At 38.4% G+C, this 64,450-nt stretch overlaps 1 protein-coding gene, 1 long non-coding RNA gene and 1 pseudogene across 3 annotated transcripts; 1 reads left to right on the forward strand and 2 right to left on the reverse strand.

Annotated features, from left to right (window-relative positions):
- Positions 1–11,093: 11,093 nt before the first annotated feature.
- Positions 11,094–11,982, reverse strand: LOC148881078 (uncharacterized). The gene is made up of 2 exons (XR_016106799.1): positions 11,544–11,982; positions 11,094–11,416 (listed from the first exon to the last, which is right to left on the reverse strand). It is a non-coding gene; the product is annotated as an uncharacterized LOC148881078 (long non-coding RNA).
- Positions 11,983–29,047: 17,065 nt separating this feature from the next.
- Positions 29,048–29,913, forward strand: LOC148881079 (F-box/kelch-repeat protein At1g80440 pseudogene; annotated as a pseudogene).
- Positions 29,914–40,737: 10,824 nt separating this feature from the next.
- LOC148881080 (rab GTPase-activating protein 22-like) lies at positions 40,738–45,680 on the reverse strand. Of its 2 annotated transcripts, XR_016104738.1 has the most exons (6): positions 44,815–45,674; positions 43,965–44,100; positions 43,788–43,837; positions 42,808–42,861; positions 41,256–42,659; positions 40,738–41,171 (listed from the first exon to the last, which is right to left on the reverse strand). XR_016104738.1 is itself a non-coding variant. In XM_088963341.1 (5 exons), exons 1-5 carry the CDS (start codon positions 44,961–44,963, stop codon positions 41,387–41,389), a joined length of 1,662 nt encoding a protein of 553 aa, XP_088819467.1. In that variant the 5' UTR covers positions 44,964–45,680; the 3' UTR covers positions 40,738–41,386. The 2 variants fall into 2 exon arrangements, 1 of the variants encoding a protein (XP_088819467.1); XM_088963341.1 differs by having other exon boundaries at positions 40,738–42,659; positions 44,815–45,680.
- Between the last annotated feature and the right edge of the window lie 18,770 nt (positions 45,681–64,450).

Raw genomic sequence — 64,450 nt, forward strand, 5'->3', positions numbered from 1 at the left:
AATTAGATACTCTCAGAAATATTCTTCATTAGTTCTAGAATTCTTTAGGACAATTAATTAATTTAGATAAATCAAGAATTTATTTTAGCAAGAATATTCACCCTAAGCACTAAAGAATGATATGAAGGCAACTTTAGATTAAGCATTTCTAGCTTTCTTTTATTTTGTATAATCTCAAAGCTAAACTTAATTAATGGAAAGCTTATGCTCTAAGTCAAGTTGGGAAAATAATTCTTATTCAACCTGTACTCCAAGCTATTCCGACTCATGCAATGTCTGTAACACAACTACCCCAAAAAACTATTACTGCCATTGAACAAATCATCAAAGATTTTTTATGGGTTTGATCAGAAACAAACTCCCACCCTTATCGTTAGTGTTCTTGGAATTTTCTTTATCTTCCTAAATCATCAAAGGGCTTAGGATTTTGAAATATTAAATTGATGAATCTAGTCTTGCTTAAAAAACTCGCCTGGAGATATCTTAATGAACAACATAAGTCATGGGCCCAAATTTGGAAATTCAAATATCTTCTAATTCATTCATTCTTTCCTTATTTCATCCCTTCCAATAGTTCTTTTTTCTAGAAATCTATTGCCCCAAAACCTCAAAGTCTATTTCAGGAAGTAGGTTATTTAGTCCTAGAATCTTCTTCAGAGAAAATTGATCAACTCCCATGGATCCAACATAATGAGAATTTTCAAATGGTACCTCGCCCTATTCCTCTTACTACTAATCTTACTTTTCATGATCTCATCATTAATGGTAATCGGAATACCTCTAGTCTTTGTATTCATTTTGATAATGATCAAATTGGACATATTTTACGAACACCTATTTTTCCAGCTAATACATATGTTTCCTGGATCTGGACCAAACATTCAACAGGTAAATTTTTGACTTCAGCTGCTTATATTGATCTACTTCATACTTCTCTCCCAATACTTCCCGACCAATTAAAATCTTGTCTTAAGTGGATTTGGAAACTTCCATGTCCCCCTCGTTATTAATTATTCATTTGGAGGCTTATTTAAGGTTTTATCCCTATCAAAGCAAAAATTCTTACTACCAATCAAGATCAAAACTATGTCTTTTGTCATAATCAACTAGAAACATTGCAACATCTTTTTCTAGAATGCTCTTTCACCCAGTCCATTTTATTTGTTTCACCCTGGAATATTAATTTAAATACCATTTCTCAATCTAGCTGGATGGACTGTATTCTTAAACTTGATACTCTTTTTCCTGAGAAATCTATTTTTCTAAAAGTTCTAAGTTGATATGCTATTTCTCTACAATATATCTGGTTTGAACGCAATGAAAAATCTTTTAAAGATATTACTATTTCAAATCTCTAGATTCTTTGCAAGACTAATACTATTTTTAATGGTATTCGAATATGAAGCACTCCATGGGAGTTAACTTCAGAACTACCTTTACATTTAAACATTTCTTTGTAGTTAGACAATGATTGTATTATATTTATAGATGTAGGGAAGATAACCTCTACTTTGTTTTGTTATGGTACTAACCTCTTAAACACTCAACTATAATGTATACAAATCTCAGGAGGATGGAAGTACTTAAAATCAATTGAGGCAGCAGAGCTTTTTGGTATATATCAAGGAATCCAGCAAGCTCTTCAACTAGGAAAAAGGAATATCTTGGTCTGCTTGGATTCTCAGCTAGCTATTTTCCCTTCATTGGTCATTTTTGGATCTGCTTCAACGAACAAAATACTTATTTCAATCTTTTCAGACTGTTATTTGTTTATTTATTAGTAGAAAATTTCAACACCCCTGCTCATCAGATAGCACGCAGGAGTAAACATACTTGACCACAAGCTGATGTTGTAAATATTTTATATAGCTATATATTATTATTTATTAGCTTTAGATTTATCAACGGTTCGACCACAGGCTAAATTTTTGAAACCTTTGTTAGCACCGTGATTATCACTTCAGGCATTAATTCATGAAAATTGTTTGCTCTTGCCATGTTTAAAACAAACTAGAATTTTCATCTCAGCACATCATATTGTACTGATGTCAATGGAATAATATATTTATCAACTCTAATTAGAATTAGACAAAGAGACTTGGTGTCTTCTTCGCATCACATCTTACTTCGATTGTTTTCTACCGAAAAAACAAATCTTACTTCGATTGTAGAGGTTTCATTTTATAATTGAAGACAGTGAATCGAATACCCTAAATCTTATGTCATTTTTATTTATATAGAACCATGATTTCTTTTCCAAATAATTACACTAACAAAATATAATAACCTATTTAAATTAGTTTAGTGGATAAATTATTTAAATTAATTAAGTATGAAATACATTATTGTTGATTTACATTAATTTATAATTCCTTCTATCATTTTTCAGGGCAAATAATGAAAAATGTTCATTTCCTTTTATTCCCTTCAGTTATTATTTAATAGTAAACTTTCATAAATTGTTGAAAATTACCATAACTCATTAGTAAATTAACCTCTTTTCTACATTGATTAACAAAAAGTAATTTACTATCCACAAATTGAATATTGGGTATTCCCGTGTAGCTTAACACAAAGTTCAGTACCCTCAATGAAAGTATATATGTTTCGACATCTTTTGGGCAATGTATCCTCAAGTTAAGGGCCTGTTTGGCATGTCTTTCTGAGCGGCCTTTCTGTTTATAAATCGGGAAGACTGATTTTTGGTCTATTCATATTTTGTTCGTGGAAGGTCTAGTTGCCAAAAGACGAAGTGCCGAAAAGACGCGAAAAGCCCATTTTGGGCTGATTTCAGGAAGCTTCAAATGAAGCTTTCCATGTCTTTCACGTTTTATTCTCACACGGAAAGACACGAAAAGATGCACAGAAAGACGTGCATCTACCAAACGTGCTTCAGGCTGCTCATATCTTTATGCAAAAGCTCAATGCATCTTTTGCATGTCAGAGCTACCAGAAGATCTTCCCAAAAAATTGCATCAAACAGGCCCTAAATTAAGCTCCTTGGTTTTGAAGAAGAAAAAACAGCTCCTTAATAATCCGATCGGGACTAGAGGTGCAAATAGTTTGGATCATGATCTGATTTGGTAGAAGTCTGATCCTATTTTGTCGGAGTCAGATATCCCCATTTCAGATTTTTGGATCAGATCACATCAGATAATAGGATCCAATTAAAAGGTGGATCGAATTTGGATCATCCCCTATCTGATCTGAAAGGATCCAATCCGATATGTATTCTTTAATTATTTATAAATATATTATTTATATTATATTTTTATAAATATAAAGGATCCAATCGAATATAAATAAATATTTATGAAGGATTAACAATAGTCGAATCCAAGTTACATAAACGAGATAGATACAATAGAATATCATAAGGCAAAACCTGGGATCTAGTCCACAACCCATGGAAAGGGCATTGGCTACTTGCTAAAAAATGAACTGCTTGATTTCGACTTCTAGGAATTAGGAGTGGCAACTTTCCCCATCCTCGACTTATATCTGGGCTCCCCAACCCGACGGGATCGGGTATGGGAGGTACTTTGGCAGGGTTGGGGTTGGGGATGGGGCTATACCTGAATCCCCAATTGGGTTTGAGGATGGGGATGGGAATGCAATCCCCACCCTGACTCGTCCCTGATTAATAAACATATAATATAATATAGTATATTATTTATATAATATTTATATTATAATATTATTATATTATTATTCATTTATTTAATTATTTTAAAGATTAAAACTTAAAAAACAAAAACACTTGACACTTAGAGGTTAGAGTCTTCAATAGACACAGACAAAAAACTCTGAATTGTGAACCCTAGTCAGTCTTCTTTTTCCTTAGTCTTCGTTGCCGATTTGCCTACCACCGTCGCTATCTCCACTCGCCCGTCAGACATCAGATGTCGTCGGACGTCTATCATCGCCGACTACCGGTCTACCACTCGAGTCTTGACAAAGGATAGAGATACTCAGAAGAAAGAACTGAAACTCAGTCTCAATCTCTCAAACTACCAGTCTATTGTTGTCGACCTCCGCCGCCGTCACCCATCAGACTCTCTCTCTCTTGTCGCCGGCTTCAACTCGCAACGGTCCTCTCTCTCTCTCTCTCTATCAGTCTTAGTCTCAGCCTCTCTTTCTCTTTCTCTTTCTCTCAACTTTCTCTCAGTCTCTCTTATTGGGGATTCGGGTCTCTAATGGGGAATTCATCCCCGTCAGAGTCGGGGATGGAGGGAGATTTCTTTCCCCGACGGGGATTGGAGACAGGAATGGGGGGTGATTTGGGGGTCAGGGTCGGGGATGGGGAATGTAATCCCCGCCCCGAACCCGCCCCGTTTCTATTCGAATACGAGTCCATTGGATCTGTAAATCAGTTCCAATCTCAAAACGGATCGACGTCACGAACCATAGTTCTGATTTCCATAGCCATCCTTGGACTGCGCTCAGAGAGAACATTGATGACACCACTGTTATCTAACAAAAGATCTGAAGATCTCAAGTTCATATTCCTTGCCATTCTCACCGCTAGTAGAACTGAAAAAAAAAAAGAAAAAAATCAGAGAAGACAGTAGATCTTGGAATGTCCTGAACCGACAAAGCTGCAGACATAGACCTATTCTGTTCAACAAAAACTGCTCCATATCCAGACCTTTCAACGCCATCAGAACCTTTGCTTCCTTCCTCTCCTGGCATAATCTGTAGGTATTCCAAATTATATGAGCAGCATAATTTTTGTTTGCACCATGGACCGCATGGTTACGATTTAACCATATAAGCCAAACAAGAGTAAGAAAGAGATTCACAATGTCTTTGTGGCTGTGAGAGTCCAAGTTATGAGATAGCACCAAACACGAGAGCCAATCCCATAAATATTTACCCGGGGTTTGCCCAGTTCTAATACCCAAACTCGATCCAAACCAAACCAATTTAGCAAAATCACAATCAAACAGAATATGGGTGATTGTTTCAGTTTCAGATTTGCACACAGGGCACCATGACTCCACGCTAATTTTCCTCTTAAATAAGTTATGGTTGACACTGAGTTCATTATGGATAGCCCCTCCACTTGACGGCCTTGATTTTAGAAGCTACTTCTGCTGGCCACAAGACTTTCCAGACTACTGAGTTTCTGCTAGAGCCAGAACTTGACCAGTTCATCCTCCTGATAAGAGAAGAGAATGCAGATCTGTCTAATTTGAGAGATCACTAAACTAGGGAACCACTGAGACATTAGTTGAACATTCCAGGTTCTACTTTGAGCATCTATTAACTCAGTCACCATACCCAAGTTATAGTTTGAGGGTTTAGGAATCAGAATTTTAAAGCTAGGAGTCGAGGGAATCCATCTGTCTTCCCAGATTCTGATGTTTGAACCTGTACCATCACTCCAAAGACTCCTTGAGAATAACTTCCCTTCCCTTGATCAAACTGCACCAGCCCCAAGAGGACCCATTTTTACACTTTGCTTCCCATAGAGCAGATCTAGGAAAGTATCAAGCTTTCAGAATCTTTGCCCATAAGGCATCTGGGTTTTTGACTAACCTCCAGACTTGTTTAGCTAACTGAGCCTGATTGAAACACCTAGTATCTTTGAAGCCCATTACTCCTTCCTTTTACTTCTACAGACTTCTTGCCACTTGATACAATGGATCTTTTTTCCATTGGAATCGCTTCCCCACCAAAAAATTCGCTGGGCTCTCGCTATATTCTTGCAAAGGGAAGTGGGCAGCTGAAAACACGACATAGTGCAGGTGGGTAGAGCACTTGCCACTTATTTCAACAGGATTTCCTTCCCAGTTAAGTTGAGGAACTTTTCTTTCCAGCCCTATACTCTTTGGCCCCGTTCGCTTTTCGGTAAGTTAATTACCCTGGTAAATGCAATTATCTGGTTAAGTTTTTCATGAGAAATACTTATCCAGACAAGTACATTTACCCTTTTTTTTTTATTTCTCAGGTAAATAAGGTAATGACCATTTTAATCATAAAAATACATTATTAAATGGGGCATTTTTGTCTCATCCAAGTGTTAGCAAATTTCTTCGAGGCATTTTTGTTTCCCACTTTCTTGATTAGCTCCTCACTATTAGCAACCCCTTTGGAAGAGAACAATTTGTCAAAGCCACTTAAGAAAAGCCTTTTATAGGTAAAGACAAAGCCTTCATTCTCATTCCCCAAGTAATGTGGGATTAGGAAAAACACTCAATCACCAATTATTTAGTGTTGTTCAAATCCCACATTGCTCAATAATGAAAATGAAGGCTCAAGCCTTCATAGGCTAAGCCAATTCAAGTTTAACAATTAAATGTGTCTCATGCCTTGTTTTTTGTGCCATTGGCCTAAAGCTTAGCCAAGCCCAATTTCAATTTAACTTTGGTTTGTATATTATTTTTTTGTATGTATTACTTTTACATATTACTTAATTTAAAATTTTAAATAAATTAAATTTTATATTTGATTTCATGGGCTTAAAGTCTTTACTCGTTAGGCTCGGGAAGTCTATAAACCCGGCCTGGGCCCTGTAAGGCTGGGCTTGGGCTTGCAATCTAGGCCCAGGCCTAACTTAAAGCCCTTATCCTTGGTGATAAGCCCAGATCAATCCGGCCCATGATCAGCCCTAGTGTTAAATCGACCCCTTTGAACCAGTTAAAAAAAAACCAAAAACAAAAAGTTAAAGGTGTGCTCGGGTACACGCCAATATGTCCCATCCAATGTATTGACCTATATCAATATTTTGAATTGGGATCTTCAACCACACCCATCAACAGATGGATGAACAGTATGGGCACGCGATAAAAAATGATTTCAAAGCCCTAAATCTCCTATAAAAATTGAGGAGCTCCAAACGCTATTGGAGACCTGCATAAACCATCTGATCCCCATCGAGTGAATTCTCGTCATCTGTGATGAGAGTGATTTTACAACTATAAACGGGGCCTAAGGCTTTTACTCTTTAGTACTTGTCCTTTATTAGGTTATGTTTGGTTAAAAGAAAAAAGTAGGAAAATGAAGGGAAAGGTAGGAAAACCTTTACAAACCTTGTATGGGCTTTCTTATTTTTCCTTTCCTTTTCCTACTTTTTCCTTTAAACCAAACACAACATTAAAGCAAAGTTTTTAAAATTGGACCAGGCAGATGGATGGCCCATTCTGACAAAAATAAAATAAAAAAGGCCGAAAACTGTTATTTGGTTCGATGGCTTAACCACCCAGGCCAGTGGTTTCTTGACCAAATCAATGACTTTTCTGGTCCAATTTTGAAAACTATGTTTTAAAGAAATCCTTTTGATCCCAAGGCAAGCAAGTGTGCTACCATCAAAGTTGGGTTTGCAAAAAATTATAAGTATCATGTGATGTCACATGTAAACAAAATGTAACTAATAATTAACAAAAGGGTAATATGTGTCACAAAAGTGGGTGATCATTTTCGGTTTGACCCGGTCTAAAAATTCTGGGCTTGGTCCTAGGTTTTATGAACATAAAGGTAAAGATTTAAGTTAAGAATATATTATTGAATTTATGTTTTATGATGGAACCAAAACCAAGACAAGTATGTATTTTATAATAGAATAGATGTTTTCATTTTATATAATATAATGTATAGAATAAATATTCTACACTTATGACATAATATTTTAATTTTCATAGGCCTAAAACTTGGGCCCGCCCATAAGCTTTGAGGTGTGCAATGAACATTGCTTGAACACTGACAAGAGGTAAAACCAAAATCTATGTATATGTTTGGCATTGATGCTGCATATCAGAAAACAATGCTGCTGATGTGTGGGCTAGAAATCCCATTTCCTGATTCTCAAAAAATGGTGTTTTTTTTTTTGGTTTGGAAACGTTGCTGCCAGGTAGGACATTTCCAGGAGCAACAGCAATGTTTTCTATTTGGTATCAATGCTCCAGGAAATGTTTTCAGCGCTTGTACCTATATATTATCCAGTTCCACATCATGCCCCTATCATTGTCACCTCATGTCCCTATTGGCAACAATGAGTTGCAGCTCTAGGAAACGTCAAATTCGGCATTGCTCCAAACCATGCCTTCTCGATTTTTATAGTGTGGCGTATAACACCATTTTTTATGAAAAAACAGTTCCAAACAAAGAGGCATTTCCTGAAGCACTATTTTTTCCGATGTGATGCTAATGTGTCACCATTTTTTGGAGCAATGGCAATGATGCCAAACAAACGCTATCTTGCTTGATGTAGAACCCTATCCAGGTTAAGCCTGACATGCTTTCAATGGGAAGCCTCCTTGGCCATTGTTTGTGACCTGACATTGACTTGGCTGGTCAGTCTATTTGACCCGTCACCGATAACAAAAGACATGTCTTTTTTATCCCAAACCTATAAACTTACAGAAATCCATTGACATTAGTCAAAACTGGTGAACCTTTCACCGTTTCACAGGTACACTAATCATCCTCTTAAATAAGTTAATTAGAGTAATATTATATAGTATGTGTTTGGATCCATTTTTTCATTCAATTTTTGTAGATTATTTGTTTGTAACACTTGAAAAGGTAATTGATGTTGCGCGATCTCACTACTCCCTGCTGGAGGTGATCTGGCTTCCATGCGGACGACGGACTAAGTTGATCTGCAAGAGGAGGATCAGAGAACTCGGGGTTGTTAGCCCGACGAGGTCACTCCGGTGCTTAAGTCAGTAAACTGGTAGCGAGCTGAAATAGCTTAAGGATGTAGGAGAGCTAGAAAGTAGAGAAATCACGCGTACCTTGAACCTCCGGGGGTGGAGCCTTTATATAGTCGAGTCCTCGCGGGTTTCGTGGATCAGTTTTGGGATCTTCATCACGATAGGACCCGTTTCAGCGTTAGTTGGAAGATAACACTACCAACCGATAAGGTTCATCACTTTCGCTTGAATCGGTCGAGGAGATAATGCTAGCTGTTATGTGGCGTGATTCTGTGAAGCCCGGGATCCGTTGGAGGGGTTTTCGGGATCACCACGTAGTGGCATGTCGGTATCCCCGAACTGATGTCTTTAAGTCCCAAACTGGGTTGAGTGCCGAAGTGCCTTGGCATCGAGGTGTTCTTGTTGCGATCTGGTACCGAGGCGATCTCGTCTCGAGGTGGCCTTGTCCCGAGGTCACTTTAGCCTGGGATGGCTGGGTACCCGAGCTCGATCTGCTGCGGACTGGTCATGATAAATTGAATTGTCATCTCTTGATCAGGTCGTGTCCACGTGTCCCCTCTTTACTAGGTCAGGCCAAATCACCCTTCATCAATAATAATTACAACTATTTATGACAATTAGACGCCACTAGACTCTACATCAACATAACAGTGAAAAAATACTTAATCGTTTGTGGAAGCTAAAAAATAACTTTCCCAAATGGTAAACATACACAAAAACCAAAGTCCACTTTTGCTATTCTCGATGCATACGGAAGAACAAGAGAGGGGAACTGCTGAAGTGGCACCTATGTGGCAGCGTTTATTGAATAAATGCCCACGGAACCAAATACCCCTCATCCTCTCTTACTTGGGGAATGTTTGGAATCGTGGCCATTTTTCTGAAAAACGGTGCCACATTGGATCCGCATAGGTGTTTCAACAAACACCCATATATATGGTTGTTTGGTTCACACATTTTTTTGAAAAATCACTTGAACCATGGGCATGCCTCATAAATTGGGACCCCACCGATGCATGAAATGTCAAATTTGGCCTTTCATGCATCGGTAAACCGTTGCCCCCAATGGTTGACTGATTGACAATTATGTGTATCCTATGTGGTGCTTACCTATCAGCACTTACATGAAAAACGGTGATAAAAATCACCTTACCAAACAACATTGTGTTGCTCACTGCCTACATGGCAGAAACACTCCTAGACAAAATCAAAACGTCTTTTGTGAAAAATGGGTCTTGGAAGCATGGGCGTTTTTTCTTGAAAATCGGTCCCAGAAAAACGCCCACCCTTTCAAACACATCCTGGTTTCTCTTATTTTTCTCAAGCATTAAGCCATTATGCTTCCAACTTAACCTAATATTCCCATCTAAGGGCTGACATAGATGATTGACTTGACCTGATATTCTCATTTGACAGTTACATGCATATCATCAACTTTAATGGTTTGACTCGATGTTTTCAAACTGTCGTTGACCCAAACGATCGAATCATTCAAACCAGAAACCATTCAGGCGACCGGTTCCATTTTACCCCAAACTCGCCATTTGGTAAAAACCTGTTGAATTAGTCAATGAACCGTTGACCTAGAGGTTTGACTGGAAAACCGTTCGACCTAGAGAACGGTTTGCTGCTCAGATCTCAGATCTGAGAAATCTCATATTTGAGACTGAGAAATCTCTGATATGAGACTGAGAAATCTCATATCTGTCTTTCTCGTGCGAGAAGGTGAGAGAGAGAGAGTGAGATCTAAAACTGAGAGCGCCGTTGTTGTTGCCGTTGTAGTTCTCCATCGCCATCGCCGCTGCAAGCCTGCAAGTCCTCCTCATCCTCCTCCTCCTCCTCTTCTTCTTCTTTTTCTTCTAAGCTCTTTCAGTTTAGTCGACAACTTTAAAGTTTCAAGTTTCAACCCTTATTTCCTCTTATATAGTATGCATTAATGCATCTTACCCTGATATTCCAATCTAATGGGTAAGATGCTCAAACAATTCGAACCGTTTAATCTGGATGGTCAAACCGCTGACCCGAAAACCGGTGGGCAGAACGATTCCATTTCCGGATCAGTTTTTAAAACCTTGGTTTGACTTATTCAACAGAATAGGCAAACTGGTGAACCAAACTGGGCCATTAAAATGTTTCCCTTGATTGTTATACCAACTGAAGTGTCCTAAGAAATATCTAGGGATGGCTTGGGCTATGATCATGTTAGGCTGTCATACTCTTCTAGTATGCAACTCAAGTTATGTGCATAGGAAAATGGTTTCGGGGTAATTTGAATTCATGGGGGTGGAGGTGCAAAATACATTTGGAGAACCAATAAGGGCAAACTTTTTAAACTATTCTTATGATTTAGCTAATTGATTAATTCTTTTCTTCTTATTATTTACATATTATCTTAAAGTGACTTCAATATCTCACAGTTGACATCGCCTATAAGAGTTTAGGAAAAAATGAAATATTAAATTTATTGGCCATTATTCTTCAAAATTTCGAAATAAAGTCCAATTGATAAAAAATTTGAAGAACCACCAACCCACTAAAGCGGGATCTGCTCATGGGCGCATCATAGGCACATCTATTGTGAATTTTTTCGAGGCGGTGATTTTTCAACGGATCTCCAATGATAGTGCATCAACTTCCAGCTGCCATGTAGTCGCCTATTAAGCTCTTGCAAAAATTAAAAAAGGGGGATCCGAGACATGGAAGCAAGGTAAAAGCTGGGACTGATTAATCAATCCTCGCTTCGTGTCTGAACCCTGAAGCTAATGCAAATCCATTTCAGTTTTAATTGGTTACCAAAAGATAAGAAGAGAAACCTGAAATAATGAAAGTTATCTAAGAGTGATCTCTATGAGTAATATATAAAAAAAAAAAAAAAGTGAGTAATACCGGTTGGAGATCGTTCTCTTGACTAGCTTGTGGTTTGAACAATTCAGATTCAGAATGATTGCAAAGTCTGATGAGCTGTCAGTCGATAGGAGCTTAACTCGCTTCCCTTGACTGGTTACCCAAAACACCAACAGTAGCAGAAATCTCAATAAAACGGGGAGGAAAGGATGACAAACGGTGGAGGAATGGTCAGCCCGGGATCCAGGCAGATCTTCTTGACGTTCCCTGCTGACAAGTACTCGATTGAGGCCTCCATGATTCGAAGAGAATTCAAGTTCACCATTTTCTCTTCAGAGTATTCGGTTGAGGCCTCCATGATTTGAACAACGGCGAACGGTTGCGATGCTCGTCCAACTAACCAACCAACGGCGATGGAGTCCATTTCCTTGGATGCTTTCTTCATGGCACCTTTTGCCCTTGCAAATCCATCCATTCGAGAAACGAGATGGCCTCTTTGTCCTCACCGGATGGGCCGGTGGTGTTGAAATATCACTTTCTGATAACGATTTTAACGATAACATTCATGGTTAGGTCCCTCAACCACTAGTGAGTGTTTGGGACTGTTTATTTTTTTTTCTACATTTGGATGGTTGATAAAAAGAATTAGATGCATTGGAAGAGTATTTTTGACTTTTTAAATGCCACTTAACAGCTGATTAAGTACTGATTAACGGTAGGTACTGGATTGTCACATTTTGAACTAGGGTGATTCTCTCATTTCATCTTTTATTTTCACGTGCGAGAAAAGGAGGGATTGAGACGCTGCTGTTGTTAGTCGCAGCGGCGGTCATAGAATACAGAGGTGACGGGAACGGGAGGTAGAAGAAAAAAGGGAAAAGAAGATACAGAGAGAGAGATTGAGGGAAAGACAGCAGCGGTCGTAGAAAACAAGGGTGATGGGAGGTAGCAAAGAATTGCTGAAACGCATTCAATTTGCAAAGGTAGGGACATGCATCAAAGAGCTATGTGAGATGTGGGTGAAGAAGCAAATGCGTCTGTCCCTTCAGGGTGGAAATGAACTAGTGGTTGAGAGACCTAACCATGAGAATTAGATGGCATTCTTAGGACATTTTTTACTTTTCAAATGTCACTTAACACTGATTAATGGACTAGTTAACATGAGGTACTGATTGCCACATTTTGAAAGTTCAAGTACTGGATTGCCACATTTTGAATGTTTAGATATTGAATTGTTACAATTTAAAGTTTGAGGGCAAAATTATCACTCAAGCCAAACAACATATAAACAATAAAGATAGAATTAATCAACTAAACTTATAGTTTATAAATTTGCCTTAAAATAAATATCAGGGAGGCTGAACTCTAAAAAGGCCCGTGGTTTTTTGGTATTCACTTTGGTTATCATATTTGGCGGCACCTAGTGGTGCTAAAACACTTTATTTTCCTGATTTTCAGAGCTATAATTCAGTTTCAAACTTAAAACAACATGCTACCGAGCACTATTTTAAAGTTAATTATTTAGGGTCAGCAGCCTAGCTACTATAGGATTACTGCACGGTACTAATGTTATATTAAGGTAGCATTTGATAAATCTGAAAATTCAGATCTGAAAAGTTAGAAACATATTAAAACTTAAGAGTGTCTGAAATCTGAAAAGAGGCATAGATGCTTTTCTACTTTTTAGAGAATCTGAATCCATAAGTTTGTTTGTTTTGGATCAACCCTTTACCATCTGAAATTTACTGATTTTACTATTTTACCCCTAAAACATACTATTTGGAAATGTTGAGTTCAATTTGCATTATCTCATAAAAATAATTTTCAACCTCAAAATAATATTGAAAAATACAAATAATAAATAATAAATTAATAATTACTAATTAATAAATGAAACAATTCAAACTAAAAAAATTATGACAATAAAAATATTAAAATAATTAATAATTTACACAAATAAAAACTAAAATAATTTTTAAAAATTAATGAAATAATTAAAAATTACCAGTTAATAAAAATAATTATTAATTAATAAATAGCACAAATTGATTTAATAAAAAAATAACTAATGTTTAATAAAAAATATTAAAATTATTAATAATTAATAAATAACACAACTAAATTTAATAAAAAATATTAAAATAATTAATATCTAATAAAAATAATTTATCATTAATAATTAATAAAAATATTATTATTATTCAACCATTGTTGCTGCATATTGCAACGGTAGTGGCGAGAAGACAGGGTGGAGATAGGGAGGAGAGAGAGAGAGAAACATAAGATCTGAACCCAAATCGATCGACCTACACCTTTGAAAAGATGGGGACACCTACCATTCTCGATGATCAATTAGAGTAACAGAGATAAGGGGAACAAAATACAGATGAACACTATGAAAGCCCTCTTAGTAGAAGCCATGCGAGCAGATAACCCTGCATTTTGATGCCTTAAGGGCATCAATTCAGGGGTATTTTCGGCCTTAAAAAACTCAAAATGTGTCATTTTCCCAATTAAAATAAATTATGTGACCTCTGAGGGTCTCTATGCAAATTAGGTAGAAAACTATGAAGTTTTCATGGCTAAAATGTAGTTTTTGGGAAGCTAGTTGAAGTCCAGCTGAGAGAGTGGGTAAGGAGCCTTTTTAACCTAATCTTTTCACTCTTAGCAAACCCTAGTCGCCCCTAAGTGTTTAATCTCCACCCTCCACCTCTTTTAATCTCAACCACTCATTTTAGGGCTCTTTTTTATAGCTTTAAAACCCTAGGGCACCACCTAATCTGCTAATCCTCACCATTTAGTTCCCCACCAGTAAATCTCAGCCACTCCCTCAATCTTATATCCTAATTATTCAATCTAGGGCACTACCTATTTTTTCAATCTTAACCCTTCAACCTTAGATATTCTAATCTACACCCTCCATTTCTAAGTGCCCAAATCTCAGCCCTACAGAATATTAGGTGCCCACTCCTTCCATTTTCAGCCAAAGGATCACCCCAAAACCATCTTAGTCACCCATTAGAAACCCTTGGGCATCCCTAACTTTTCTAAATCCCAGTTGTTGTCCCCCATCTTTCCCCCTATTTCCAGTTGTGTCCACCATTCTCTATAAAAATGGTCCTAGGGGCCATGTAGAAGGGGTTTGTCAATTCACCCAAGTAAGAAGCAAGGCTGATCTTGAGAAGTTCAATGGTAGAGGAAGAGAAGGACGCCCACGCAAGAGGAGGGGTTCCTACTTGCAGTTCGCCAACACTACTACTGCCACCTCTAGATTTAAATCCGAACCATTTTTTCTTCAATTTTAGAATTACTTTATGTTCTTTAATTTCCAATTTATTTTTCTTTCATGCAAATTTACTTTTATTAGATTTGATTTGTGTTTATCTTCTCTTCTGCAGATCTGAAATTCGGCCAGGTTAGACGGAAGGCCTAGCTCGAGAAGTTCGAGGGTGGAAGGAGAAATCTGGAAACTTCTACCTCTGACCGGATTCACAGAGATTTTGATTAGTTTCTTTTATTTATTTATTAGTGTATTTATTTATTCTTATGCATTTTTAATTTCTACAATGTTCGAATTCTATATTTTCTAGTTTAATTAATTAATTTTTATATTTTTGCAACTCCCCTTTGTGTTATCTTGTCCGGATCTAAGTACATAATTATTTTTCCCTCGCTTCTATGTGGATACAACCCTATTCTCATCACCCATTTACTACATTTATATTTTTTGAGAAACGGTAAATTTATAAATGTTTAAACTAGTGTTCTAGAGTGTTTGACGACGTGCTTCCGGACACACCAAGTTTTTGGCGCCATTGCCGAGGAAGCACGGAAAAAATTTTAATTTACTTTTTCTGGACCTGTTTCATTATTTTTCCTTTTTCGTTTTATTACTTGATCCATTATCCTAGTTTGATTTCTTGTTTCTCTTTGATTCTACAGGACGAAATAGCAAAAGGTGGGGTACCGGAGCGTTGTAGGACTGCGGGACGCAAGAGAAGAGAAGAGAAATTGGACTGGTTTTAAGTATAGTTGTTCCACTTTATTTTTAATTTTCTTATTTTTATTTTCAAACTCTTTTTTTTAATAGTTGTTTTTGAATTTTTCTAATTATTTTTTTTCTACATCCAATTTTTTTAGTATTATTTTGCTTCCATTTTGTTTCTAGATCTCTTTTTTTTCTTTATTTTAATTTCTTGCTCTATTTTTTTTGTTTTATTAGGTTTGTGTTTTTCTTTTATTTCAGATTAAAAAAAAAACAAAAAAATCGCTTGTTTTATTTTATTTTATTTCTTGCAACATAATTTTCTTTTGTTTATTTTATTTTATTTTTGGTTTAAATTTTATATTCATTTTTTTTCTTTTAGTTCAAATAAAAAGCCCTTAAAAAAAGAAAAAAATAAATCGTTTTTTCATTTTTTGTATTAATTTTTAGATTTGTGTTTTTCTTTTATTAAAAAAAACGAAAAAAATATATAAATAAAAAAATCAGCACTTTTTTGTTTTGTTTATTTTGTTTTCTCTTGCCTTTCATTCCATTATTTAGGGTTTGATATTCTAGAGCATGCACCATATAGGTTTATTTATTTGCTGAAATTATTATTGTTAGTTGTGAATGTGTTAGGTGCTCTTTTTATTATTTTAATTGTTCCTTTTGCTTACTTGTTTGCTTTATGTTTTTTAGGTTTAATTGCTGAATTGCATTTTAGAAATAATTGTTCATTCATTGTAGTTAGTTGCATTTTGTTGTATTTATTTTATCTTTCCCGTAATTCATTTAAGGGCATCCAACCTAAATAAGATAAGGTGGGGATTTCATCACCCTTCCTTGGCCCAAAAATCACCACCATTCACGTGTAGTTCACCATAACCCTAATTTAAAATTTGGATAGAAAGATCCTTTGGGAAGCTTCACATTTGGTTCAAAGGTGCGTTGAATTTTAGGAGAGCTTGAAATTATTTTCCATAACCGGTAGTTGGTGTCTAAGGAAAGAGGTTAAATGGCTAAGCCTAAGCGGGTTTTGTGGTTACTTAATTAGTTCCTTGCGAGAGAAAGGGGAGCCTCCCACATCCCCACCTCTTACTTAGCTAACCAAAGGAAGTGGCGTAATTCCAAGTGAACCTAAAAGGATTCACATTGGTTAAACCACTAGTTTAGAAAACCCTAGGTTAGTCCCTAGGTCATGTGGTTGATTTGTTTGCCTTTAAAAAATGAAAAAAAAGAAAAAAAAGAGAAATTTTAAAAATTTTAAAAAATTAAATTTTAGGAATTTAAATTTCAAAATATGAATTTGAATTTAAATTTTTAATTAAAAAAGTAAAAAAATCAAATTTGAGTTTAAATTTCAAGATCTAAATTTGAAATTAAAATTCAAAATAAAAAAATATATATATATATATTTTTGCAATGGTCAGAGTGTGTGGAATGAAAAACTACTTCCAATCTAAGCCACAAATAGATTGGAATCATGTGTCTCAACAACTGAACAAGATCAAAGGGATTGCCCAAAGACTTGATCAAATCCTTACATATCGTCAACAATTCCCAACCTTGTTGTCATCCTACTCAACATGTTCCATCTATTCAAGCCCTGCCCATCATGTGAGTCAATGCCCTGTGGCGGGCCCATGCCAACCAATAATTCCAGAGCAAGTACATGCAACTAACAATTTTCTCCAATCCAATGTTAACCCATCCTTTAATCCATATAATCCTAGGTGGAAGAATTAACCCAATTTTGCCTATTGGGCCCAAGCCCAAGAAATCACCCTACCAGATTTGCACTCTTAATGGTCTACAACCCAGGCTCACTGAGTATAATGATTACTCTAGGACCCAACCGGTTCAGCCTTATCAAACCGATTCATTTGATGATAGGTTTTGGTAGCTCCAACAGCAATAGTCAATCATAAAATTAGAAAGTCAAGTAATTCAGCTTAGGGAAGATAACCTGCAATGGGAAAATGATTCAATGCCTAGTCAACCAGTTGTAAACCCTAGAGATGTATCCTTAGGTCTTCCCCAATACCAAGATCCTACAACCTTTAATACCCTAGATTTAGAAAATGTTGAAGAAACCTCAGCTTTTCAAAGGGAGGAAAAGTGTGAAGACCTGTATGAGTCTGGAAGTCCTTCTACCTATCCAGAAAAGAATAAGAATTATTGTACAATAGATGTAGAAAGAAACCCCAGAGAAACCAATCTAGTCACAATAGATGACCCGACGGAGGAAGCTAATGCCTTAATGAAGTCTCCTCACCCATTTCAATCTTGGCCTACTGTTGAACCTCTACCAAAACTGAAGGGTGAACCACCTATGCCTTCTTTGAAATCTCCCTCGCAACTGGAACTAAATCCTTTACCGAACTCCCTTAAGTATGTGTTTTTAGGACCTAACCAAACATTTCTGGTGATCATAGCCACAGACTTAACCCCTAGACAAGAAGAGAAGCTGATTGAGGCACTAAAGGAGTATAGGGGTGCTATTGGTTGGTTAGTAGCTGATCTGAAGGGTATTAGTCTGTCCATCTGTATGCACCATATTTACACAGAAGAAGGTGCCAAACCTATTAGGGAGATGCAAAGAAGGTTAAACCCAAATATGAGAGAGGTAGTCAAACAAGAAGTAGTTAAGTGGTTAGATGTAGGTATTATCTACCCGATCTCGGATAGCAGTTAGGTAAGTCCTACGCAAGTGGTGCCTAAGAAAGCTGGACTCATCGTGGTCACTATGATCAAGGTGAAGTAATCCCTACCCAACTTACCACGGGATGGCGAGTGTGCATCGACTTTAGGAAACTAACGCAATCACAAAAAAGGACCACTTCCATTTTCCCTTCATTGACCAAATTCTAGAAAAATTCACTGGGCAAAAATATTTCTACTTCTTAGATGGGTATTCTGGGTACAACCAAGTGGCCATTTACCCCGAAGACCAAGAGAACACAACTTTTACCTACCCTTATGGAACATTTGCCTTCCGACAAATGTCGTTTGGATTATGTAATGCACCAACAACCTTTCAGAGGTGCATGATGGAAAATTTTTTAGAAATTGTGGGTGATTTCTTGGAAATATTTATAGATGATTTCTCGTTCTTTGGGGATTCTTTCGAATCATGTCTCAAACACTTATGAAAAGTTCTTCAATGATGTATCGAGACAAACTTGGTCCTCAGTTGGGAGAAGAGTCATTTCATGGTCAAAGAAGGCATTGTTTTAGGCCACATAGTTTCTAAACGGAGTATCGAAGTGGATAAAGAAAAAATTGACCTAATCTCTAAACTTCCACCTCCCACTTCTGTCAGGCAAATTCGTTCTTTTCTTGGACATGTCGGCATCTAACGACGCTTTATTAAGGACTTCTCCCAAATTTCCAAACCATTGTGTAACCTCCTAGCAAAAGATGTCCCATTCAACTTTGATGATACATGTCTTAAGGCCTCAGAGTACTTGAAAGGAGCACTGACCAAGGCTCCAATTCTGAAACCTGCCGACTAGTCTTTGCCCTTTGAAATCATGTGTGATGCCTCCGACCACGCCATTGGAGCTGTTTTGGGACAAAGGGTGGATAAACATCCTATGGTGATCTATTATGCAAGCCGTACCCTCTCAGAATCCCAATTGAATTATACTACCACAGAGAAAGAATTATTAGTTGTAGTGTTTGCTTTGTAAAAATTTCACCCATACCTATTAGGCACCAAAGTGGTTGTCTATTCTGATCACTCAGCCCTAAGACATTTATTGTTTAAGAAAGAAGCCAAACCTAGGTTCATCAGATGGATCATTCTATTGTAAGAATTTGACCTTGAGATTCGATATAAAAAGGGCTTTGAAAATGTAGTATCTGATCATCTGTCACGAATTCAAATTGAAAAGAGCAAGCCCATCCATGACTATTCCTTCCTAGATGAGCACCTTTTAGTTGTCTCTCATTTTGCTCCCCCATGTTATGCCCATATTGTAAATTACTTAGTAGTAGGTAAAGTTCTTGAGGGGTGGTCTAAGAATGAGAAAGATAGATTCTTTTCCCAACTCAAATACTACTTATGGGAAGATCTCGAGCTATTTCGTATCTGTTCAGATCAAGTGATCCAACGATGTGTCCCCGAGTCTGAACACCCAAGCATTCTTAACTTTTGTCACAATATAGCTTGTGGGGGGCACTTTTCGGGAAAGAAAACAGCGGCCAAAGTTCTGCAGAGTGGGTTTTACTAGCCGAATTTATTTAAGGATGCCCACGTCTTTAGCCAAAATTGTCTGAGATGCCAATCTGTTGGGAATATGTCTCGAAGAGACATGATGCCACTCAATCCTATTTTAGTTGTATAAATTTTTTATGTTTAAGGTATTGATTTCATGGGACCGTTTCCACCATCATCCAGTCAAGAATACATCCTTGTGGTTGTTGATTATGTGTCAAAATGGATTGAAGCGGTAACAACTTGGACCAAAGATCACAAAGTTGAAATGATATTTTTCCAAAAGAACATTTTCTCTAGGTTTGGGTGCCCGCGAGCAATCATCAGTGATGGGGGGTCGCACTTTACTAACACGCAATTCTGTGCTTTCCTCCGCAAGTACGGAATCACCCACAAGATAGCCACCCCCTACCATCCCCAAACAAATTGTCAAGTAGAAGTGTCCAATAGGGAAATTAAAAGTATTATGCAAAAGTCCATTTGGCCCAACCGAAAAGATTGGTTCGACAGACTGGATGGCGCACTTTGGGCTTATTGGACTGCATACAAAACTCTCATTGGAATGTCTCCTTATAAGTTGGTTTTTGGTAAAGCATGTCACCTTCCCATCGAATTAGAACATCGGGCTTATTGGGCCATCAAGAAGTTCAAACTAGACCTAGGCCAAGCTGGATCCCACTGGGCCCTACAATTAAGTGAATTAGAGGAATTGCGTAATGAGGCTTACGAAAGCTCGCGCATTTATACAACCGAAACAAAAGCCTTCCATGATAACTACATTTCAAGAATAAATTTTGAACCAAATCAAAAGGTTTGGCTTTTTAATTCTGGGCTGCGTTTGTTCCCTCGTAAATTAAGGTCTAGGTGGAATGGGCCGTTTATTGTGGAAAAAGTGTTTCCATATGGTACAATTAAAACGTTGATCCAAAGAATGGAAGCACATTCAAAGTCAATGGTCAAAGACTTAAACCATATGTAGAAGGAGTCTTTGAGAGTGGAAAGGTTGAGAAGATAGGTTTAAGTGATCCAAAGAAAGATGAATAGTTGTGCCTGGCTAAAGACGTTAAACTTAGCGCTGGTTGGGAGGCAACCCAACATAACTTTTTTTCAGTTAAATTTAGGATTAGAGTTTTTTATTTTATTTTCTTGATTCAAAACCAGGTGGCATACCTTGAACCCCTCAGGAAAATCCTACTCGTTGTTCCATTTGGCCCAAATCTTCTTTGCATCATTCTAGTCATGTCATTAGGGACAATGGCATTTAAGTTGGGGGGTGAGGAAAGAGAGAGAAAAATTGAAAAAACATTGTTAAGCTAAGCCTTTAAAGATGGAGAATTAAAATTTCACTGAAATTTTTAAAATTTTTCATTAAAAGAGATTCTCAAACAGAAAAAGTTAAGGAAACTGATAAAAGAATATTGAATTCTATAGAAATTGGTAGCAAGTGGTAGGAGTCAAAATGGGTCATATTTGAATATTGTTGAAACCGTTTAGAAATTAAAAAATACTCCCACTTTTGCCCCTATCAAAATAAAAAGAGAAAGATTGAGATATTAGACAAAAAAATTCTTCAAATTGTTAAGAGACAGTGGACTACCCTGAACAGGTCTACAAAAAAATAAATAAAGAAGGAAATAAAACGTCAATGGACACCCTAAACTTAGTAACCGGGTCTCTTCACCTAAGTCAAGTGTTGAGATTCGTGTCAAACTTAAAAGAGAATGCCAAAGACACTTACCTAACACTTAGTAATAGGATGCTTAATTAATTATATTAGGGATGATCTTGAGATGGGAAATATCTATATACTCAGTATAATTTTAAGGCTACATTGTTAAGGGACAAGCAATGGTTAAGTTGGGAGGTGTGATAACCCTGCATTTTGATGCCTTAAGGGCATCAATTCAGGGGTATTTTTGGCCTTAAAAAAAGTCAAAATGTGTCATTTTCCCAATTAAAATCAATTATGTGACCTCTAAGTGTCTCTATGCAAATTAGGTAGAAAATTGGGAAGTTTTCATGGCTAAAATGCAGTTTTTGGGAAGCTAGTGTAAAGTTCAATTGAGAGAGGGGGTGTTTTTGTAAAGAACTAAGAACAGGAGGGCGCCTCATATCTACTAAACCCACTTGGTGCCCATCCTATTGTATTACCATGCTCCCCTCTCCTTAGCAAACCCTACGGAGCCTTTTTAACCTAATATTTTCACTCTTAGCAAACCCTAGCCGCACCTAGGTGTTTAATCTCCACCCTCCACCTCTTTTAACCTCAAACACTCATTTTAAGGCTCTCCTTTATAGCTTTTAAACCCTAGGGCACCACACCTATTCTATTAATCCTCACCATTTAGCTCCCCACCATTAAATCTTAGCCACTCCCTCCATCTTATATCCTAACCATTCAATCTAGGGTACCACCTATTCTTTTAATCTTAATCCTTCAACCTTAGATATTCTAATCTACACCCTCCATTCCTGGGCACCCAAATATCATCCCTACAAAATATTGGGTGCCATCTCCTTCATTTTCGGCCATAGGACACCCCAAAACCATCTTAGTCACCCATTAGAAACCCTTGGGCATCCCTAACTTTTCTAAATCCCAACTGTCGTCCCCCATCTTTCTCCCTATTTCCAATTGTGTCCACCATTCTCTATAAAAAAGATCCCAGGGGCCCTGTAAGAGGGGTTTGTCAATTCACCCAAGTAAAAAGCAAGGTTGATCTTGAGAAGTTCAATGGTAGAGGAAGAGAAGGATGCCCAAGAAAGAGGAGGGGTTCCTACTTGCAGTTCGTCAACACCACTACTGCCACCTCTGGATTTAAATCTCAACCATTTTTTCTTCAATTTTAGAATTACTTTATGTTCTTTAATTTCCAATTTATTTTTCTTTCATCCAAATTTACTTTTATTAGATTTAATTTGTGTTTTTCTTCTCTTCTGCAGATCTGAAATTCGGCCAGGTTAGACGGAAGGCCTAGCTCAAGAAGTCGAGGGTGGAAGGAGAGATCTGGAAACTACTACCTCTGACCGGATTCACAGAGATTTTGATTAGTTTCTTTTATTTATTTATTATTGTATTTATTTATTTTTCTGCACTTTTAATTTCTACAATGTTCGAATTCTATCTTTTTTAGTTTAATTAATTAATTTTTATATTTTTGCAACTCCCCTTTGTGTTATCTTGTTCGCATCTAAGTACATAATTATTTTTTCCCTCGCTACCCTATGGATACGACCCATTCTCATCACCCATTTACTACGTTTATATTTTTTTGAGAAATGGTAAATTTATAAATGTTTAAACTGGTGTTCCGGAGTGTTTAACGACGCGCTTCTGGACACACCACGAGCCCAACAACGAAGCCCTCTTGATCCCACCAACGAAGCCATCTGTGTTCACAGAATATAGATGAACACAAACCGTTTCTGGTGATCTCGCCATAAGGATTGAAAGCCCTCTCGAGGGATTGGTCATCAATAACCTGCCTCCAAGAGCATGATAAAACCCTTAATCCCCCGAGAGCGAGAGAGAGACTGGGAGAGAGAGAGAGAGCCGCCGCTACAAGTTGCAGCTACGGTGGCGGGAAGACAAGGGGAGAGAGAGAGAGCAAGAGAGAAACCAAATGAGTCATGTGCGAGAAGACAGGGGTAGCGCGCATCACTTCAAAAATATTGTAAGGGTATTTTGGACTATGCATCGGCTCTGAAATGCGTCTGAGCGCATTAAGAGCCAGCCCAATCTCTATTATTTTCAGATCTAAAAATAAGATTCAGACCAAGTTTAAGAGGTAAAACCAAACAAGGGGTGAGGTCTTAAAAGAAGAATTTTCAGATTTAGACCTCTAAAAAGTGCAACCAAACGACCCATAAGTATATCTTTGGCATCGATGCCAGATACAAGGTGCTGTTGATATGTGGGTTGGTCTGGCAATGTCTTTTTTTTTTTTTGAAACATGTTGCTATGTAGGGTGTTTTCTAGAACAACAACATATTTTCTGTTTGGTACCAATGCTTAAGGAAACATTTTCATCACTAGTACCTTTTATCTAGTGCTTCTATTATGTATGAGAATGACTTCAATCCATGCAACGTCTATCAAGGCATCATTCGTGCAAAAGGAGGACGCGCCATGCACCCTCAACTTTGTGTAAAATGTTTGAAGCATGCAGGGGAGTTTAACGCCGTTAGCTTGCAAACAAAATCAACTTTTTCGAATCTGATCCTCTCCAGTGTCATAGGTTTTCTTCTCCCTCTCTCCCCATCCACCTGATGGCGACAAACAACCATTACCGACGACAACAGGTTTGGATGTGAAAAACTTCGAAAGCCCAAAAATGATGCTCATTCCATTAATCCTTATGGTATTTATATACATACAGTGGAGGAATTCCTTGCTCCCCAAGACTTTCTAAAACAAAGTTCCTAATCCAAAAAGGAAAGAGACTTTCTATATAGATCAGTACAGGTACAGATTCAGATAAAGATTTTCAAGTCGAAACTCTCGCGAGTCTTTCTTATCTTCGTCCAATACTCCCCCTCAAGGTGGTGCATGAGGATTGCGAATGCCCAACTTGGGAAGGAAGGAATCAAACTGTTGTTGTCCGAGGGCCTTGGTGAAAATGTCAGCAAGTTGTTCACCGGTACAGACATAGGCAGGTGCAGTAGTGCCAAATTGGAACTCATTGCGAATGAAATGACAATCAACTTCAATATGTTTGGTCCGCTCATGGAAAACAGGGTTTGCAACAATATGCAGAGTATCCTGATTGTCACAAAACAGGCGTATAGGTTGAGGATGAGAGATACCCAAAGATGATAGCAGACATTTTAGCCACTTCAACTCACAACTGGTAGTATCCATTGACCGGTATTCAGCCTCGGTAGAGGAATGGGAGACAGTATGTTGTTTCTTGGTTTTCTAGGAGATGGGGGAATGTTCGAACATGATAAAATACCCAATAAGAGAGCGACGAGTGAGAGGGCAACTCGCCCAGTCGGAATCACAGTAGGCATATAGTTGCATATCACTATCAGAGCGCAAAAATATTCCTTGACCAGGACGTCCTTTCAGATAACGAACCACACGTAAGGCCGCATCCTAATGATCAACTCGAGGACTCTGCATAAATTGAGTTAGGACATGGACGCAATAACTGAGCTCCGGCCGTGTAATGGTTAAATAAATCAAATGGCCTACAAGACGTCGATACTGTTCCGGGTCATCCAGGAGCATGCCATCGGCAAGGGCAAGTTTATGATTTTGAGTAATAGGAAAGTGGGCAGGTTTTGACCCTAACAAGCCAGTTTCAGCAATAATGTCAAGGGCATACTTTCTTTGGCAAAGGAATATCCCTGATGATCCACGAGTTACTTCGATGCCCAGAAAGTATTTAAGAGCACCCAAGTCCTTCATGTGAAAGCACCGGTTCATATATTGCTTAAATTTGTGGATGAACGCCGGGTCATTCCCACCAATGATTAAGTCATAAACATAAACCAAGACGTGCAAGACAAGCCCATTCTTGTGATATGTAAACAAGGAATAATCAGACCAAGACTGTTCAAACCCAAAAGTTTTCAAGGCAGCACCTAACTTAGAGAACCAGTTCCGGGGGGCTTGACGCAGACCATACAAAGATTTCTGAAGTTTGCATACCTTTCCAGTCCTAGAGGCCCAAAAACCTGGAAGAGGTTTCATATAAACCTCCTCATGGAGATTACCATGCAGAAAAGCATTATGGACATCCATCTGATGCAATTCCCAATGTTGGGCCACAACAACTGCTAGGAAGGTTTGAACTATGACCATTTTAGCCACAAGGGCAAAGGTCTCGTTGTAATCAAGACCTTCAACTTACACCCGATTGCCTTTTTTCGAGGTGGGAGGTCTTCCAAGGTGCATGTCCCATTGTCTTCTAAAGCCAGTATCTCTTGGCGCATAGCCTCGCGCCACCGTGCATCATTCATTGCTTCAAAGAAACGAGTAGGTTCTCGCCCAGCAATAACAATTGCCAAGAAATATCTATGTTTCACAGAAAAATTATTATACGTCACATAATTAGTTATGGGATAAGGAGTACCTGAGGACTGGGATGATGTGGGATAAACAACGGAGGGGTCTAAATGACGAGCAGAGTGTGTGACAAAGTCCTGTAAATAGCTAGGGGGCGCTTTTCTCGATGTCCGCGACCTAATAACTCCGTGGTGGGCTAAGGAGCAGCTGGAGTTTCATTATCTCTGTAATCTGTATGGCTCCTTGTCTCATCAAGGGGACCTACCTCCTCATCATTACCCGTGTTCGGATGTCCTTCTTCATTGATCGTGTCGCTCCCCTTGACTTCTATATGAGGTGACTCAGATACCATGTCAGGAGGAGTGACCCAAGGCAACCCAATATTTTTTTTGACTACGGGAGGATTGGTTACAGATGGTTGATGTTCTAGAGTAGCAAAGGGAAACTCGGTCTCACTAAACACCACGTCTCGTGAGACGAAGTAATCGCCAGACTCAAGGTCATACAATTTCCACCCCTTTTTCCCAAAAGGGTACCCAACAAACACACATTTCCTACTCCTAGCGGCAAATTTGTCACGGTCCCTAGTATGCGAGAAACATAAGCAACCAAAAACTCTGAGATGTTTGTAAGGACTTTGTCCAAATGGCATCTCTAAGGTGTTTTACCACCAAGAAGGGTCGAAGGTGTTCAGTTAATCAAGTATCCTCCGGTCAAAACACACTCACCCCAGAAATCGATCAGAAGATGTGCTTGAAACCTGAGTGCTCTGGCTACATTCAAAATGTGACGATGCTTTCTCTCCACACGACCATTTTGTTGTGGTGTCCCAACGCAGGAAGTTTGAAATAAAATTCATTGCTTGTCAAAATATGGCTTTAAGATTTAAACTTTGTTCCATTATCACTTCTTACCACCTTAACCTTCTTATTAAATTGTCGTTCAATCATGACACAAAAATTTTTGAGTGTTCTACCAACTTCACTCTTTTTAGCCAACAAATAAATCCAAATCGCTCGAGAATAATCATAAACAATTGTCAAAAAATATACAACACCGCAAGATGAAGGTACTCTATAAGCACCCCATAAGTCACAATGAATCAATGCAAAACTATCGGTTACTTTATTGCCGCTTTGAATAAAAACATCTCTAATTTGCTTCACCTTCAAACAAACATCACAGGTTTTGTTCTTACTATTACTAGTATTAAGAAGCAAACTAACCATTTGATAAGAAAGGTGTCCCAATCTCTGATGACACAAATCACATGATCCAATTCCATTTGTCTTGTAAGCACGAACCGGTGCCACACCCTTGAAGACGTAAACCCCATCAAACTATTCATCTGCACCAATCAGAGTCCTCGAGATGCGGTCATGTATCACACACAACTTATTAGTAAACGTTACAATACAATCTGTTTCACGAAGTAACCAGCCTACTGACAATAAATTACAATTGAGTTTTGGGACATATAATGCGTGCAACAATTTAAAATTATTTCCAAGTTCAACAGTGTCTTCTTTCACGGCCTCGGTGTACGCACCGTTGGGTAAACTAACAGGACAAGGTGCAACATCATAGCTGTCGACGAGCACATTCAAATTCCCTGTCATGTGATGTGACGCCCCAGAGTCAACAATCCATTCCGTGGAGTAATTCTTGCTAGAGAGTTTTTCATTAGTCCTGGTTTTGTAAGCATTAAGCATGCTTACAAGAGTCTGCCATTGCTCGTCATTAAGCCCGTTCATTCCGGCCATGTCTGTCAGACGGTCCAATAGACTTATTCGAGCTCTTACCGTTCCTATCATTGTTGGCAGCCATGGTGACCAATTAGCAAGATTCGTCCGAGCTGATTGAAACACATTGAGTTTGATTCTAAGAGGAAGATGGATGAGGCTCACGAAGAAATCAGAACAAGTGAGCCCACCGATTCCGAGTCAAACCCGAGCTCCTGCCTGGTTTCCTCCAAACCCGCAACGTCGAGCGAGAACAGGTGAAGCGGAAGGACCGAGAAAAGAAGGGTGAAGTCCCTAGAGATCGTCCCTACGGTCACTGCTTGGTCGTTGGGATCGCCAAGTACCCAAAATTTTTCACCACCGGACTGGTGGGGAAAATCAATCACAATTCTGAGCCTGGATTTCTTCCAACGGATTCTGTCTGCAGTGAAGTTGAAGGGCCTTAAGCAGGACATAATCAGCAGGATCTTGATAAACTACTCACATAACTCTCTTCAGGGTGTCATAGTCAAAGACCCTCAATCGATTAAAGGAAGCTCGTTGGATACAGAGTTGCAGAAGAAACAAAGAGTGATTGTAGAAGCAATCGTAAGTTTGCGACCAACTCAGTCAAGAAAGAGTTCAGTACCGATAGCCTTCCTTTCCAGACTGTTGAAAACTGCAATAACGGGGTTGGCTTCTACAGCTTACAGAGCTGATTTAGAGAGGCGGATTGGTCTGCAGCTGGATCAAGCTATCCTTGAAGACGTCCTTATACCTGCAAACTCATCCACTGCATGGAATCAACAGATATCAACAGATCTGTATAACCCATCACTCACGATCCGGGCATGATCTGGGAGTAGCTCTGCTAGAACGATGAACTTCGACGGCATTAAGGATTCTGAACGCTACCGACTGTGTAAAACCATCGATTGTCAAAAGCTATCTCAGGAAGCCTGCAGCCATGCAGCTCAGAATGAAAGACTGCCAGTGCAAATGGCCGTCCAGATGTTGTACTTTCGAGCAGATCAGACTTCGAAATGCAATGAATGGAGGCCACAATCATTTCTTCTTCGGTTCAATCAACGGCCAATTCCCCCAACGCTCGTGGCACCGGCAGCGGGACGATCTCCCCAAGAGATAACTACGCCTTTGTGAGAAGAGAGAACAGGGAGTTGAGGCTCGGAGTAGCTCGAATGAGAATGAGGCTGACCGACCTGGAGAGAGATCATGTCTTCATGAAACAGAACCTTGCTCTGATACCATGAAAATTTTCGGAAGCCCAAAAACGATGTTCGTTCCATTGATCGTTATGGTATTTATATACACATACGGTGGAGGAGTTCCTTCTCCCAAGATTTTCTAAAACAAAGTTCCTACTCTAGAAAGGAAAGAAACTTTCTATACAGATCAGTACAAGACTCCGATAAAGACTTTCAAGCCGGGACCCTCGCGAGTCTTTCTTAGCTATCATCACCGGATATTGGCAACCGGCAACCATTTTACACGTGTCCTCCACTCTCGTCAATTTGTAAACAAGAAATTCTCTCTCTCTCTCAGTTTCCTGATTAAAATTACAAACTGCTTCTATTCTCACTACTTTGTTCTAGTTGTCCGTTCAAATCCTGGTTTTCTTCTATCTTTCTGTTATCTCAAGATGGATCTAATTCCATGTCTTCCCAATGAGATTGCCCGTGAATGCTTAATACGCATTCCTTAAAACCAGTTCTCCATTGTCTCGGCTATCTGCAGAGGTTGGAAAGAAGAGGTGGAGTCGGTGCAGTTTCACCAATAGAGGAAGGTCGGAGGATTGAGCCGAGCCATCGTTGCCCTTACGCAAGCTGAACAGAACCAAGTGTCCCCTGCACTAAAGTACCCTGCGACGCTTGCCTACCGGCTTACGCTTTTGGAGCCTGCCACTGGCTCGTGGAGTAGCCTGCCGCTGGCCCCTAGGTTTCCTTATGGTTTGCCGTTGTTCTGCCGGTGCGCTGGGGTTGGACGGAATCTGGTGGTGATTGGCGGGTGGAACTCGATGACGTGGGAAGCACCTAAAGTGGTGTTCATTTTCGATTTCATGTCCGGTAGATGGCACGGTGGGGCTGACATGCCGGGGGGGATCATGATTGTTCTTCGCCTGCGCGTCAGATTCGGATAGGAAGGTTTTCGTAGCTGGTGGGCATGATGACGGGAACGCAATGAAGTCTGCAATGTCTTATGATTTGGCAAAGGACGAGTGGGCCCGCTTTCCGACATGGAAAGGCCCCACTGCCGGTGATGGTTGTTTATCGTCACTGGGTGGATGGGGGGAGAGAGAGGGAGAGAAGAAGACACTCGAGCTCAGGCGAAAGGAGACGAGAGAATGGGGGGAGAGAAGAAGACACTCGAGCTCAAGCGAAAGGAGACGAGAGAAGAGGAGAGGATCGAAATCGAAATCGAAAAAGTGGATTTTGTTTGCAAGCGAACGGCGTTAAAATCGTTAAACTCCCCTGCATGCTTTAAACATTTTACACAAAGTGGATGATGCGTGGCACGTCCTCCTTTTGCGTGAATGGTGCCCTAACAGAAGCTGCCTAATTGAAGCCAGACTCATTATGTATATATTATCTTACATCCAACGGTGGAAAAAAAAACATCTATTCCATTCTATGGTCCCAATTGTTGAATAGATTATAAAAGAAAAATCAGGAAATAATGAGGAAAATGGCAAAAATCTGAAAATTATATGGAAAAAAATAAAAAAATTCATACATTAATATAGAAAAATTTTAGACAAATAGAAAAATATAGAACAAAGTATGAAAATCAAAAAAAAAATCTAAAAATTACATGGAAAAAAACAGAAAACAACTAAAGAGATAAGATTATGATTTATGCCATGCTAGAGGACAGTGTTTTAGTTGTGTTTGAAAACAAATAAAGAGAGACGATTATGATTTATGCAAGAGTTGGGGGTATGCAGGTTTTGGGGTTGTAATCAGGTTCAATTGAAATCAGGTTTTGCCACATCTGAATCTGAACTATTTATTTTTTAACAACTCCATCGATGTGAGTATCAAGATCAATTGACTTCAAACAATTCCAAACCGAAGTCTCCTCTGTTCAAAACTGATGTCATTTCAAAGATAATATTAATTATTTTACTTATAGTGAAAAAATGAAGAAAAGTAAACTGAAGTCTCCTTTGTTCAAAAATTATGAATTTATATATACAAAATTTAGAAAAAACAATGATGAAAGAGCAAACTGAAGTCTCCTCTATTCAAAAACATGATGATTAGAACGATAGAATGGTGAAGGAAACACGGATCTGTTTTTTCAAGTGATGAAAGAGCAAACATCACACCATTCAATCAAAACAAAAAAAAAAAAAGAAAAAAAAACAGAAAAAAAAAACTCAAAATGCTTGAAGAATACAGAGCTGGTATCTCTAGCGATCGAACACACAGTGATTGAAAAAAAAAAAAAAAAAAAAAGAAAAAAACTTGAAGAACACAAACTTCTGGTGAATGAAAAAAAGTCTGGTGACCAAACAGATGGTAGAACTGATCTCCATCATTCTGTTTGATTCTCCAGTGGCTAGCTACACTCGACCTCCAACGGCTGAAAAAAATGCAAAAGAGGGTTAGGGTTCGTTAAAAACATAGGAGAAACATTTACGATATGGTGCATTGTGATGCACCATATCAATTCAAATAATGACCATGTTGGATGCCACATCACTGCCATCTCATGTCCCTATTGGCAATAACGAGTTGTAGCTCCACGAAACTGCAAATTCGGCGTTGCTCTAAGCCATGCCTTTCCGATTTCCAAGGCATGGCTTGGAGCACTGTTTTTTATGGAAAAAAGGTTCCAAACAAATGCATGTTTCCTATCAATTCAGGTTTTAAAACCTGAATTGATAGGAAACATGCATTTGTTTGGAACCTTTTTTTTCCATAAATTAGGTTCATAACTTTTAATATTCCAATGACAACGATGTCAGCCTTTAAAACTTAAAATTCTTCCAATCTGAAATTAAATTAGGTTCATAACTTTTAAATCCTAATTATAACTTTGAACTTCAACCAAATTGAGCCCAAGTTGCACCTCCGATAAAATCTTAGGACTCGCTTGGTTCACAAAAGTAGGGGTCTAGAATCATAATCAGAATGGACTATTCTAAATCCAATTGTTTGGCTGGGTGGAATTGGAATCCTATTCTCATTCCTGATGGAATGGCATTCTCCCATTTGAGGGGAATATCTATTCCCTTCCCTTCTCTTCCTTTCCCTTCGGAATGAAATCCCATTTCAGTTAATTCCAATTTGCATTCCGATTCCTGACTGAAACAAACAAACAATAAGAATAGAGCATTCCAATCCCAAAGGATTTTGATTATGATTCTAATTCCAACTATAAACCAAGAAGATCCTTAAAAGAATGGAAAGTGATTTATGTCATGTTTGGGAGTGCTTAAAAATAAGTGCTTATTCTAAATAAATGCTTACTATCGAGGGGCCCATGCTATGTAGGGGCAAAACATGATGATAAATTTGAAATAAAAAATTGGAAATGAAGAAATTAATAGAGAAATTGCAAATCTGTAACCGTATTGGATGATTAAGCAAGGATAGAAAAAGTAGTTCAAAGTGTGATACATAAGCCAAAAAGAAAAAAAAATAAAGCAATAGTTCTAAAGTTCATAAAGATGTTGTAACGTGCTTAATAATTGCAGATGCGTTATCATGAAGGTAATAACGCTTCAATGAAAGCTGATTCATTTGTAAGAGTTGAAGCAAAAAGAGAGTTCTTAAAGAATGTTCTTGCCCTATTTATTTGTTGAGCTAGTCTCTCCAATGTACAAGCTCTTGTCAATGCCTAGAAAAGGAAGATTCCGTGTAAATTGTGAGCAGTAGTGTCAAACTGCCAAAAAAAAATAAGCTAGAAAGAAGGCCATCATGTAAGATGGAGCGAATAGATGAAAGGCCGAAGGAAAAAAACACACACATACATAATCGACCAATAGATTAGAGGCCATCAGAACCCATGGCTAGAGACTCTTGACCCAGAGTCTTGGGGACTATCAACAGTTTGCAACCCAATAGGAATAGTAGCAAAATTGGCTTTGCCTTCAAGATTTGCAACATTTTGCCTCAGATGCCTAACTTCGGCAGCGGACATGACCCCCAATGTGCTCACATTTGTATGAGCAATACATATAGTCCAGATAGTTCACATCCTCTATATGTATTGCATAATATTGATTGAGCCTCCTTATAGCATTCTGGCAAGCATATTGATGGGCCTCTGCACTAGTAGGGTTGGGCCCCCGAGTGAAGGTCTATTTCTCATTGTGGACAGTAAGCACAAGGCTGGTGTTATAGCCACATTCATCATTTTCCACCAAGTACACGGGCTAAGGAATCCCAAGGAATCGAAGCAAACATCTCAAGACACTTTTAAAACAAATAGGGAAAACAATATCACCTAGCAGTCCATATCTACAAGAAATGTGTAGTAAGATTACATTATAGAAGGAGGCTTATAGCATTGAAGGCACACATTTATTCTATCAAGCTTCAATGTCTTGATTCTTCCTAGTAAAGTAATTGACATGATTGCCTAATGGAAAAAATAAAATAAACTAAAACAAGGAATAGAGAGTAACCAATAAAAAGAAAAGCTAAACCAATAATATTGAAAAAAAAAAGCACCAGACATATACGGCATGAGTAACGCCAAACAAAATTAGCAAAGTCATTAAAGAAAAAATCAAAAACAAGGAATAGAGTAACCAATAAAAACAAAAGCTGGACCAATAATACACAGAATATCCATAATAAAGACTACATATACAAAAAAGGCACCAAACATATTCGACATGAGTAACGAAATTAGCAAAGTCAAAATAGTCACAAGACCTTGAATGCTTCAAGGTGTGAGATTAGAGACTTTGGGGATGAGAAAAAGACCAAAAAACCTTCAATTAATGCTTAGCCTTTGAATCTTGAAGTTAATGGTTAGAAGCTGAAAACAAGAAAAAAAAAACAGTGAGAAGAAGATAAGGAATCAAGCTAAATAAACAAAGAAGATAAAGAATCAATTATCTGGTGGATGCAATGAATCAAAGTAGCAGGAGGATGCTAGGCAAAAGACACCCAAAGATATATAACATGAGGTGGGGTGGGACCTCTATGTCATGGGTGCAAAATGCAGTCGCTCAAGAAATCTGAAGTTCTGTAACTCTTCTCCAGTCGTGGGTGTCAAATGCTCCACAGATGTGTTACATTGTCCAACTTGAATCTCAACATGCCCCAACTAGATTGGACCTTCCATTTTCCAATCTCAATACGCTCCGACTAGGTCAGATCTCAAGGACCACAAATTTGTTATGAATTCAAAAGGCAATTGGGAGTTGGTGGGTTGGATGAGGAGTTGATGCCTCCACCTCCAGTTACAAATGAAAAGCTTCCTATGCCTCTGCCTTCAGAATCCATTGGAAAGAAGTCCGCGAAGAGAATTTTGATTTGATAAGGTAAAGTAGGACCAGAACAGAATCCCAAGTCTGAGAGATCGATAATGCGCAATATTAGTGCAGAAACAGAATGATGATGGTGCAAAGTAAGTCAGAGTCGCCTTCTTCCCATTTGGAAGATCAGAATCCCGAGTCTGAGAGATCGATGATATTCTTTGTAGAAACAGTCGCCTTCTTTCCATATCGATCGAAAAGAAACATCCTGTCTTAAACCGAGTCTGAGACGATGATGTTAAAAACCGCCATTGAAAAGATGTCAATGGACTGGTGAAACGTCTTTTAAATGTGCTCAGAAGGCACCGCCGTTGAAAACGTCTTTAATACCGCTTTTCTTTAACCGCCATCCTGTCTTCAGCTGAGTCTCAGAAGGCACATTAATACCGCTTTTGCCCCTGCTTAATCATCCAATGCGCTTCTTTAATACCAATGCTTGAGTACACGTTTCACCAATCCATTAAACTCCTTTGCTTGAGTACATTAAACCCATGCACCAATCCATTATGCACAGGATTCGAATCATCAATCGGGTCCGCCACAAGGGGACATTAAATGTGCTTAGAAAGCACATGATTCTTTAATACCAATCCATTAAACTCCGCTGACGTTTCACCAATCCATGAAAGCATAGGATTCGAATCACCAATCCATTAATCACACACGTTACACAGAAAAATTAATACACAGAAACAACACAGAAAACATAATACACGGAAACAATACACCCATACACCTGTGAGTTTCGCACGTGAAGATGCTTCTTACCAGCTCCACAAGCGGCCACATCTCCTCTCCTTATGCCCCCTTGTTACGGTTCAAAGCAGGTTTAGCCTTGCCTACGCTTGGCAGGCTTACGTTAGAGACATGTCCGTCATTTTCGCCTATAAGACTTTTGGGAGAACTAATGTCATCTTCAGGCAGACCATCGAAAGCTTAACGTACTCCTTGAGGAGGGGTGGTCGACCTCCTTGGGTGCCTAACCTTGGCACTCCTAGACCATCATCCCCTTGCGGGGCGGCCCTGGTTAACGGCTAGCATGGCTACCAGGGTTCCTCATGGGCGCACACTAGCTCATGGGGACAGTGTTGGACTGGCACTGCGCTGCCGACACTCAAGGGAGGCTTGGCACGCGGGCCTAGCTCAAGCATGTCCCTACACCTCGCCAGCCCCTTGCCCAAGCTGATTGAACTATCCCGTTGCCCCCAGCGCACGGGTGGGTTCCGTCCCAAGCGGTTGCCTATCATCATGGCACATCGGTGCCAAGTCACCTCATCGGCGCATGGTCGCCTTCCATGATGGTTGTCCCCGTTTAGCACGTAAGCGGCGCCTCCCATGGACCGGTCTGAGCCAGAAGAGTGCCCCGGCCATTGGACTTGAGGTCATGATCCTGTGCTACTGACTTTGGTGGAGCCATCCCATCGGGCAACTCCTAGCCTCTAAGCGCACAAAGGCTTGTCCTGGCCTGCCTTGGCCAGGACGCCGCACGGGTTTCTTCCGCTGTAGAATTACCCCCGTGACAGTTGGTATCAGAGCCAGTTGGCCAGTTGCAGCCGCAGCTGGTTTTCAGCAGATTAGCCCAGAGCCAGTTGAAGCGGTCATTTCGACAAGCAGCATTTTGTGGGGTGCGGTCCCTAGTCACCTCCACCCAGGATCGAGCATAATTCAGATCAGGCCTGGCAAGAGGCCATTTCATAGTTTGTGGCCCCATTCCAATGACACTAAAACAGCTTCCCTTGCGGTTGCAGACGCTTTGGTTGTTGTCCTCATGCGGTGGCAGACGCGTGAGCCTTGATAGGAATGTGGGTACACTGCCCAAGCAGATTGTTAATCAGGCCTATCAAGAGGCCATTCAATGTTCGCGTTCCCATTCCAATGACCCTAAAACAGCTTCCTTTGCGGGGGCAGACGCATTGGTGGTTGTCATCATGCGGGGGCAGACGCGTGGGCCTTGTTAGGAATGTGGTTACGCTAGCCGTTGGAGCATGGCGGCCCTACACCAGCAAAGTATCAGGTGGACATGCTCAGTTTTCAGGTTGAACACTTGCAGCAGCAGAAGCTTATCACAAGGCGAGTGCATGTTCGGCAACTCATGGGTAAAAGTTGCCACACTCACGTTCGAAGCGGTCAAGTCTCCTTGAGGCAGCAGCAGTGGGGCCCCCTCGGAGTGAAGATGTAGCCCGAGTCGGCGAGGCAAAGCGTAGTTTCGAGGGCCTAGGAGAGCATAAGCCATTGCTAGGTTTGAGTAACCCGCACAGGGCGAGGTGAAGTCTGCAGGCCAGCATGGTGAAAGGGTACCCAGGTCATCGCCAACATGAGGAGTAGACCTATCAACGTGTTCGGTAGCATCACTGAAAAGCTACCAAGAAGACGGTTGAGCCTTGAGGTAAGATGATACATGGGGCGGACCTCCGCGAAGCACCACACACATTTCTTCGAGGGCCCTTCTTTCACAAAACAACGGCATAGCCATTGCGCGGTTTGAGTAACCTCGACACTGGGGTGAAGTCCAGGCAGGCCAGCATGGTGAAATGGTTCCGTCCCCATAAATGGACACCAATATAGGCAAGACCCGGGCTAGCCAGACGAGCCCTGGAACTGGCAAGGAAGTGGATGGCGCGGGACACAGATGCCCATTCACGAGGAAGACCCATTGTCGAGGACAACAATGGATTGAGTGGGGGAGCCTGTTACGGTTCAAAGCAGGCTTAGCCTTGCCTACGCTTGGCAGGCTTACGTTAGGGACATGCCCGTCATTTTCGCCTGTAAGACTTTTGGGAGAACTGATGTCATCTTCAGGAAGGCCACCGAAAGCTTAACGTGCTCCTTGAGGAGGGGTGGTCGACCTCCTTGGGTGCCTAACCTTGGCACTCCTAGACCATCATCCCCTTGCGGAGCGGCCCTGGTTAATGGCTAGCATGGCTACCAGGGTTCCTCATGGGCGCACACTAGCTCATGGGGACAGTGTTGGACCGGCACTGCGCTGCCGACACTCAAGGGAGGCTTGGCACGCGGGCCTGGCTCAAGCATGTCCCTACACCTCGCCAGCCCCTTGCCCAAGCTGATTGAGCTATCCCGTTGCCCCCAGCGCACGGGTGGGTTCCGTCCCAAGCGGTTGCCTATCATCATGGCACATCGGTGCCAAGTCACCTCATCGGCGCATGGTCGCCTTCCATGATGGTTGTCCCCCTTTAGCACGTAAGCGGCGCCTCCCATGGACCGGTCTGAGCCAGAAGAGTGCCCCGGCCATTGGACTTGAGGTCATGATCCTGTGCTACTGACTTTGGTGGAGCCATCCCATCGGGCAACTCCTAGCCTCTAAGCGCACAAAGGCTTGTCCTGGCCTGCCTTGGCCAGGACGCCGCACGGGTTTCTTCCGCTGTAGAATTACCCCTGTGACAGTTGGTATCAGAGCCAGTTGGCCAGTTGCAGCCGCAGCTGGTTTTCAGCAGATTAGCCCAGAGCCAGTTGAAGCGGTCATTTCGACAAGCAGCATTTTGTGGGGTGCGGTCCCTAGTCACCTCCACCCAGGATCGAGCATAATTCAGATCAGGCCTGGCAAGAGGCCATTTCATAGTTTGTGGCCCCATTCCAATGACACTAAAACAGCTTCCCTTGCGGTTGCAGACGCTTTGGTTGTTGTCCTCATGCGGTGGCAGACGCGTGAGCCTTGATAGGAATGTGGGTACACTGCCCAAGCAGATTGTTAATCAGGCCTATCAAGAGGCCATTCAATGTTCGCGTTCCCATTCCAATGACCCTAAAACAGCTTCCTTTGCGGGGGCAGACGCATTGGTGGTTGTCCTCATGCGGGGGCAGACGCGTGGGCCTTGTTAGGAATGTGGTTACGCTAGCCGTTGGAGCATGGCGGCCCTACACCAGCAAAGTATCAGGTGGACATGCTCAGTTTTCAGGTTGAACACTTGCAGCAGCAGAAGCTTATCACAAGGCGAGTGCATGTTCGGCAACTCATGGGTAAAAGTTGCCACACTCACGTTCGAAGCGGTCAAGTCTCCTTGAGGCAGCAGCAGTGGGGCCCCCTCGGAGTGAAGATGTAGCCCGAGTCGGCGAGGCGAAGCGTAGTTTCGAGGGCCTAGGAGAGCATAAGCCATTGCTAGGTTTGAGTAACCCGCACAGGGCGAGGTGAAGTCTGCAGGCCAGCATGGTGAAAGGGTACCCAGGTCATCGCCAACATGAGGAGTAGACCTATCAACGTGTTCGGTAGCATCACTGAAAAGCTACCAAGAAGACGGTTGAGCCTTGAGGTAAGATGATACATGGGGCGGACCTCCGCGAAGCACCACACACATTTCTTCGAGGGCCCTTCTTTCACAAAACAACGGCATAGCCATTGCGCAGTTTGAGTAACCTCGACACTGGGGTGAAGTCCAGGCAGGCCAGCATGGTGAAATGGTTCCGTCCCCATAAATGGACACCAATATAGGCAAGACCCGGGCTAGCCAGATGAGCCCTGGAACTGGCAAGGAAGTGGATGGCGCGGGACACAGATGCCCATTCACGAGGAAGACCCATTGTCGAGGACAACAATGGATTGAGTGGGGGAGCCTGTTACGGTTCAAAGCAGGCTTAGCCTTGCCTACGCTTGGCAGGCTTACGTTAGGGACATGCCCGTCATTTTCGCCTGTAAGACTTTTGGGAGAACTGATGTCATCTTCAGGAAGGCCACCGAAAGCTTAACGTGCTCCTTGAGGAGGGGTGGTCGACCTCCTTGGGTGCCTAACCTTGGCACTCCTAGACCATCATCCCCTTGCGGGGCGGCCCTGGTTAATGGCTAGCATGGCTACCAGGGTTCCTCATGGGCGCACACTAGCTCATGGGGACAGTGTTGGACCGGCACTGCGCTGCCGACACTCAAGGGAGGCTTGGCACGCGGGCCTGGCTCAAGCATGTCCCTACACCTCGCCAGCCCCTTGCCCAAGCTGATTGAGCTATCCCGTTGCCCCCAGCGCACGGGTGGGTTCCGCCCCAAGCGGTTGCCTATCATCATGGCACATCGGTGCCAAGTCACCTCATCGGCGCATGGTCGCCTTCCATGATGGTTGTCCCCCTTTAGCACGTAAGCGGCGCCTCCCATGGACCGGTCTGAGCCAGAAGAGTGCCCCGGCCATTGGACTTGAGGTCATGATCCTGTGCTACTGACTTTGGTGGAGCCATCCCATCGGGCAACTCCTAGCCTCTAAGCGCACAAAGGCTTGTCCTGGCCTGCCTTAGCCAGGACGCCGCATGGGTTTCTTCCACTGTAGAATTACCCCCGTGACACCCTTGCGCTTTAAGTTATATATATGATTTGGGTGGGGGACCACACCATTAAGCACTTATAGGTGTTTGGAAAGTAAGCCTGAAATAAGTGCTTATTTTGAAAATAAGGGCTTATTTTTTAAGCCCAAATTTCCAGCTTTTATTAAATGCTCATACAATAAGCATTTCTTCACATTTGTACTCCCAAAATTATCTATGGTAAATTTTTAGAATACCAATTATATCCTTTTACAAATGCAATTTACAAAGGCACTTTTATAAAAGTAACTTTATGAAAACACTTTTATAAAAGTAATTTACAAAAGCATTTTTAAGAAAGTACTTTTACAAAAGCACTTTTATGAAAGTAATTTTATTTATGAAAGCACTTTTATGAAAGTACTTTTACGAAAATACTTTTATAAGAGCACTTTTTTGTTTATAAAAGCACTTTTATGAAAATAATTTTATAAAAATACTTTTACAAAAGCACTTTTATGAAAGCACTTTCACGAAAATATTTTTATGAAAGCACTTTTACGAAAGTACTTTTATAAAAGCACTTCAACAAAAGTATTTTTATAAAAGTGATTTTATGAAAGTACTTTTATCAAAATTCTTTTATAAAAGCACTTCTATCGAAGTACTTTTATTCATTCACTTTGGATTAGATATTTTGAAAATTTGAAAGAAAATGAAGGACAAAAGAGTTACAATTGCTTGTTTAAGTACTTATTGAAGAAAAAGATTACCAAACGCTCAAGATGAAATAAGTTCTTATTTTAAAATAAACACTTAAGAAAACTGAGTGCCAAATATAAATAAGTGATTATTCGAACAAGCACTTGTTTTTAAGCACTCCCAAATATAGCCTCTCATCCCCCGTTCTTTCTATAAATTGGGGAAAAGACAAAAACACCACCATATTTTGACTTCTAGGGTTCAGAGCATATGTCCAGAACTATGACAAAGGAGAAGTGCCTTCAGTCCTTCACCACTAGCCAAAAGCTTAAGGCATCTATTCTATTGTATTGTATCGTTTTAAATCCGTCATATATCTGCTAGTCTAATGGTTCCTTTCATTTTGATATATTTAATTTAAGACGAGCGGTGTATGTGATGCATTTCATGAAAAATAGAACCTGAAAGGCTGGAATATTAATGATTTATGGGTATTTACACTGTATTCACCAGGTGATTGGTTACGTAGCTGCCCACGCACTCCAGTCCGGTGCAAGCAGCAGATCTCGATTCCCTGTAAACTTTTTTTTTGGTTAAAAATTCTCTGCAATTTCTTTACATCAAAGAATGTATTGCTAATCTATTTTAAAAGTCGGTCTCAAATATTTCAACTAAACAATTCTTCTATAGAGGCATCTATTTTGTGATGGCGCGTCTTTCTGTGTCAACGGATAAAATTTTAGGGCAAACCTTTTTCCATGAAATTAAATTGCACATAAATTTATCTAAAATAAAACCAGAGATATCAAAGAAGATAAAATGTAAATATCTAGCTAGCACTTGATGGTAGAAATTGAAATTGAGCCATTCATTTTCATGAGTACAAGTCAAATGTTCAGACTTAATTGCCCAAATTGATTCCCGTTACAAGAAGGTACAGATGTTAAATCATATCGTAGGACTTGGAAATCATCAAGCTAATAGTTATACGGAGAAATAATAAATACAGAAGCAAAACAGAAGTATAAATGTGGATGAAAGACTACCACCACCTTCAAGTTAATATTTCTTTTTTGAGTTTTGGTTTTCCGTGTATATCTGCCAAGATCTGGAATCTGTTGAGATGTGGATCGCACCACCGTATGGAAGATGGAACAATCCAACACAAGCAACATCAGCGGACCTGAACATTCAATATTCCCTCACAAGTCACAACCCAGGGTGTGGACTTCTTTTTCTTCCCTCACGCAGTCCGGCGGAGGAAAGAGAACGTGTTGGCTGGTGTTCAGTGAATGTAGTAATGTTAGATTGAACAATATAGTGTGAAATATGAATCACACATAAATTAATCGTAGAAATTACCTTTTCGAATGCCTTCTTTGTGAAGGGACCTGAATACCACCCCCAAAACTCAAGGGGGAAGTACCCACATTAATTAAATTAAAAAAAGGAAAAACTAGCGAACAAAGGTGCACCATCACCATGCAATGCTTTTATATCTTGTCATGAAGGGTGACCACTAGATCATGGGCATCGTCTAGAAGCTTCCACACGTCCAGCTGACCAGCCATGCTATTGCACTCTCTAATTATCTCATCCATGCTGCTGTACTTCTCTATGATCAACTTCCTCCTTTGCAACACACTGGCTGCGATTGCATATAGCAATAAGTCATCTGTTGGTGGGGCTCGCTGCCTTATCCTACCCCATGCAGATTTGCCTATGCCAGCCCTTATTGCCGCCTGATCTGCCCACATCACCTCCCAAAGGCATACAGTTTGCTCAAAAGTCAGCTCTCTCCTAAAGAGGACCACTACCATCCTGTATACAAAGAAGCAGTCCTCAGCTTGGAGCTTCTCCAGATGCCTGTAGAGATGAGAATCCTTGCATTTGATGATTTTGGACACAATGTTAAGCTGCCTTCTTATCCCCACCTCATCCAGCCTGAAATTGTGTCGAGCTTTCTTCATGAAACCCACAAAGCACCAAAAGGCCATGTAATCTTCTTCTATCACTGCAATTATTGGAGAGAGCAGGTCACTCATTCCTTGGCAATAACCAATCTCACTATCATAGAGTGCATAAGCCTCAAGGATGGCAACCAGTCGAGCTGCATGGAAAATCCTGCAGGGCTCCAAGTGGTCATAATCCTTCAACCCAACAGCCTTGGCCGAATGCACTGCTCTCTCCTCGGAGACTGCAGCTTGGGCTGGGGAGTAGACCATCCATTCTGCATTTGCTCTAACTGCATCAAGGCGTATGATCCTCTGCCATGTAGCAAAATCTTCATCTGTGTGGGCCTTGGACCACCCTTCTGTCTTAGAGGGAGAGGAATCTTCTTTGGATGGCTTGTCAGGATCATTTTCCTCACTCCCTTCCATGATAGAGAAATTTTGAAAGCCTTCAGATTCTTCAAGAGAGGAGTCTGAGTCAGACGATTCCGAATTGCCTGCTGACGCATCTGCTTGTATAACTCCACTGTTATCATCATCTTCTGCGAATGAGTCGGAGGCTCGATGGACTCCATCATTAACAGGTTGATCTGAATCCTCCTCCTCTGGTGAACCTTCCTCAGTTGAAAGGGAATCCCTAGCACTTACCACATCTTCTGAACCAGGAGAATCCAGGCCTTGGACAAAACCCTCGTTTTCCCCATTACCACTCGCCCCATTGCTACTGGTTCCCCCACATTCCCTCAACTTAGAGGTCTCAATTCTACCTTTTAGGATTCGCCGGCACTCTCTCCGGAGGTTCTCATACTGATTTCTGCATTACAAATAAAGAGAAGCCAGAATCAATGGGATTATTTATTAGATAGGTTTGAAGAGAGGAGTTTCTAGGCTTCCTAGATATAGATGAAAGAGAATTGCCAAAAGAGGTGGGGATAAGGTTTAAATGAACTTTGCAACAATACCTCTTCTGACTTCTGATAGTATCTCTTTCTTCTTTGGAACTGCTCAACTCATAGCTGTTGACCAAAAGTTATATGAGACAATCAACTCCAGCCACTAGCAAAGAGCAATAAAGCTTATTTCCAACATGAACTACCCTATTTTTCCCATAAAGAAGGATGATCTGGCTAATCTGAACAACTCAAGCTTAAATTTTGTCCAATTAAAAATGAATGATGAAAAGGCAAATTTGTGGGGCCATTTTAAGCCAAAAATTGCATTGTGACATGGATGATGCCTGGGTTCTCTTATGAATAAATAAGGAGCCTAAACATCTAGGGAATCTCCCATATAGCTATATGGTTGCCTCATGCTTCCCTCTATTGATGGACCATTTTCAGCTTCAAACCCCCTGCCAAATTGCCATAGTCAAAATAAACCCACCTTTGAGAGAATTTTCAAATTGAAATACTTATTATGAAGTCATACTTAGACAGCACTAATGATCCAGGGAGAACTCCAATACTAGATGGGACATAGGGCTGGTAATGGAATGACCAGTGGAGTGAATATGCCTACTCCAGAGAGTCCCTATCCAATGGATGGTTAGCAATAGCCACAAAATTATTTCATGTGGCACTGTGGAAGAAATAGATGGGATAGTCTAATAAACCATCCATCCCATAGGGGACCCTCTTGATTATTACAACATGCCAAATCACCCAGTGCTCTTTAGCCCTATAGTCTATACCCAATCTTGTTTTGACATTTTTCATAAATGATACTTGACATCCAAAGTGTCAATCTTAAAGTTTAAAAATTTTACATAAAATAAGCTCATTCTGGAGATTTGACATAGGTTTAGGGCTTGAGTTTGCTACATGATTAGTGGGTAGCAAGAGGAACTCATTTAGACTGATTAACCAAATGATCTGATAGGATACCCGCTCTCTTTATGTGGTTATGTGTGTATACTGTAACCCAAACACATACGGATGCTTACATTCCAAGGAGAAATGGCCAAACCTCTGCCCTGATGCTCGGATCAACACCCTGCATCAGAAATATGAGGAATGAGAACTACTGGTAGAGTGAAAAATACAGCCAGAAGGTTAAATGGAACACAATATAAGACACTGTGATGCTAAATGTTATTTAGTATAAATGCATATATGCTTACTCCACTGCGAATTTTTTTCAAAAATTTTAGTCCACCACCACGGAGTTTTCCATCTGGTGTATATAATCTCTTCCATTGATGAGGTGAAAGAACACGTTTTCTTCTCCTACGAGACCACGGAGATTTAAGGCTACCCCTGAAAGTGAAGGGACAACATTTTTCAGTTCCATTAAAGCACCTATAATACATGAACAAACAACAAACAGAGGAAGAGAACAATCTACAATCTTGGACAACTACAGCAAATTGTACCATGAGTCAAAACATGCAAAAGGTATTACATAGATTACAAAACCAAAATGCTGATTAGGGGAAAAAGCTCTTATATACAAAGAAAGTGCATAGGCTGATTATCTGACAAAAAAGAACCACACCCAATCAACAAGAACATAAAAAAAAAAAAAAGTCACCAAACACAAAAGGATACGGCAAAGCCCCCTTCTAACACAAGAAGAAACTAAACAAGAGGAAAAAACTACATATATACCCAATTCTTTTTTACCAAGATAAATAAGGTACCAATAAAAACTGCTTAGTATAAATCTCTACTTATCCAGCCCTGTGCTTGATTTCCAAGTTAATAATGTAATGCACGCTCTAAGCCCAATAAAAAACAATAAAACCCATACCAATCAAGTAGTCAACAAGTGGAACCAGAATCTTACGCAATTCCAAAAAGAAAATTTGGGAAAAGAAATTGTAGGGGAAATAAAGAAGTAACAGATTAATGGAGGATGAACATCATAGAATACTTCCAGATCAGATCGAAAGTTAATAAAGGGAAAATGTAATAGAAGTAAATGAAAGTTGAAAAGATGGAAAAGAATGAAGGATCAAGAAGAGAACTTACCGATCAGAGGGAAGTGGTGAGGATGATGCAACGACGAAAAGAACCGATCGCAAATGAATCCACGATGACGACGACGACGACGGTGAGGAAGAGGAGTTGGTGTTGGATGACGACGAAGATGAAGTGTGAGTGCGACGGAGGGCTCTCATTTAGGGTAACTTTTAATTTTCTTTTTTTTCTTCTTCTTCTCCTACCTCTACTGCTACTACTACTTTTCTTTTGAGTTTATAGTTTCTAGGGTTTTTGTTGTGATTTTGGTGGTAGTGGCGGTGATTATAATGAAGACTTTTTACCTACGGGAGTAGATGAGGGTGGCGGCCAAGGCGAGGCCAGCCATGGCCGTCACTGCGATCCGCTATTCCGACATTCGAAGGCGCTTCAACACCTCAAAAGGCTCCGTCACCACTACTGATGATGCCTCCGTTGCTACCACCTCCCACAAGGTCCGATCATTACTACCACCGGAATTCCACCAGCACATCGATAGCTCTACTGCAATTACACTCTTCCCCACGCCCAATCGCAACCGCAATCGCAATTGGTACTCCACCATCACCAACTGAAATCAACTACTTTTACTTTTTCCTTCCCTCTTCCCTCCCTCCCTCCCTTCCCCTTGCCTCCTCCCTTTTCTCTCTCTCTCTCTCTCTCTCTCTCTCTCTCTCAAAGTACTAGTAAACCAAATAGTGGTAGTAGACAAATAGTTGATTATTTAATAATATTTTAATAATAATAATACTCGTCTAATGAAAATTAATCAAATCGTTCTCTCTGTAGTTTTCCTCCAAAAAAAATAAAGAACTAGGAGTACTGAACCCAAAACGGAGACTTGAGAGAAGACTATAGAAGAGAAGGAACTCACACGCATTCCCACAGGGTTTTTTTTTCAGTAATAAATGAAGAAGTTCTTACGTTATTCTATTTCCAGTAAAAAAAAAATGGTAAACTACCCTTTGATTTGGAAATAATTACTAAAGTACCCTTCCTTCTTTTTTTTTTATTCCTTTGTAAATTGTAACAAGAACGAATGAATGATATGAGATGATACATCATACACGATGAACATGATGGATCCTTGGAACCCTAGATCTTCCCGCTTTACCTTTGTAGATATCACTTTATCAGGACAGTGAACAATGATCCCTCATCTGTCAGTCGTCACTCATTGTATTGAACCTTTCTCTTTTTTGTTTTCTAATTTTCTCACAACTCACAAGTAAAGTAATATTAAAGTAATATTAGTGACTTATTTATACACGTGGCAATTTAATTGTTTATAACTTTTGACGAGGAGCAAAATCGGTGGTAGATGTTTTGGGGAGGTGGGAGGGAAACGATCAAACGAATTAACGAAACGAGAAATGAACAAAAGCAAATGGAGTTAAACCGTACAGGTTTTTTCGGCCCCATAGAAATAGAATCTTTCAGTCAGAACCGACCAAGCACACATTACCCCGCCATTAAATTAAAACATTATAAAAACAAAACGGAGGGGAAGCAAGGGATGATGATATTGATTGGAGTAGTACACTTTTACTTGATTAATTTGCACTGATTGGAGTAGTGACTAGTGAGAACAAAACTTTTTTCTCTTGAAATCACATTAATTTGCACTGATTCATCTCTTGGGACATTCTGGTTAATATGAACTTTAGGGGCCGCCCAAATAGCATAATTGCTCAAAGCGTGGTGGTGGTGATCAGTGATCACACAGAAATTTCAACTGACTCGTGCGTCAAAAATTATAATTCTCCTAATGAATACTGTATAGTGAAGTGATGACTATGACTTGACTTTCATCGCATAATTATACTTTTTGCTATACATAAATACGTAATTATATTATAAGTAGGAGGATCTTTTAGTCATTTAAGAAGAAAAAAAAAAAAAAAAAAAAGCCATTTTAATTTCTTGGTTCTTTCCCTCTCCTCCTCTTCCTCTAGTCTCGAATGAATGTGAAACGAAGCGTCTCTCTCTATTTCTCTTTTTCCTATCACCCTTTTGCTTCGGACAATCGGACTTGGGAAGAGTCGTTAGGCAGAGACCAGACCGGAGACGGAGAGCCTCTGCTTTCAAAGGGCTATCAATTACCAATTACAAATACGAGCTTGAACTCCTTAGAATGCGGTCCGGTCAACATGTTTGGTCAAACAAAATCCTCTGACGGAATATGCGATGCGATGAAACCGAGTAGATTTCCCCTGCCCATCCCCAATAGCTTCCAACTCCATAGACGGAAGATACAGATATTAAGATATTAATCCTTTCTGTAAAAATTCAACCCCACAACGACGACGATACCTCTGTTCTCTGATCAAGCTTTGAACTAATCTTCTTTGTTTTAGTGGGGGTGGGATATCTGGGCAGACATCTATTCAGGTCAGTCAATCAAATCAAATCTAACCTAGCAGCCTAGATGATGTTCATCATAAAAAAAAGAAACTTATTTCCATCAGAAAGATCACCTGAGTGAGATATGGCCTATGGGGAATCATAAGTCCAGCTCCAGCCTAAATAAAACTTAAATTTTATTAAATTATTCTGCTGCCCACTGCCCACTGTCCACCGTCCAATCCATTATACTGAATTTCACTGCTTCCCTCGATTCAATTAAAGATCAACGCCCATTCACCAAACACGAAATGACAAACTAGTTCAGAGATGCTCAACCCCATACCCCCAAAAGCCAAAATGAGTGGTTTTTTTAGCTGTAAGACAGTTTTCGCCTCGGAAAGACTGTAAATTCTAACCGGCAAGGATGGGGTCTTCGATTGTTGGTAAAAACTAGAGTTAGAGAGTAGAGAGACTTAAAAAAGGGAGATGTGTCTTATTTATAATGCTGATATTCTTTAACTGAAAAAGACTTGCATGCTCAAGCATTATTGCTTCTTTATCTCTCTGTATACAAGGAAAATTATGCTTTGCTTTTCTTTTTCTTTTTCGGATTTGTATAGATATATGCGCTTTAATCATGATGCTTCCTGTCTTTTTTATTGTAAAGCTTCAGCTCGGGTGTGGATTTGACAAAGAGAAAAAACATATAAATAAGGTGCCGTTTCACATGTCCGTTTTTAAATATATTTAGAGGTGGATTTGAATAGGATGTGAGTTTTTGCATTAATATCGTTTGGTTATAATACATATTTCTGTACATATTTTCGTGTGAAGACACAATAAAAATATCCAAAAGTTTCATTTAAAACTTTTCAAAAATAGCTTAAAACGGTTTTATGTTTTTTCAGGATGATATTTTTTTATGGCTAAATATTTTTCCAATCAAATTAAAAAAAGACTAAAAATATTCTTTTGATGGCCAAATATTTTTGGGAGAATGACCCTTCAACCCAGGGTCAGAATTCATAGGCTCAAATCACAATTGGGATAGGTGCCAACTTAGAATTGATGTCAATTCAGGGGCGGATATAGATGCATAGAGTGTGAATTTTTTACATTTTGAATATTTATAGATTTACAGTGAAATTCAGAAATCTACATTAGACCTATCTGCACTTTTCCCAATATTTTTTAACTGCCGGAAAGACACACCAAATGTGCTAAATACATGGTAGCTTGCAAATCATTTACAATTCACAATCGCCCTTATTTAAACTTGAAAACAAATACAAAATACAAAATACAAGACCAGAGCTGAATTATTATTAGAGTTTAGGCTTCACAAAAATTCATGACTCCATTCTTACAAGATACAAATTTAGGAAACAATTATACGGTAAAACTCTCTGCAAATAAAGCCCATTATCTCATCCTAAATTCCCAATTCCAGATAAAGTGGCTTTAGTCTTTAGCTTCTGGAAGAGGGCAAGTTAGGGTCCACTCGTTAACTCTTAACGCTGAATGTTGCAAAGCATTCATGCGTTTCAGAGGCAATTAGAGCATTCAGTTTCATTTTTTCACTTCAGTTTTAAACATCTCACCATCCTTTATTTTTCAATTAATTAATGCTCAAATCTTAAAAGCAATTATGTAATTAATTAATTAATTATTATATAATTGTTTATTTAAAATATTTATTATTTAATTTAATTAATTAAATTCTTTAAAATTATTTGTTTTTATCATTTTTATTATTTATAAATTATTTTATATTCATTTTATTAATTGTTAATTAGTTTGTTAAATAATTAAACAAATTTTCTCATATCAATTATCATTTTTCAAAATTCATCTTTCAAATTTCAAAACAACATTCTCTATATTAGACTTCAAAGGAAGGATGAAAGTTCTAAAGTGAACAAAAACAGATAGAATGAAAAAAATAATGGTGTTACAGAATAAATGCTTTTTTCCAACAAAATGAGTTCCTTTTGTGGCAAGGATGAGAATAAATTTTGAACCCATTTGTTTATAAATTTCAATTTTATTTTTTTTCATCAACAAAAATAATAATATAAATATACATACAATACCCACTAGTAAAAATACAGTGGAAACATTAAAGACCTCCACCAACATAACACAAATCAATCATGTGGGCCCTACATCAATAATCAAAATATGAAAAAAATAAACAAGAAACTATAAGAGCTTTTGCATTTGGTTGCATAGAGAATATATAAAAAATTAAAGGAAGTAATTAGCACTTAATTAAAACTAATTGCCAAATTGAGTATTCAATTGTGCAAATTTGGTATATTCAATAAAATAAAATAATAACATGAAGAAGTACAAAATGTTTAATGATTTCATCAAATTGGTATATTCAATAAGCATAATGCACTAAGAAAGTCATAAAATCTATACTACTTTAAAAAGTACCAATAGCCTCAAGAATATTTCTAGAATTTTGTGATGACAAAATTTACCCTCTATATTTAAATTTATTGATAAAAAATGAGGGCAAATAGGGTAATTATTTATTGATATTAAATGAATTGAAAATAGTTAATTTTAAGATATTCAATGCATTCAATTATCTCTCATTAAATCCAACATTTAAAGTATTAATTTGTATTCACCTTCATTGAATCATATATTTAAGACTTCTTTGTTTCTTCTCATCATTAAATTCTATAATTAAATACATACATAATAAATTAATAATTTCAATAACATAAAAACTTACACTTTTAAAATCTACCTAGGAAAAAAAGTGTTTTCATCTAGGTGGTGGTAAGAAATTAAACCATTTGGGTCAAAGGGGCCAATCCATGTTGCCACAATTAAATAATAAAACTCAAAAATGTATAAAATGAAAAAAATATAGAAATTACAAAAATGTGAACGTTTTTAACATCATATATTTGACATATTAAACAATAATAAGTATGATAAACAATGTTTTAAAAACTGACCCGGAGGCTGACCTGCATTTGCCTTCGGGTCAAAAGTCACCAGTTCGACTGTCAAGGTCAAATGAGTCAAATCGCTCTGTGTCAACACTATGTGTGTGTGTGTGTAAAATTACATATTTTATCAATAAATAGTATAATTATGTTTTACATTTATCATAGTTATGTTTTACATAAATTACATATAATATATGTATTATGTTACATTTATTTATGTTTTTAATTCTATTATAATTTTTTTTATTTATAAAAAATATTAAAAATTGCAATTTGGGGCCCAAAGGGTTTTTTCGCAAAAAATAGCAAGGCAAGGCGCATAATGCCCTTGGGGCGTATAGATCTTGAAAAGTTACTCAAACTTATAAAAAAAAAAAGATAACCCCAATCGGACATCGGAGTGCAAAGTTATGCCTTCTAAAAGTTTGCACATAATTAAGTGTGCAACCTACGACTTGGTTACTAGGTCGAATGGGTCAATGGTTGAACCACCCAAGTTAGGCGATTTTAACCAAAATGGGAGTTTCAACAGAACCAAAACTAGAATCACAGTCGAGTGATGATTCGAACGATTCAATCGACCAGGTCAACAACAAGTTGAAAACAATGATGATAAATAATAAATGTTTTTATTAATGATGGAAATGAAATGTAAAATTTAAAACTAATTGGAAGTAAAACTATTTTCCTATCATCTCTCATTAATCTCATATCTAAGGTATATTCTCTTATTAAATCCTATATTTAAAATATATTTTTCTCATCATTAAATTGTACTAATTAAATCTAAAACATTAATTTTAATAATATAAAAATAAATATTTTGAAAAATAATTTGAAAATAAAACCATTTTCTTCCCTCTCGGTGGTGGGTAAGCAATTCAACCATTTGGGATCAAATCCATTAATAAATAATTCCACAATTAAATAATAATAAATTAAAATAAATAAAATATAGAATACAAAAAAGAACTAGGCATGCCATTAATATTGCAAATTCATTATATTGAACAAAAATAAATATGAAATGTAAGAGGTAATTTTGTAAATGATGAAAATGGAATGCCAAAATTAAATCAACCTAAAAATGAAATTATGTCATAGTCAAATAATAAAACTTTTAAAAATAGAAAATACAAAGAATCACAAAAATAAATATTATACATAAGATATAATATTATATATTTATAAAAAATAAAATATTGGATACATTTATAATATTATACAATCATTATATTAAACAAAAATAAATATTATACGTACATACGATATAATTTTATCAATAATGGAAACGTAATACAAAATTTAATGTCAACCTAGAAATCAAACTATTTTTCTTTTTGGACCAAGGGTTAGTGTTTTGGATCAAATGGATTAATCGATGATATAATAGTTAAATAATAAAAAAGTACAAGTAATCAAAAGAATATATACAAATATATATTAATTATGTCAAACAAAAATTAAGTGTGATAAGTAAAAATTATGTATATAATGTAGATGAAATATATAATTTAAAATTGATCCGAAAGCACAACTATTTTCTTCATGATGTTATAATTGAATAATAAATATTTAAAAAAAGATAGAACACAAAAGATTAAAAAAAAAAGTATAGAGTTTTGTCACACATTTTGGAATATTTCTAATGTTATATAATCATCATATTAAATAAAAATTATTTCCATTTAAGACATGAATAGAATACAAAATTTAGTAGTGGTAGTAGTAGTAGTAATAATATTAATAATAATTGTTATTGTAATTTAAAATTTCCGTAGGTGCACATTTAGTACAAGTATTTAAGTTTATTTTTAACAATATTGTTACTTTTAATAATTTTTAATTTATATCCTAACTATGATATACCTAAAATTCAAGTAATTAATATGAAAAAAAATCATACGTGCAACACACATGCTTAATTACTAGTATAATAAAACATCATATAAACATGTCCTATTTTGCTTGTTTTCATTCTTGAAAAAAGCACTATGTTGGTAGTTACAAACCACCAACCTAGGTCTCTAAAACCACTAACAGAGATGCTTACTAGTGAATGAACAATGACCAATGTTTGTTGACATATCATAGTAGCCTGTTGGTAAACATCTATACCAATGGTTTTGTAGACCTAGACCAGTGATTATGACCATTAGCACAAAACTTCTTTGAAGAATCAAAATGACCGAACATGGCCTCACTTTACCCCATTTTAGCTCGAACTTTGGATAGTGTTTTGCTTGTTTCAATATATTGTCAGAAATAAAACACAAGAAAATGTATTAGTTAATTAAAATAATTTGTATTGCAATGTGGATATTTGCAATAATGTTGAGTTACTAATTTCATTTAAGCTTCTCTATTGGCATTTAAAGGCATAGTCATGAAGGAACCATTCAACCTAAAAGTTTAAGCTATTAGGTGAGGTCCTTGAATAGGTTTTTATTCTCTACCACACCCCTCACACAAAGACCCATTAAGCTTCAAGCATGGACCAACATAAACCCACCCATACCTGATGCTGGAATTTAATTAAATATAATGGAGGCGACAAGGATCGAACACTTGACCACTTGGTCAAACAAACTTTAATACCATGTCAAGGAATTGTTCAACTTAAAAGCCTAAACTATTAGGTGATAAGTTCTTATTCTTTTTCATTGGTAAATTACAAAGACCCCTTATACTATGGGGTCAGTAAGGATTGGACTGGACCTAGTCCATCCATAATAAATATATATTGGATTTGGTTGAATTAAGCTAATATCCAGTCCATTGATATAAGATAAGAATATAGGCGTTAATGGACCAAATTTGGGTTAAAACCAATCTAAATTAAAATGAATTTAAACAAATTGGATGGTCCGAACATTGAATTGGATCGATCCAAAATGGTCCAAATTATTCATTGGATTGGATAGGACCTGGTCCATTTGTAATGGACTCACATTGGATTGGATCGGATTGGACCAAATCCAATCCAATGGACACCCCTAGGGGTCAGTGACAAATACCTCATGAATTTTCATTTGCAACAAAGACCCCCTGAATTTTCACTTTGCAATAAATACCCCCTCTGTTAGAGTTTCGTTAGTTAACTTTGAAAAAGATTCTCATTCAACTGTTTAATTTTTAAATTCCTAAACTACCCTTTTCTTATTTTATTTGAACGATTTATGGTTCAATTCATTTTCTAATATAACATTGAAGCCCTCTTGGTTGCTCTAATAAATCCTTGTAGATTTCTGGTTGGATTCAATATTTAAATGAAATGGTAAAGGTTACATTATGATATATATATAAATTTATGATTTTGTTTGGTTTTTCTTGATTTATTGAAAAAAGGAGTCAATAATTTTTATATTTTAAAATGAAGAGAGAATTCATGTAAGTGAAATGAATCAAAAATTTAACGTGGGGTTTTTTTGGAGAAAAATGGTGTATTTTTGGTCAATTAGAGTTTAAGAGAAAAGGGTGAGAAAAAGAAAATAAAAAGTTTTAGGTGGACATTTTGGTAATTTAATCCATTTTGTTATTTGACTTAACAGTCATGGGATATTTGTTGCAAAGTGAAAGTTCAAGAAGAGGGTTGTCACAAATGAAAATTTAGGGGGTATTTGTCATTGACCCCATAGAACAAGAGGGTCTTTGTAATTTACCCTTTTTTTAAGCCTTAAAGGTGAAGTTCATTCATAAAGTGCTCATGTTACAACCCATGAAGCACTAGGAGACCAATTAGCAAAAAAAGAAGTGTAGAAAAATACACTACTAACAAAGAAACCAATGTATAATCTATAATATCTATAAAACTGCGAACGAGGGTCTTGGCTTTTGGAATTTTTATTGGACAATTTTAGCCCTATATCTTGAGGTCTTTGGAGGGCATACATGTAACTATAATTTGGTAAAATGTTGCACATTAATTGACACAATTAAAGAATGAACATAGCTGGCTTTCGGTTTTGTCTAAGAAACATCCAACTAATAAATATAATTGGTGTTACTTTCTTCTTTATAATTGATGTGATTAATTGAGGCTGGTCGCTTTAGCATATGAAGCCTAGGAAGAAGCACTTAACTCCCCCTTGCAACACACATGGAATAGTGTATATCCATTTAGGATTTTAAGCTCAAAGGAGTTGGGGATATGAGAGAGGTCATAGTTTTGAATTTTAATCGAGTAGTGAGTACCAGATATGCTATCTCAGAAAAGACAAAACTTAATAAAATCCTTGCAAGGTTGACATGGAAAATGAGAATAGGTTGATGGAGAGAATACAAAGAAATGCACATGCGTTCAAAGAAAACAAAATTAGTAAGTGAAAGAGAGGTAACGTTAAATTGTTAACCCTTCTCATCATGGCTTGTTTGAGTAGTGATGGCCAGTGTTTGCCACTCGCCGTTGACTGGCCAATTGGACTGCTCAAACCGTCACCCAATCAAGATTCTGAGTCCAATTTGAGTAAAACCCGAAGAGAGGTTAAAAACCATTAACTTGATCAAAAACCATCCAACCCAGGCGGTTGGACCGTTGACCCATTTGACCTAGTGATTGGGTCGCAGGTTGCATAGTAACCATGTATGCGAACTTTGGGAGGCCTAACTTTGCATTTCGATGTTCGATTGTGGTATTTTTTATTTTAGGTAACTTTTTTATATCTATGCATCCCAATGTTCCATATCCTGTTTTTTTTGCCAAAACCCCTATTTTTGCCTCAAAGTGCAATTTTTAATATTTTTTATGAATAAAAAAATTAAAACTAAATAAAAACATAAATTAGACACCCAATTTTTGTGCCCTTCAGTCTTTCTACAACACTCCGAGCTTCAAGCATACTTTAGCTAACCTCTCAACCAAGTTGGGGGCATTTTTGGAATTTTACAAAAGTTAGAGCCTTAGAAATCTGAGACCATAAGTAAGTAGAGCCAAAAAAATCAAAATCCAATGACACTAAGATCTCTCGAATTCGACACCGCTTACCCCTTCATCTTAAGACCCGAAGCCGAAACCAATTCTGATTGTTCGATCGGAGTCATTTTGACCCTGAACCTCATTTCATGTCAAATTAGAAATCCAAAACCATAGGTACTTAGATCCCATAAATCCAAATCCAATGACACCAAGATCACTCGAATCTGAAACCATTTACCCCTTCATCTTAAGATCCAAAGTCAAAATCGATTCCAATCGTTCGATCGAGATCATTTTGATCCTGAACCTCAATTCATGTCAAATCAGAAATCTGACACCATAAGTACATAGAGCCTAAAAGTTCAAATCCAAGGACACCCAATTCACTAAAATCCGATAGCATTTACCTCTCCATCTTAAGACCTGAAGCCAGAGTCAATTACGATCGTCCGATTAGAGTCATTTTCATCATGAACCTCTTTTCAAGTCAAATCAGAAATCCAAAACCATATGCACATAAATCCCAAAATTCCAAATCCAATGATACCAAGATCACTCGAATCCGACACCGTTTACCCCTTCATCCTAAGAATCAAAACTGGAACCGATTCCAATTGTCTGATCAAAGTCATTTTAATCTTGAACCTCATTTCACGTCAAATAAAAAATCAAAGACCATAGTTAGCCCAAAAATCCAAATCCAACACCATTTACCCATTCATCTTAAGACCCAAAGTTGGAACCGATTTCGATCATCCAGTTGGAATTATTTTGATCTTGAACCTCATTTCACATCAAATCATAAATCTAAACCCATAGGTATGTAGAGCCCAGAATTCCAAATCTGACGTTGTTTACCTCTTCATCTTAAGACCCGAAGCCGAAACTGATTCCAATCATCCGATCAAGATCATTTTGATCATGAACCTCAATTCATGTTAAATCAAAAATCTGACACCATAAGTACATAGAGCCCAAAAATCCAAATCCAACGACACCCAGATCATTGAAAACCAACATTATTTACCTCTTCATCTTAAGACCCGAAGCCAGAGCTTATTCTAATTGTCCTATCAGAATCATTTTCTGAACCTTAGTTTATGCCAAATCAGAATATATATATATATATATATATATATATATATATATATATATATATATATATATATATATAAACTATAAAAGTGTGAATAGATGTATTTGACTTTTGGAATTTTAATTGGACACAAATGCCCCCTCTCTAAAGTTTGAATCGGAAAACAATACATCTTCATTTAATGCTTTTATACTATTATTAAAAGTGTGAATAATGATGTGGAACTTTTGTATTAAAATGCCCTTATTATTTAATTTAATTCATCTTTAATTGTGAGGACAAAAAATGTAATTTGAACTACTAAATTTCTTCTCATTCATTCAATTCCCTCTCATTAAGTTGTATTATTAACTCTCATTTCTTTATTGAATCCTATATTTAAGACATTATTTTCACAAAATAAAAAATATAAATTTTATCAATTAGATCTACATCCAATGCTTTTAACGATATAAATACATTTTTTTTAATTTACCCAAAAATGGGACTATTTTTCCATCATGGTGGTGAGTAAGCAATTCAGCCATCTAAGTTAAGTGGGCCAATCCATGATGTCATAATTAAATAAAAAACTTTTAAAATATAAACAAATAACAAATGTAGAAAAATTGGGCACACACACACATATATATATATAATTAAATAAAAATGGAAAAAATATAAAAGGCACAAAAAAATCATGTAATGATACAAAATTTTGTAAATAAAATTTAGGCACCTATCTAATATTTTATATTAATCATATTAAAAAATAAGTGTAATAAATAATAATTGCTTTATTGATGTTGGAAATAAAATATAAAATTTAAAACCAACCTAACAATGAAATTGTCTTCTTGGTGGCAGGCTAACAATTCAACCTTTTGGACAATATGTGTCAATCATTGATTTCATAATTAACAAAAAGGATATCTAATATTTTATATTAATCATATTAAAAGTTAGACATGATAAACAATAATTGTTTTTAACTTTTATTGATGATATAAATAAAATACAAATTTCAAAATTAACCAAAAAGTGAAATTGTTTTCCTATTTGATGGTAGATCAGTGTAACATTTCAAGTCAAATGTATCAACTTGTGAAGTTATAATTAAATAATAAAATTTTATTTTAAAAAAGATAAAAACACAAAAGTATACAAGAAATATATAAATTATGTATAAAACATCTAGGTATATCTCTATATTAATGAACCATAATAAGTGCGACAAATAATAATAATTTTATAGACATAAAAATATAAAAAAAAAATGTAAAAAATTTTAGAAACATATTATATACTATTATCATTATAAAATATGTCACGTGCAAAGCACATACACAAATACTAGTTATGGTGAAAAGGTGTAGAAAAATACACTACTAACTAGGAGTAAACAACTCAAGAAATCTCTATAAACAATGCAATAGTTGTGAAAAGGAGGGCCATTTACCTCTAAGAGAGACCATTTTAATAACGTTGACTCTCTCACCAGCACAATGAAGAACTCAATTACCATCATTCAAATCGTAGGGTTAAAGATGATAGTTGATAAATTCGCCCTGTTTAACCCTAAAGCAAGGCAACAACAAAATCCAACATTGAATCCATTATGGTTTATGCATTCAACTAATTCGAAGTAGAACTCTTGGAATGTCAACAAAAAATATTGAGTTCAATATTCCTTCAAGTACTTAAAATTGGTTTTCAGTAATTAAACATATACTAAATTTATGCTTTTTAGGAGTTGAGAAATATTAAAGCAAAACAATGTAATTATATGTTTCCTAAGAGCCCCATCATAACCTTCTTTTTTTTTTTTTTTGCCTACTAATCTTTTCATGAATCCCAATTGTTGCAACCAAGGATGAGACCAAGGGCAACAAGGTAAATCCGCTTCCTTAGCCGAGGACCAACCTGAGAGTAAGAGAATACGTTAGAGGTCCGAAGTGTTATCCTAGGGGCGGAGACTCCGACAACCAAGTTAATCAAGCGCTTTATAGGGGTTGGACCAAGCTTAAGACGAGGGCTCAGACGAGGTCACTCAAGAGCAAGAGAACTAGAGAGCAAGAGTTAGCAAGATGGCCTTACCTAGAGAGGGGCACCCCTATTTATACTTGACCTTGCTTTGGGAGTAATTGGAGGTGGTTAGCAATGGGCGGCTAGGATTGCATCTAGCCAATGCCACATGGAACCATCCTAGGCCTTGCCACATGCACCTATATCACTTGCCCCCTACTCTCAAGGTCGTAATGGACGAGATCTGATGGAGAGCTGAGCAAAGACCTTCGCTTCAACCGAAGAGAGTGCCACAATGTCACTGAAAGGCATTGGATGGCGCATCAGACGAAGGCCTCAGCTTGGTTGAAGAGAGCATCGTTCAGAGGCATGGATGGGTTGGCCTCGGCTGCTGAGAACTCCATTTGGTCATCCTGTGGCAGTTGCTTCGTTGTTGATTCCGCTTCTTAGGAGAATTACGGAGGGCCAAGGGCAAGGAACTGTGTTCTATACGAGTGTGAGGTGACTGCATTCATCAGTCATGTTCTTCATGGGTGTCATCGTGGATTCATATGCAGGACGGGCATCGGCATCGACTGATCATGACCGTATGCATGACGGGTGATGGGTCGATTGATCGTGGTCATACGCGAGACGAATGACGGATTAGTTGATTGTGGCCATATGCAAGATGGGTGACGGGTCACCCAGGTTGGATTACTTTTGATTTGGGATTAACAGACGAACCAGCTAACCCGTTCAGCGTCGTTTCGCCTTCTTGAGGTCAATGCCACGTCGCATGCATTGGTTCAGGCTGTTAGGCCGACTGCTCTGCGGCCGTTGAATCAAAGCAATTTGAGCTATCCATTTTCCTTTAAATAGGGCCACTGGTTGTGGCAGTCACTACCATTTGCTTGCTTCTGCTTAGGTCTTCAGAGACCTCAACCACCTTTTAGTCGAACCCTTAGCCTTCTTCTTCGACTCAGACTACTAGGTAAAGCCGACTATGCGTGTCGACGGTTTGTAGTCCATGGGCCGGCACGGCATGACACGACTGTGTGCCGTGCCGCCCGCAACCCACGGGCTGACACAGCCTAGCTCGTAGCATGGCTCATCATGGGCCAGCTCGACAGCTAGTTTCAACTTTTTGGGGGTTTTTTTACATAAATACCCCCTAACAACTATAAACAACTATATAGGGGGTATTTATGTATTTTTCTTAATGGGGGAAAATGACACAAATGCCCTCCCAACAGCTATATAACAACTAGTTTAGGGGACTTTTGGGTAAAGTTATAAATAACTTTACAATGACCAAAATACCCCTCCTAACAACTAAAAAGCAACTAGTTTTTGGGGTATTTTGGGCAATTGAATTATTTTTAATTCCTATAAATAGCCCTATCCTCCACCATTCTCATCACACCAATTCAACAATTCCCGTAATCTATTCTCTCTTTCTCTCATACATTCCCTACAATTTGAGTGAACTCTAATAGTCTGATTGGCTGATTTTCTAATTCTCCAATTCTCAACTTTATTGACGTTTCAACAAGAAGAAGGCTTGCTCAACCAACTCAAGTATCTCAAGTTAGCAATTTGGGAGGCTTGGACGTTGAAAGGATTTAATCATTGAAATTAAGTTGAGATTCTGAACCGATAATCCGGGTAAGTTCAATTAAATTAATTTTTATTTTCTTTTAATTAAAAAAATGGTTGACTCTTTCCAAAACTAATTCCCCAACATGTACACTATTGACGATATTCAGTCGCATCATGATAGTGCTAGCACTGATGCTATTGATATTGATGGAAGTGGAACTTTCACCCTTGGTACTGATACTAAGGAAAAGAAAAATAGGGCCTCTAAGTTGAGTAGCTCAATTTGAAAAATGTTTAAAGTAGAGGATGTTGAGGGGAAGGGAAAAAGAGCAATTTGCCAAAAATGTAGAAAAGATTTTAGCTATTGTAGCAAGGGTGGTACTGGCCATTTGAGCAGACATTTGCTCACACATGAGAAGGAAGAAAAAGAAGAAGGGAGAGAAACAACACAAACACAATTTGGGAGGGGGGTTTTTGGTACATTTATATATTCACAAGAAAAAATGAGACAAGAATTAGCAAAATACATAGTACATGTAGAACAACCATTTATGTTAGCTGAAGATACTAAACTTGAAAAATGGATGCGTAATTCTGTAAATCCACAATATAAAAAAGTTTCTAAGAATACTATTAGATCAGATGCTTTAAAAGTTTTTTATTCATATAAACAAAATTTAATTTATTTGTTATCAAATCTTAATTCTAAAGTTGCAATTACTCATGATGCTTGGACTTCTAAATTTAACATAAGTTATATTTGTGTTACCGACCATTTTATTGATGAAAATTGGCTTTTAAATAAAATAAGGGTAAATTACAAAGACCCCCTGTACTATGGGGTCTGTGACAAAGACCCCCCTATACTTTGTTTTGCGACAAAGACCCCCCTTCCGTACTATGATCGTGAGACAAAGACTCCCCTTCCGTTAGCTTTTCGTCCAAAAAGGTTGTTACAATATTTAAGACAATTTATGTGACTTCTTCTGATTTCACAATCACAATGCAGCCTATTTTAATTCTAGGGATTTAAAGAGAAAGTTTGAAGCATATAAGCAAGCAACCAACCGCGAAAAGATCATATCATTATAAGTTGTCATATTGTATGTAAGAAAAAGCTTGTATTCTTAATTACAGATAGATCATCAGATAGTTGGTCGTGGTCTTAGTCTTGTTCTTGGTTTCCATGTGGCTCACTGTGATAAGAGAAAGAAAAAAAACAAGTTAGGGTTTGTTGGGGTTTTATTTTGTTTTTATCCATCAATATAAAACGAGATGAAAAGGTGCATTGTAGATGGTGACAAACTGTTGATACTAATTGTTATATTATGATGTATGTTGCAGCTTGAGGGCCTGATACCCCCATCGATTGGCAGACAAGGATGAAAAGAAAGAATGGGAGAGAGAGAGAGAGAGAAATGTGAAGGAAGGTCAAGAAAGATGAATAGTATTTATAAGGGTAGTATAGGGATTAAAAAATATTGTAACGGCCTTTTTGGATGGAAGGCTAACAGAAGGGGGTCTTTGTCTCACGTTCATAGCACAAGGGGGTCTTTGTCGCAAAACAAAGTACAGGGGGTCTTTGTCACAGACCCCATAGTATAAGGGGGGTCTTTGTAATTTACCCATAAAATAATTTTAAGTTTACTAGGCTTGAATTGCCAAGTACTGGCCCAGCTATTGCTGCAAGCATTTTAAATACTTTGCATGCTTATGGAGTTGAGAATAAATTATTTTCTATTAGTTTTGGTATTGCCAGCAATAATGATTCTACAATAAATATTTTAAAATCTCAATTAAAACCATGTTTAAATAGTAAATTATTTCATATCAAATGTGCATGTCACATATTAAATATATATATTCAAGATGCTTTAAATATTATTTCTACTCATATTTCTAAAATTAGAAATTGTATTATATATATATTAAAAGTTCAGGGGGCAAGAAAACAAGAACTTAAATATTTATGTCAAAATTATGGTTTAAAATATAAACACTTTATATTAGATGTTAAACATAGATGGAATTCTACCTATGCTATGTTAGAAAGTTGTATTATTTTCGAGGAAGACTGTGAAATGGCAGTTTGTATAAGAGATATTTTAAAACATTTTATGATGCAACTAATGAATTATCAGGTATTTATTATCCAACTAGTTGTAATTTACCTTATCAATTAATGGTGATTAGTGATTGTTTTGCAAAATAGAAACAATCCACAATTTAAATGTATTGTTGAAATAACGGAAAATAAATTTAAAAAATATTGGGAGAACATTTCTCCCCTTTATTGCTTGGATAAAATATTAGATCCTATGATTAAGAAAGATGGTTTAGATATTTTACTTGAAACATATTGTTTATTTAATTTATTTGCTATTTTTTAACAATGTAATTTTGTATTTTCAATTTGTAACTATATTGTATTTTTAATATTTTATTAATTTATTCCATTTTCATATTTCATTCTTCCAAGTATCCAACCATTGTATGCTTTGTAATTTATATCATTCAAATTTAAATGAAATAAATTTCTTATTTTTCTTCCAATTTGTTATTCCATCATTCTTATTTGGTTAAGTATTTTTGTTCATTTATGTGTTAGATTTTTCATTTCTCATTTCATAATTTTTCAAATAGTTCCCAAAGCTAAAAGGAAAGTTAAAAATTTTAGTTTTACACTTTTACTTAGAAAAGAAATCAAAATTTTCAAAAATAAAAACAAAATTTCAAAAAATCAGTATAGCCCATTTCGACCCAAGCCTAAGGCCTGCCCTGTGGCCTAGCCCAACACAACCAAAGCCCATGGCCCGACTCAGACCAGGCTCGTTGCACGGCACGACACGGGCCCGCACGAGCTTGGCCCGTGGGCCGTACCGGGCCGACCCCCAAAATTTTCACCAGGGAGGGCTGCATGGCCCATGACGGCCCGTGGGCCAGCATAGAACGACCTGCACTTTGCGCAGGCTGCCCACGGGTCGTGCCGTGCCGGCCTGGCCTGGCCCACTTTACACCTCTATACACGACCAAGAGCTAGGTTATCCTAGTCACCTGCCAAGGCTATGTCCCTACTGTGACTGGTAGGGCAGTTCTTCCCTTTAATTTAATGACAATTTCAGAGAAGCTGACCAGTGGCACGTCGACCGACTGTAGCTGATTTGGTGTTAGTTTCATCTTCTCAAAGGTATCATAGAAGAGGATGTCCGCTGAAGATCCGCTATCCAAAAGTATCCTCTTCACCATGTAATTGGCGATGGTCGTTGACATCATCAATGCATCATCATGGGGCATCGAGACCCCCTTCAAGTTGTCTGAAAAGGAGACGACGTCGTCTGTCTTCAGCTTCTTGGGCACTGAGCCTTGGATGCTAAGTTGCCTGGCATTGGCCTTCTAGGCCAAGGCCAAGGCTCTACCCGAGGTTGTGCCCCCAGCGATGACGCCGATGACCCCAGCCAAGGTGTGATGTTGTTGTTACTGCTGTTGTGGGGACGAGGCACCTGCGTCGCCTCCCACGTACTCCTTCAAGTGGCCACAGCAGATGAAGGGCTCAATCTTATTTTTTAGCTTGTAGCATTCCTTGGTGTCATTGTCGGTGCCGTAGTGGTACTTGTAGTATTTCTTCAGGTTACCCCTCTTAGGATTCCTCTTTATCTTGGTTAACCACTTCATGTATTCCTCCTTCCTTGCTTGCATAAGGATATGCATTTGGGTGAGTGGCATATATTTGCTGAATGATGGGGTCGGTAGCTTCTTGCCAACGTCTTTGTTGTTGTGGTGGTGGTCGTGGCCGCGGCCATCTCTATCCTTCCTTTTCTTGTTCGAAGCCCCTCAGCAAGGGTCGGCCTAGTGCTCTTAAAGGCGTTCGCTGGCCAAGGCCCCCTCGGCCTTGTTCTTGGGCAATGTCTTGGAGATGGACCACTTGAGGGGTCTGGTAGGAGCAGCTTCGAGGTGGAGTCAGTGAAGGCGTCCATCCTGGTGGACGAAGGGTTATGACTGGTGGAGGCATCACCTTGGCCCTCCTTCATCTATCGCAACTCGTCTTTTATGGCACTGATTTGCACCTGTAGATCACCAATTCATTGGTCGATGGGAGCTTGGGTTTCGTCCCGGTCTTCTCTAACACGGAATGGGTCGGCCTGGTTCCTAGAGTTTCCATATGCTGGTATGTCATGATTCCTTTGGGCTCGACAGTCATTGAGGAGATCGCGAAGGTCTGATACTGGTGAGGGAGAGGAGTAGTGTCGACCTCCAGCCCTCGGAGGAGGATTGTAATGACCAGAGCTTCCACTTTTGTCCCAGTGGCTCTCTACATGGTGGTAGCATTCATGGTCCTGGCCATCATGGGACCCAATTGGTTCTTCTCCCCTTCGGCTTGGGAGGTAGGATGTCTTTGATGGGGGCTTGCTCACTCGTCGGCTACTACTATTGAACGTTGAGGGGTCAGCCTTGCAAGGGCCAAGGAGGCACTGGACCAGGGGTGCATGAGTGGATCATCCACTGTATTGCCCCTGGCTCCTAATGGGGCAGCCACCTTATTGGTGGCCTCCTATCAAGCGCCCCACCTCATCTAGCCTCTAGGTGATGTTGTCCAATCTATCGAGAACCATTTTGAATTGGTCCATGGTGACCAGGTTGAGTGTTTGGATTATTGTCTTATTGATCAACCATTTTCTTTGGAAGCTTAGTTGTTTAAGTTCAGTGTTCTCTTAGGGGAAGTCTTGAGAGTATCCC

The sequence above is a fragment of the Nelumbo lutea genome, chromosome 1 (assembly GCF_056320005.1).
Source record: "Nelumbo lutea isolate HS-2025 chromosome 1, American lotus-T2T, whole genome shotgun sequence".
Lineage (NCBI taxonomy): Eukaryota > Viridiplantae > Streptophyta > Magnoliopsida > Proteales > Nelumbonaceae > Nelumbo > Nelumbo lutea.

What these genes read in the sequence shown, in the direction of transcription:
- LOC148881080 (XM_088963341.1), bottom strand. Translation starts at nt 44,963, where the DNA reads ATGAGAGCCCTCCGTCGCACTCACACTTCATCTTCGTCGTCATCCAAC. An exon ending in TCACCACTTCCCTCTGATCG is followed by an intron (nt 44,101 to 44,814) that starts GTAAGTTCTCTT and finishes CTTCACTTTCAG; the next exon opens with GGGTAGCCTTAAATCTCCGT. An exon ending in TGAAAAAAATTCGCAGTGGA is followed by an intron (nt 43,838 to 43,964) that starts GTAAGCATATAT and finishes TTTCTGATGCAG; the next exon opens with GGTGTTGATCCGAGCATCAG.